Below are 72,089 nucleotides of genomic sequence, written 5' to 3'. Positions count from 1 at the left end.
CATGAAGTTTTCAACACCAGAATAGCCGCCATAATGTCAAAGTGACAATCTCATGTATCAAGCAAAGTCACTACGTGAAAAAATGAATTTGGCACCGGTTCAAACCCGGCCTAAGGCACCGGTTTGAACCGGTGCCAATGTGGGGGGTGCCAAAAAGTGGTTTAAAAAGGCACCGGTTCAAACCGGTGCCAAAACTTGAAATTAGCATCGGTTAACCGGTGCCAAAAATGGGTTAAAAAAATTATGGAATTTTTTTGGCACCGGTTAACCGGTGCCAAAAGTGCCAAAAAATTATAATTTTTTTTTTATTTTTTTTAGAACATCAAACATTAAACATCAAACAATTAAAAATCGAGTAAAATTATTTAGAACATCAAAATATAGATCGAATAACAATCAATATAATAAAAAATTTACAATATATAATCAAAAAAATTTTACAATATAGATCAATACAGTAGTTCAATTACAACATATAAAAAAAATTACAATACAAATAAAAAAATAAACTCAATATTCATGCATCTTGATTCTTCCATTTAAGATCTAACTCAAGATACCTGCACCAATTAAAGCAAAAAAAAAACGATTAATATATTTAAGCTTCGAAAAAAAACCAACTAAGATTCAAACCCCAAAAAAAAATTGAAATCGCAAAAAAATTAAACCGAAAAAAAATTAAATCGAAAAATACCCAGAAATGGAAAAAACCCAGAAATGGAAAAAATTGAAATCGAAAAAAAATTGAAATCGAACATAAGAAAAAACCCAGATAAAAAATAAAAATTAAAAAAACCCAGAAATCGAAAAACAAAAAATCAAAATAAAAAACAAAATATATTAAAATCAAATAAACAAAAACAAAAATCGAAAAAAATTCAAAATCAAACATAAGAAAAATAATAATCCAAAAATCGAAAAATAAAAAATCAAAATCGAAAACAAAATATATTAAAATCGAATAAACAAAAATCGAAAAAAAATCAAAATTGAAATTGGAAAAAAAAATAACCAAGAAATCGAAAAACAAAAAATCAAAATCGAATAAACAAGAAACAAAAATCAGAAAAAAAAAAAAATCAAAATTGAATTTGGAAACAAAATAACCCAGAAATCGAAAACAAAAAATCGAAATTGCTATCGAAATAAAAACCCAGAAATCGAAAATCAAATAAAAATCGAAAAAAATAAATCTATTAAAATTGAGTTAAAAAAAAAACCAGAAATCGAAAAAAAAATCGATTAAAATAAAAGAAAATTCGAAAATCAGTTAACTGGTCGAGCTCAAAAAGAAACATGGATTTGTATTTCTTAGGGATATTTCCTTTATTTTATTGTAAAAAAAGAAGCATTGCATTACTCAAAATATCTTATAATAACTTAAGATATATTCCATACCCATGTATTGGCTGTTCTACCCAGAAAATTAAAAAAAAAATCGAATTAAAATCAAGAAATTATACCCTAACCTTGCTCATGCATGTGTTCGTGGTGGATTAAACCAAAATTTTTTTGATGAAACCCATAAAAAATTAAAGAGAAGAGATGATGGCGGCGGCTTTGCGGTGTTGTTGTTGTTGCGGTGGTGTTGTTGTTGTTGCGGAGATGCTCGAAGAGAAAGAGAAGAGATTGGGAATGAAGGAGAGCTAGAGGAGAGAGAAGGGAGAGCAGAGGAGAGAGAAGGGAGAGGAGAGAGTAAAGAGGCGGAGTGAGAGCAGAGATAAGGTTAAGTGTTTTAGGGTTATAAAATGGCCGGCTTTTTTAAAAAAAAAAATAATTAAAGGCCCGGTTCACAAAGGCACCAGTTCAAACCGGTGGCCTTTATGATTTTGGCACCGGTTTGAAGTGAACCGGTGCCTTTTATTCTGGTTCAGCTTCCCACCAATTTTGTAGGCCATTTTTGGCACTGGTTTGGACTGAACTGGTGCCAATTAGGGGGTGCCTTTTTGATATTTTCTACTAGTGAGTGTTCATATACACATACATTAATACTTAATTATAACAATGTATATAGATAGCTTAAATATATTATAATAATTATATCTTATAATACTTAATTATAACAATGTATATAGATAACATATCAGTGATCGAAAATAAACTTTATCAAAATTATTAGCATTGATACTTTGTCAACAAGATAGTAGTTCCTTGAAAATAGAGCATATTGATTGTCAACGTATTTGAGGAACTTCAAGTCTATATATACAAGTTTTCGTATCTTAATATTATTGACAATATTATAATCCAATGTACTATTTAGTAATTCACTACATACTTTGACTAGCTCATCATAATGAAACGTTATTCTACAAAAAGAGGAATGTAGATGATATATTTACTTGATTCAATCAAATTTAGGCACCTAAAATTCATTTGTAACACATTATATATATATACACTCCACAACAAAAATACAAAACGTTTATTAGTAGTGAACTAGAAAATAACATTTATGCTTTAAATAAGTAGGAGTAACTTATAAAAATAATTAGATAGCCCATATAATTTCGACTTGTAATTACTAATTTGGCAAAAATATAAAGAAGAACAGGATTTTAAGCAAAAATGCTAAATCATGACATTTCTTATACGTACAACTCTCAATTTAAGAAGAATCCCTACAAGCACTAGGCCTGTACAAAACTATCCGAGAATCCGAAAATCCGATAATCCGATCCGCAACCGATCCGAATTTTTGGATATCCGATCCGAGTTTTCATTTCGGATCGGATATCCGATCCGAAAAAGCGGATATCGGATGCGGATTTGGATATTAATTTTCATAATTTCGGATATCCGATATCCGAAAGATATCCGAAATATAAAGCCTAAAATAGTGAAATATATATAAAATTTTTAAATTGTTCATATAAAACTAACCCTGTATTATTAACTTATTGTAATATTCTTAATATATTTGATGATAATATTAATTGCGAAAGGACTACTATTTTTGTTAAAATATTTTTTACAACTTAGCGATAAAAAAACGGTAAAATTAGTGAAATTTAGAAAGTAATCATAACAATTTTACTTAATATTGGATAATGGATATCCGAAGCATCCGATCCGAAAATTTTGGATATCCGAATATCGGATATCCGAATTTTTCAAATCGGATTTGGATATCAATTTTTGATATCCGAGTCATCGGATATCCGATCCGAAATCACATTTCGGATCGGATATCCGATCCGTGAACAGGCCTAACAAGCACATGACTAATGACAAAATAAGCAAGTTTTAATGAACTTATTATTAGGGATGACAATTCAATCCAAGTCCGATCCGATCCGAAGAAAAAAGTCTAATACAAATCCGAAATAGAAAAATCCGAATCCGTATCCGATTTTAAAAGTCCGAATCCGAATGGAGTCGGATCGGACTCGAATCTTGCTTGAGGTCCGATGGACTCAACCGAGTCCGAGTCCGACCCGCTGTATATGTAGCAATAATACGGGGTAGGTTTTATAGTGCAAGTTTTATGTGGGTCATTTAAAGAGGCAAAAGCCCAAAACCCTTTTTCTAGATTCTTTCGCCACTTTCATTTCTCTACTACTCAAACTCTTATTCTCGTATGCTCTTTCTCTCTCCTTAAAGTTCCTCTTCTCTAAAAAAAATTCCCCATTTTAAACACTAACATTTTTTTTAATCTCAGCAATCAATCTCTCTCATCTCCTATCATCTTAAAGACCTCAAAAATTTGGTTCTAATGTGTAGCTAACTAGCTATGCTTGTACTGGTTCAAATCTACAAGATTCCTTCACAAAGTTTTCTTATATATTAATTTGTAGATCTAGTTTGCAACTTATTCATAAGGATGAAATTTGAGGGAAATGTAATTATTATGCTAGTTTGAATTAATAGTGTTAGTAACTTAGTATATATTTTTACATCTTAATTTGTAGTTTTTTCAATTTAAAATTTTAAAAATCAATTCATTTTATATACTTGTATTTAATTATGTTAAAATTTTAATTGCAATTATACATGAAGGTAGAGTTTTCGATGATTTGGATGTATTAAAAAAAAAGTGAAAGCTTTGTTAATAAATTATTCGGATTCGGGTCAGAGCCGGAGTTGACGAAAGTTATCGGACTTGGATTCAGAGCTCAACTATTCAGAGTCGGATCCAGAGTTGGAGCCGGATTTTGGGTCCAATTATGTGGCGGATCGGAGTCGGATCCTATATAGTCCGACCCGAGTCCGATTCGTTGCCATTCCTACTTATTATATAGCATTGTATACACGCATTGCATAAAAATGATCATAACAACCATCGTTGACTATAAAAGACAACTAAATAATTTTCTTGAATTGGACCAACATAGCAACAAATCTTCAATGGCTATAATACGAAGAACAAAAAACAAAAATCACTAATTTAAAGTTAAATGGGTTATTGCAACCTAATTTCATGTATAAAGGCCATGCAAAATAGTTAAACTTTAAGGATTTGAAATAATCCGCATAATCTATATCCAAACGATAGATGAAACTTAATAATAATTAATATTTTATAAGATTCAACATAATACTGTATACAAAGCAATATATAAAATCAAGATTTAGAAAATTGAACATATTCTATAACGCTTAATCACTTATCATATTACATACTTCTTATCTATAATCATATATATGCATATATACGGCTCTGTCAAATGTATTATATATACAATTCTACCAAGCTACATTATAAGATACATGTATGTGACCAAATGCTATATGTACATTTGCAATTCTACTATGAAGAATGGTTAGTATCATAATCAATATGATTGTGACAACAAGATGTAAGCATACAACAATTTCAATTCAACAAAATAAAAGATCAAACATATTAATTCGATATCACACGGAGAAATTTCACAACATTTAAATTACACATTCAACATATACAAGGCTGATGATGAACTTCTAGGTATCTCGTGATTAATGTTGTAAGAAAATACTTACCACAATAGCAGTAATATCCCTTTCCTTTTTTATTGTCCAGTTGGATAGAGTTGGTGCTGATATTGTGTAATAAAATACATGATATTAGAGGAAGGATAAAGAAATATGTACAGAGTTATCTTCATTGTCCATATCAATTCTTCATTAGGTCATGTTATACATATATATACATGTGAGAAATATGTAAAGACATCATTATGTGAACGATTAAGGTAGCAAAGGCATAAGGGGGGTTACAAAGGAAGTAAAGGCATAAGGGGGGTTACAAAGGTATAATGGACATACATAACTTTATTTCATAACAAAATTCATTTTACAAAGTAATAACTTTACACTTTTTTTTTAATAATTAAACATAGTGTTTATTAAAGAATAGTTCTTGAAAATTATCGTGAACGGCACGAGACCTAACCTAATATATTATAATTGCAATCCCGAGCTATAACAAAAAATATATGAATAAAATACCAAACTCTATCCAAAACTGACACTCTTCTACTATTTTGGCTATATCTTTTATTCTATAAAAGGTTTTAATCTGATTGTAATTGAATTGGAAGGTAGACATCAAGAACTTTCCAACGACATATTATTTACCTTATTTTGATTTCTTGATCAAAAGATATGATAAAAACAAAATCTGTAAAAAAAACTGTTTTTATTGCGCCGCGATGGACTTTGCCGCGCCACGATAAATCTATCGTCACATGATAAAAGGAGTTTTATTTCAATTCAAATTCTGACTTTTTTTTTTTATCTTTTTGGTCGTTTTCGCTATAAATAGGGGACGATTTCCTCCGTTTTTACTCACCAACAATCATCATCTTTTCTCCTTCTCAAAGCTAAAGCTTATTCTTTCTTTCTCTCTTTCTTGATTTTCTAAGCCTAGACTTACAAACACACATTCCTTTTATTTTTCATAATTAATTTGGTCACCGTTCCTCATTTACGAGACACTAATACACCTAATCAAGCTCAAAGTTGCCTTAGACCTCGACGTGAAAGATTGATAGTTCTAAGGGTTTGGTCCCAAATCCATATTTCAATTAATTATTTAATTATTTGATTTAATCTTTCTTGAAGTTACTAACGCGTGTATTGTTTTAATAAAAAGAGGTATGAGGCTTCAAAGTAAGTAATTTGATTACTTATTTATCCCTTTGATGTAGGAATCATGCTTAAATTATTATATTAATTCCTAGTATCATGTTATGATGCATTTATTGTTTCTTAGTATCATGTTAGGATGTCTTTATTGATTTCTAGTATCATGTTAGGATAAATCTTTGATTTTTAATATTAAGTGACATGCTAAGATTCGTTATCAATCATGTTAGTATCATGCCTAGGATATTGCTAATATTATGCTTTGATAAGATTAATATGATGATGATGATTGATGATGATTTGTTGTGTCAATGTTATAATTACTATACCTTACTTGATTATTCATGATTATTATTGTTATTGCTTGATCACGTCCTCTCTTGCAAGTTTAAAGAGAATTTGTATTTGAAATCACGCTTAATAAGATAATTAATAATTTGATTTAGGCTTAATATGATATTAATTAAAGTGATTGTCAATAATAGATTTATTTGTACATTAATAATCAACCAATATAGATTAAATATGCTCAGCATTAATTTATTGATTGTATGTTAATCGGAAAGCGACATGAATATGATAAGAATAAAGTGGAGACCTATTTAGGGCGGGTTTAATCTTTTTTAGGTTGGTTTCGTACCATCATCCTTGAATATCCAGCTATGGCTCAGGACCACTCACTACTAGAAAACAGCCTATTTCCGACGGATTCGTTCCAACAGACGTATAATTCCGTTGTAAATTTCGAAATTTTCGACGGATTTTATTTCTATCGGAAATTTACGACGAATTTAAATAATCCGTCAGAAATTTCCGACGTAATTTAAATCCGTCGGAAAATATGTATTTTACGACATAATTTTTCGTCATAATTCAAAATTTCCTATGGAATTTAAATCCGTCGGAAGACAATTTTTTTTTAAATGCCCTTTACTTTATAAACCCTAACCGACACTCCTTACCCTTTTATTCTTTATTCTATATGTTCTTTCTTCTCTACTATGCGCCTCCCTCTGACCCTCTCCTCTTTCTCTCTCCTCTCCTCTCTTCTTCTCTGGTCATCTCCTCTATTTCGTTCTACCCTCTCCTCATTTCTATATCCTCCTTCTCTATAAATATAGGTTAGGGGTGGGCTGTGGGTGTGGGTGGTGGATCGGATTAGGGGCTGGTGGTGGGGGTGGTAGCTAGTGGTTTGGGCTGGTGGTGGGGGTGGTAGCTGGTGGTTTAGGCTGGTGGTGAAGGTGGTGGATGCTTTTTTTTTTTTGTTTTTTTTTAATAATTTTTCGACGGATTTGCCATCGCAACATTCCGAGGGAATCGTGTCCGTCGGAGATTTATGACGGATTTATCCGGTGCCGAAAAACCTCTGTCGACGACTGAATTCCGTTGGAAAAGTGTTTCCGACGGAATTTTTCGTCGAAAGGGTCCATTTTCTACGAACCATTTTCAGACAACCCGTTCCGATGGAATTCCGTCGGAAACAGGCTGTTTTTTTGTAGTGACTATGGAGTTAGCGATCTCTGTGATCGTGAATGGGGACATTGGGTGTAACCTTCACCTGTGAACGATTTACAAGTTCCTAAAACTTGTTGGCGACTCTTTTACTCGATCTAGCTTCCTTTCCTTTGGACGCCACCATGCTTAAATGCATGTTTACAGTGGGGCTCAAAGTTGATGTTTGAAATAATTCCCTACAGTATGGTATAGGATGAAGGGTAGAACTCTAGGTAGTGGGAGGAGAGAGTTTAAGAAAGATTTGGACATTGACAAATTCCTAGACATAGTAGATAAGATGGAAATAGGGCGCATGAAATCAGCTAATTTGATAAATCATATGTCGAAGAAAGCTAATTCAACTAGCGAGTCTTCTATCATCCCACTTGAATGAAAGGCTTCAAAGAGTTGAAGAGAACAATTTTATTGTTGCTTATACATATTATAGGTTATTTAGGATATAAACAAACAGTTTGTTGAAATTCTAGTAAATGGTGGATTCTTAAATTTTTCCTATTTGGAATGGTTGAAATTCACACCCTACAAGCAAGTTTTGGTAAGAACCAACTCAGGAAGTGGCTTAAGGCCATGAATCCAGAATGGACTCCATGTCTGTAAAGATGATTTAGTCCATGATAGTCTTACAAATGGGGTGAAACCTATTATTTGTTGCGTAAGACTATTTGGATTCTTTTAGTGATTGCTAAAAATTTTCGATTATGAAGTTTTGCAGGGTATCAAAATTGCCTTCTTTAAATGTTCATGATGGAGGATGTGATACAACCTAAGGGTTTTGAAATTTAGAGATTCCTAGAAAGTTTTGCAAACTTTAGAAATTCATTTATGGATTAAAGTAAGCATCAGAGAGTTGGAATATTCGTTTCGATTAGGCAATCAAACAGTTTGATTTCCTTAAAGAACAAAAATGTACTTGTGTAGACAAGCAGTTTAGTGGGAGTAATTGGTATTCTTAGTCTTGTATGTAGATGACATACAGTTCATATGAAATGACATATCAATACTTGAGTCATTTAAGTAATGGTTAAGGAGTTGTTTCTATATGGAAGACTTAGGAGATGTTGAATACATATTTGGAATAAGGATTCACGAAAGGAATCTTGAAGAATAATTAGACTTAATCAAGAGACTCATATTGATGAGATTCTTGACAAGTTCAAGATACAATACTCTAAAAGAGGATACCTTCCCATGTCTCATGGTATTACGTTCAATAAAACTCAATGCCTTCAAAAGCTAATAGAGTTGAGTCGTATGGACAATGCACCTTATGCTTTTGCAAAAGGGTCCATTATGTGTCATGATATGTACAAAGCAAGATGTTACATATGACTTGTGCATGTGTACCAGGTTTCAAGAAAATTCAAGATAAGCATATTGAAAGCTACTGAAAACCAATCCTTGAGTACTTGAGAAGGACTAAAGGAATTTTTCTAGTTTATGGTGGACATGTGAACAAGTTGTCAAAAGATTATACGATGCGAGTTTTCCAAACAGGAAAGATGATTTTTAGATGTTTATCTGGATACATTCCATGTCTGAATGGAGATACAGTGAGCTTGAAGTGTTTAAAGCAGAGCATTGTTGCATACTCAATGTCAGAATATGTGTATTTAGCTGCAGTACGTAAAAGCAATTAAGAAGAAAGTTTGTATCAAATTATCATGTGACTAAAAGGATACCTTTACCAAAACAAATGAGACAGAGTGACATCAAAAATCCAAACAAATAGATATGAGATATCACCTTATTTCCGAGATCATTGACTAGTAGGACGTCATGATCTGCAAAGTTTTAATATGAGTGATAATATTGCTTATTTACTTATTTAACCCCTTCCACATACTAAGGCATGATAGTCATACCAAAGTCTTGTATTGTAGCAAGTTATGTAATTTAAGTTGTGTATGTTTGAGAAAAACATATTACATAAGGAATACATATATTTGTAGAATTATGTTTAAACAGAAATTTCATTTCTCTTATTTAATTATGGTTTTGAAAATTAAATAAATGCCCAAAATAATTATTAATTAATAGGCTCATAAAGTTGATGACCTGGTGAATGAAACCCCACATGTGAACAAATTTCATATATTATTTAAGTTCCTAGTTCGAAATCATTAAAGTGGACATAAATGATTTCTGTAAACGGACTAGCATGTAAGATTGATTGGAAAGCGCGGTTTCATGGGCTATAGGGGCATAGAAATGCTCGGTCTATCACTTGGATATGCATGAATGAAGCATGATCGAAATATTGACCTACTTTAAAGTTCAAGTATAGAGTTTCCAAATATATTAGTGGATTCCTTTGACATGAGTAGAACATTGATTCTATTCAATGATTGATTTAACTGTGGTACATTCAAACGTCTTCCAGTACTTGGAGATTATAAAGTTGAGTGGGGGCCTTGGTTGCTACAAGATTGGATTGAATCTACCTATTAAATTAGGAAATGTGTCATGGCCGCTGAAGAGGGAGAATTCAAAAAATATGTGGCCGCGTTCAAATGTATTACTCAGTAATCATTTGGTTTTGTAATTCTAACTCATATTTCAAGAAACGATTTGTAGATTAATATGATCTCAACATGGGATGCAATCATACTATCAAATTAACACATATTGACTTAAAGAATTTGAATATCGCACACTTGTCTCAGACAAGTGGGATATTAAAGGATTTATGCCTTCGTCATGTGCAATTACTAGATATATAAATGGACCAAATTATGGAGATAACTAAGTTCGTTCATTTGGGTCGTCGTTATATCATAGCTAGAGGTACTAACGATCTTTGGGCTAGTAAAATAGGCAAAGTCAAATTGGACAGATCTTATAAGGCCACACAAAGGGCCTAGACCGAGCATTAAAGGACGAGGCTCATAATGGGGCTCATCACTCTAGGTGCCTGACCATAGGAGTAGGTTTGGAGGATTTTGGGCTTCGTAACCTAGTCTATATATAATGGTTATAATGGGATTATATATAAACTAGGTGCCTAGGGTTTGAACATAACAATTCATGATCAGTTGGATCAAACCCTAATTAGAAAACACGAAACCAACCCTCTCTCACACACACAGCTCTCTCCTCTTCCTCCTCGGCCCCAATGATGTCTCATGGTGGTGGTGGTTCGTGCGGTAGTCGGTTGTCCGATAAAGGTGGTGATCGTGGTTTTCCCCTCCACTCGACCAATCCAGTATTGCTGGACGGCTCATTCGAATCCCGTGGATTAAGTAGAGGAGCAACACTTGGGGCTCTATTCTTACCCTGATTTACCGATCGAATAGCTTCATGGAATTCACGCTTCAAAGGTATGATTATGTGTCTTGTGCGTTATGTATGCGATCTTGTTTTAGTTGCTTATGAATATGATTCACGAAATTCCGCTTTTAGTACATATAAACTCCTATGGAAGCTTGGTAGGTAATTTTGATAATTTCCCTCAAAATTTAAGGTGAAACTTTGAGGGATTACTTGTTGAGAATTTTGTGGGTGATTAGGGGGAGTTTGAACCCAATTTTTTCTTGATGCATAGGATAATTGGGTGAATTTTGTTGTGGATTCTTTTTGGATTTGCGCTTTGTTTAAGGTTTTGGATTATTAAAAGCATAATTAGGAATGTTTAGATTCATAATTTGTATTTTTTTTGGCTAGTTTTGTGGAAGAAATTAAATTAAAATACAAACTATTGTTTTTTTTTTTTTTTTAAGAATAAGATTTTTAAAAAGGTAAGTTTTGAGGTTGTCGAAACTATATCAATATGGGTGTTTATATTTATAGAGAATGAAAAAATTTGACCGTGGGTAATTTTGTTTTTTAAAATAATATGTCAAAATTATTAACGTTACAAAAATTATAAAGTTAATAACTGTTGCAGATCCAACGACATGTATGGCGACACGTGGCGCGCTCTGAATGCTATCAGTGTCACCAATTCTCTATTTTTTTTAATGCTTTGTCAAACAAACAATTTCCCACAGATGGTTTGCTTTTCCATACGGTTCATTGTTGTTCACCGCATTGTTCACCAACATTTGATTTTTTTTTAATATTATTTATGTAAATAGTAACTCAAACAATTCACTTCATTCATGGTTAAGGTGCTCTTAGAAACATAAGTAGTTGATTATAATATTTATCATTAATAAGTTACATGATGTCTTTTGGGTGAAAAAGTATAACTTTGGACGTACACTCATTTATGTATATCCTTCATTCTCTACAAATAGAGATGATTTCTAATGTGAATGGAAAAATAGGATTAAACCCACAAAAATCACATCCCACTTAAGGTCAGGGTCATCTCAACCAATTTAGGGGCCCTGTGCTATTTTTAAATTAGGCCCCGATGATTTCGAAACATATAATTTTAAATTTTAAATTATGCTCTTTAGTTTTAAACTCATTGCTATTAGCTTTCTTTTTTTAAATGATAAAACACATAAAACTAATAATTGTATTGTTAAGTTTATGGATTTGATAATAGCATTCCATTTTCAAGTTTAAACCAAATATATCCTCTTTTTTGAGAGAAATTCTGTATATTTATTAATTTTTTGAATAAATATGTTTATAAATTATTTAACCTAAAATGTTAAGTTTTTAGTCTGTTTATTACGTTAAAAAAATAGCAAACAAAAGATATATAGAGACATAAATAATAGAGACAAATGACTGAACAAACAAATTCCCTAGACTAATGACTGAACAAACAAAAAATAATAGAGACATAAATTATAAAAAGAAAAATAAAGAAAAATAAAGGCAGTAAAAAGAAAGTAAAGAAAATGGCAGAAATTTTAAAAAAATATATAAAAAGCAGCAATTGAGGCTTGAACTAGGGATTAACAACCCAAGGTTAAATGACTTCAGTATCTAGCTACTACGAACTTATCAGATTTCATTTACATAACATATGGGACATTAATTATTTCTTATATAAGTACCAATATTTTTCAATTGGAGGCCCTCTCCAATTTGGGGCCCCATGCTGTGGGTCTCTTTGCATAAGCCCATAGCCGACACTGGTTAAGGTGTCTTTTGAATGTATTTTTAATTCAAATCAAATCCAAGTAACCGACTTTAAATTTGGATTGGATTGGATTGGATTGAGAAAGAAATTAGGATCAGATCAAATTGGAAAATTAAAAAATTGAATTACATTTCGGATCAGATTAAACTAGATGAAGCCCGTGCGATGCACGATTTGTTAGTATTTTTTTTAAAAAAATATTTTTCATATTTATGTGATTTTTGTTACTACGTATTATATTAGCTTTAAAATATTAGATAAAATTTCTAATCTTAAAAGATAATATTTTGTATTTAATTAATTTAAACTTTAAAATTTCATTCGTCAATTTTGCTAACGTGGCATTTGAATTATTTAATTGTAAAATAAATTAATAATCTCTTATTTAATTGGCTACAACTTAAATTCATAATCCTACATGGCACGCTAAGAAAAATAAATCCTACGTGGCTCTCTAAAAACTCGGGGAAAAACTCCCCTTTATATATATATATATATATATATTAGATTAGATTTGGCCTAAAGCTTAATGAATACCCCTAATAGGCTAATAATAGTAAAAATAATTTCAGCCAAATCAACTAATAGTTGGATTATTGGACATGAAAGAAAGAAAAATGCCCACTAAGGCCCTATTCTCTTCAACTTACATTTGTTGAAGTGATACTAATTTTACTTATTTTAGCTAAACTAAAATTAGTTTTACTAAACTGAAATTATTGTCACCGATTAAACTCACTGCGTATTTATTTATTTATTTATTTATTTATTTATTTATTTATTATTATTATTATTATTATTATTATTATTAATATTATTATTATTATTATTATTATTATTATTATTATTATTATTATTATTATTATTATTATTATTATTATTATTATTTATACAGATTCTCTACTATAATTACTAATTTGTAATAATTAAAAAATTACTTTTACTTACCAAAATTATTTTTGCCGAACTATTATTATTTTAACTAAAGTGAAATTATTTTCACCTTAAGGTGAAGAGAATAAGGCCTAAAACATCATGAAATGCATGCGTTGTTCTATTAGGCAAACTTATAACCCTTTTGCTAATTCCTTGTTAAAACAATTATCTAAATGTAAATCAAGCAAAACAGTTAAACAGGAACTTTACGAGTCAAACTCTCGGACGAATGTCTAATCCTAACACCAATGTGAACAAGCATCTTAAATTTTCTGGTATCAACATAAACACCCGCAGAAATCACATCCCACTTAAGGTGTTCAGCAGCCAGTCATGGTAGCCAATGAATCAAAGAGTACGCCACTGTATAACCCAATATCATGTTTTATATGAAGCTCGATATTACCGGATCAGTGAGATCAGAACTGAAACTGCATGCCAGAAGAATAGCCCAGTTCCTCCAGGTGAGCAGCCATAGCTTTGTTCATAGGCGGAGGGCCGCATCTCAAGATCTGTAAAATTTGTAATTTGGGTTCATTGGAAGAATAAAATGGATATAAAAGTTTGTACAAAAGTTGCAGTCATTCAGCAATATATAGGATTATAGGTTCAGAAGGGAGTAAGCTATCAAACATACCCGTATATCTGATGAAGGTGCAGGGCAGTGTTCTTGAATCATTTCCTTGCTTACAAATCCAACACTGCCTTTCCATCCTTCAGAAGGCTGTATAGAGGAAACAGTAATCCCAAAACAAAAGTCGAAATGATTTAGTTTAGGTGAGAGGAGTTGCAAAACATAGCTTATAACACACAACAGAAAATGTTGCTGGAGAGGAGGATACAACAGATAGTACAGAGTATATATATATCATTTGGAGACATAATTAGTGCTCCATTTGTAAAAAAAAATAAAGTTTAAGGGCCAAATATAAACAAGATAAAAGAAGACATTATTTGCACTATAATTGTATTCATCAACAAGAAAATTGGCAATATTAACAGCACGTTGCACCAACAATTTCCAATCTACTACCTCTTTTGTATGTAGGGATTTCCCGGTTAAAGGGAAATGGGAATTTGATAAGCAGCTCAACCCTCCCATTTCGGCCAAATGAAGTTGAGCCATTACAATTACCAGAGCAACCTCAAGCTATTTTCACATCTCATAAACCCCCCTTAAGTATTCATCATACCTAATCCATTCTTGGATTTTAAAATCAGTATATGAAAAAAATACTGAAAATAGTTTGTCATCCTTGCACTTATTAATTAAGAGGTTTTACCCACTATACTTCATAGACAACGTTAGCAAATACATGAATATAAATTATGTTTGGATGGGTTCATGGGAATCTGCTATACTCTATGACTTGTATAAAAGATGTTTGGCTAATGCAGCATAACATATCCAAGCCCAATTTTGTGACCTCTAGATAGAATGATTATTCAATTAAGGTTTTTTTGGTGACTGAAGCAAGTGAATAAGATGGCGCAATTTATTGGTAGGGCAGGTCAGCAGTTTTTGAGAAGGTAAAACAAGAGAAAATAACCTACACTTAAAGTTAGAGCACGATGATATGCATATAACAATTAATATCCCCTCCAATCCCTCAATCTCCAAAATATAGAAATATAATAGAAGAACGCCAATTCAAACAATATGAGAATTAGAGATGCTACGAACCTGATTAAGGACATAGTATATACTAAAACGGTCAGGATAATTCTCCGCTAGCCCATCCAATTCCTCCTGAACAATTCAAAAATTCAAAGAAGAGCTGTCAACATCAATTCATGTCAATGGTACTTATATATCAACCAAAGTATGGCAAGTATCACAGAGAGAAACTTCCATAATTAAGTCTTACAGTAGTTAATGCATTGATATTATCAGTACAAAAGATTATAGTTGAAATTAGAAAGTACATGTAACAACAGTAGACTGGAATAGAATTATAATTTCTTAAATTGGCTTCTATGTCACTCAGACGAGGTGTGCATATTTAATACAGCTACAGATCAGAGGAGCAGTGAAGTACTTGGATTGAGACAATGAAGGATAAGAGGACTCTGTCCAGACTTACTGGGACTAGGTGGTCAAACAAAATACAAATTCAACACTAAATTGGAATTCAACTTCTAAATATAGGATTAAAAAAAAAAAAAAATTAATAAAATTAAAATAAAAATAAAAATTAAAAAAAAAAAAAAAGAAGATTAAAATTCAAAATCAGATATTTTATGTCAAATACTATGTTAACTGTTAAGAAAAGGAGGAAATTAGATTTTTTTTTTTTTTTCCTCCTTTGTAATTTAGTATCAGTTGCCATACTACTACAATATTTGGACAACAAGTTCATACAAGAATTTAAGGGGATTAAGAAATTCAAATTTGTGCTCTTCAATTATTTTTAAGCCTTCACCATGCAAAAACAGCAAAGGTTCAAATTTGAGTCCTTGGTCAACTCTCTGATATGGCATGTTTCTCTTCCACAAGAAACTATTTACAAGTATATAGTTATCTAAAGAAAGGAAAGAGAATTGAAAAGCTATTATTGCTTCCAATAGATGTTGGCAAGGATAAACTGATCTCTTATCCACCTTAAATATTCCCAGAGCTGCTCACAGAAAAATATAGAATACAGGGAACGATATGAGATAAAATCGGAGTTAAAAAAGTTCATTATTAAGAGACAATGTCCATAGGACCATATCCAAGCATGGTTGATCAAATCAAGAAGTTTGATAACTAAATTCTTAAGCCATAGACGGATTTCAAAAGGTCAAAACTGCTTCTGATTTTCAAAAATTTCATTATATCCCCCTGAGATTTGATCATACTGCACAAATAGCCAATGAAAACTCTGTCTCTTGACTCCTATATTCTCTTTTCTGGTCATCATAGATGAAGCAGCCAAAAAGGATGTTAAAGATTTTGAAATTTTTCTTCACATTTCATATCAGAAGGCTATAAAAGAGCTCCACGCAACCTGTCCTATCCAAGCATTCCTCTATCCCTAGTAGCTGCTGGAAATCCTTGCTCTCCCTCTCTCTTTCTCTATTATTCACTCTTAAGCATATCCCTTCAATTTAGTTACCTCTCCTTGAAGCTGTGGAGCTAGGCAGCCAATTAAAATCTAGATTTTTATGGTACAGAGAGAAATTGCAAGCAGATTCTACCTTTTAAGAGCATTTCTAATTCAAAATTTACCTAAGTTACTAATGTTTAGCCTATATCTAGAAGTGGTACAGTTCTTAATATATCCTAACACACACCATTTTTTTAGGGAATATGTATTTCAACACTTTGGATCACTAGATCCAGATTACTCTTCCCTGAAACCTCATAGTGAATTGATCGGATAAAGTTGTAAAGCCTCAGGCAACTAAGTTGATAGCTAACGTTCTCATATATTCTTTTAGCACATTGTGTACCATTCATGGATCTATATAATCCATCTATTTCTAAAAATCCATAAAGACATTATTCTTAGTTAAAACTAACAATAATGACCCACAAATAAGATAATAGGCAGATGAAACCCCACATATCATAAGTACATACAAGAAAAGAGAATACTTTGACAAATACAAAACATCAAGTTAATTTGTGAGAAAAAAGGCTTGAGCACATTGACATTGCATTAAAAAATCAATAAAATAAAAGATAAGCCAAATTGACAGAAAACAGGGCAGTTGCTCTGTTAAGGGATAGCATACAAATTACTAGGAAGAATAGGTAATGCAAAATATTTAGCTTCACAACAATGCTTACATAATTCAAATTTATATACTAGTATATATGGAAGTAACATCAGTACCTTCAAAAGAATATCCTCATAAGTCACGTTGGCATATATTAGCTGCACTTTAGTTTTGTCTTTAGGGTTCTCCAATATGGCTCTAGCTACCTGGTTCATACATAACGAAGGGAATCAATGTGATTGTTGTCAAAACATATAAATATTCCATATAAACAACGAAGACTGAAGAACAAGTAATTTAAAAAAGGTGAGTATAAATAATTACTTGAAACATTGGAGTGATGCCAGAACCTCCAGCAAGCATCCCAAAAGCTGCCACTTCACCAGGCTGGTATCTGAAGCGCCCCTATAAACTCGATGAAAAAGAATTATGAAGTTAAGAGTCCTGATGATGTTGCATTCAATGGTAAACTCATAACATATCCCAACAGGCACTCTACGTAAAATGACAGACAGAATAAGAGTCAAACAAATCCCGTCATGGAAAATAAAGAACATACCTTAGGTCCCTTTACAGCAAGATAATCACCAACACGCATCTCCCGAAAATGGTGTGACATTCTTCCTTGAGGATACATCTAATTAGAATAAAACCAAATGCGACATCAACTCCATGATTGCAAGAACAAAGCGGTAATATCATATAACAAAGTACTGAAATTGGGGAGTGAAACCAACTCAAAAAAAATTCAGACTTGCCTTGATGACTAACTCAAAGCGCCCAACATCAGAGTCTAATGTAGTTGGAGTGTATGGTTTAATGACCTCCTCTCCTTGACTATCCTTTCCCCTAATATCAATACATTGGAAAACAAATTATTATTTTAATTACTAGCACTAAATTCATAATCATAATAAATAATGTTAGCACAAGCAGATCATAATCATACATTAATAACGTTCCTATAATAAATTCCTTAATTTTCCAAACACTGATAATCTAACTAACCATAAATAAATCAACCTAGTATAAAAATATAATCTTACCATCAAAATATCAGCAATATCTTCTGAGTTTCATCAAAAGAATACAAATAATTACAACCCCACCAAACCAAAGATTGAAAGTCAAACCCATCACAAATGAATCAACCCAATAAAATTCTAAATATTTGTTTAAATTATCAAAAAAAATCTTCTGAAATTCACCAAAAATACAATTCATAAAAATCCCACTAAAAAGCACAATGTATAAAGTTTAATACCTGCAACTGATGTGTTGACCAATGGGAAGACCCAAAACAGAAGTTGGAGAAGGAAGCGCAAATGTAAATTTAGCCACATTATGACTGATTTGGGTGCGTTTCACAAGCTTAAATTCCTTGAAATTCTCAGGATCCAAGCAAACTACAATGAACAAAATCAATCAAATTTGATCATTTTTTATTAAATAAAAAAATAAAAAAAAAATAAAAAAAAAATAAAAAAAACACTCAAATTACAAAGAATCTAATCAAAATGAAATACCCACCTCTAGATTTCTTCTTAGTAGAGAATAAGCAAGAAGCTGAAGCGGCAACAACAACAACTGTCACACCAATGGCTACGATTTTCATCTCAGGAGATTCCAAGAAATCCATTGTTTTTTAATTTTCTATTTTTTTGGAAGGGGATGTTTTGTTACACAAAAAAAATGGAAAAGAGGTTTTAATTTTTGAAGGGAAAGAATGGTGTTAGGTATGATTAATGATACTATGGGCGAAATTAGGTGAGCTGATAATGGGGATGTCAACTATGTATGATTGAAACAATGTGTTTGGGAGAGTTATGGGGGGTTAGATACTTAGATCTCATTCTCTCCCACCAGCCACCACTACTACTCCAGTCCAGTCTTACCTACCACGAGCCTCGCGCAGTGGCGGATCTAACCCCCTGAACCCCGTTAGATCTGGAAAAAAAATTAAAAGTTATTTTAAAAAAAAACCTATAAATAAAATATCTTAAACAATTGCTTAATATGTCAGGCGCTAGCTCAGTTGGTTTAGTGACTCTCAAATTGTGCCACAGATCGCGTGTTCGAAACCCAGGACGCGCAACTTTTTTTTTTTTTTCTCTTTTCTTTTCTCCCTTTTTTTCCCTGTAACTTTCGCTCTATTCAATTGTTCCCTTTCTTTTCTCAATTCTCATACACTGCTCACTGCTGCTTGCTAAACCCTAACTTTCTTCTCCATTTTTTTTCACTTCTCAAGCCGCCGCACCGAGACACGTCCACACCTGTCGCCACTGCTCACCGACGAGGCCACGAGGGTCGAGGGCGACGCCGACGATCTACTCGAGGTAACATTCTCTCACTTACTCCCTGTTTTTTCTTTTCAATTTCTGTTTTTTCTTTTCTGTTTTTGAGTTTTAATTTTGAGTTTTGAGTTTCTTAAATCTTAATTGTTAATATCATAATATGTTGATTCACTTGGATACTTGATTGTTAAATGAATTATGAATTAATTTGGAGTTGATGTAGTACTAATTAATTTTATTTGAATTATTGTAGTGTACTAGGGTGTGACCATGAAAAGTTTGCATCTTTTGTAATTGAAGAATGCTTTTGTAATTTGCATCTTTTTTATGTATTGTATTTTGACATTTAATTGAAGTTATGTATTGTTGTATCGGATCATTTTATTTTGCAATTTTATTGAAATTTGGACTTATTTTGTTGTTTACTTGTGTATTGATATTTATTTGAACATTCTATTTTATACTTGTATACCCGATTTATATCCGTGCATTTGGATATCGGGTGTTTGATAAAGTTCGAACCCCCTAGGTCCAATTCCTGGATCCGCCACTGGCCTCGCGAGCGAGAATGCTAAGTTCTTTCTCAACTACTTGTCATTTGGATCGAGTTTGCTTCGGATCAATAAAAGGGTGATTAATTGAATGTTTTATTCTTGTTATGGTTTTTTCATGGAAATTTTGCAAAAAACCACCTTTTATAATCAATTTTTTTATAAGAAACCACCTTATAATTTTTTTTTTTTTTTTGCAAAAACACACCTTATTCAAAATTTTTTTTGCAATGCCACACCTTTGGCCGGAAAACAAGATTTGACCTTATATTCCGGCGTTGACTCCACCATGTGCGAGTCACGTGCTCACTCAATACCACCCTTTTTCATTTTCCCCCCTTTTCCCCTCCAATTGCACCCTCTCTCTCCTCTGTTTTTCTTTCTCCTTCAATAAATCTCCATTGAAGGCAGCAAGCTCCATTCTTTTCAGCGAAATTAAGCAAGGTAAGTGACGAATTTGTTATTTAATTCCCCCCAACGAAGAATCAAGCTACACCCCACAAATTACCCCTTATTTCGTACTCTTTCTTCCTTAATCTTTCAATTGAAGCAAAACCCTCAATGGGTAAACCAAAAAACTGATTCTTTCCCCAAAAATTTAATCGAGTGAAGTTGAGGTTGTGCAATTGAATAGGAATCTACAAATAAGGGGAGAATTCTTGTCCATATTTTAAGGTTATTGGAATTTTTTTTAATTATTATGTGTGGATGTCGATTGTTGTTGTTGAGGTTGTTGATGGTTGTCGGTTATATTTGTTGATGGAGGTAGTTTGACAGGTGGTTGTTTATGAGATAGCTAGAGTTGAAGACGGTGGTTTAAGAGGTTGGGGTGGAGGAAAGTGGGTGGTGGTAGATCTCGGGGTTCGGGTGGTGAGAGTGAAGGAAGTGGTGGTGGTTAGGTGGAAGAGGAGGAGAGAGAATTCATGGGTGGGGGGAAAGGGAAGGGAGCAGGATCGTTGGCATCGAGGTATGGAGGTGGTCGCCGGTGTCGGCAGCTAGCAAGGGCTGGCAGTGGGCGGGGGAAATTAGTTGGCCGTCGGAAAATTGGTTAGTGGTTTTAGGGCGTCACGTGTGAGGCACGTGGTCGAGTCAACCCTGGAATACAAGGTCAAAGACTATTTTCCGACCAAAGGTGTGGCCTTGCAAAAAAAATTTAGATTAAGGTGTGTTTTTGCGAAAAAAAAATTTTATAAGGTGGTTTCCTGTAAAAATATGGTTATAAAAGGTGGTTTAATGCAAAATTTCATTTTTCCATTATATAGACCCTGAGTTTTTTTTTTTTTTTTTTTTTTTTTTTTTTTTTTTTTTTTTTTTATGTTTATTCACTATATATTCCGAATTTTTTGTAAATTTATCATATACTTTTGAGTTTTCACAAAAATACACCATATATGTTTTGATGACTAGTGATTGTTAACTCCGTCAATCATTAGGGTTAATTATGATTTGAAATCACCTTAATTCCTTAAATACTTTCCCCTACCCCCGAAATCACCCACATTTTTTTAACTAAAAAACCACCCTAAATTTCATTATCTCATACTCAAAATCAATCATACGGATATGATTATGGAGATTTTGAGTGGTTTCAGGGGTTAAAAGAAAGTAGAAAAGTGGTTTCGGAGATGAGGGGAAAATCTAAGGTAGTTTCGATGCATAATTAACTAAATTTCAATCATATTGTTGTCATTAGGCGTATATGGTGAATTTTTATAACAACTCATGGATTTATAGTGAATTTTTATAAGCTCTTATATGGTGAATAAACAAAAAACTTAGGGGTATATGATGAAAAAATCGTTCTTGTTAATAATATAATAATGTGGAGTATGTTATTGTTATACTTAGGCCCTGTTCACTTCACTTAAATAAAAAATAATATTCCGTAATATTTCACTTCAGCAAAAATAAGTCTAGAAGCATAAATAATTTCAGTTCAGTAAAAAAAAGTTCAGTTCAGTAAAAATCTGTAAACTTAAAGAAGAAATATACTAGAAAATCAGTAAAAATAATTTCAGTTCAGTAAAATTAATTTTAGTTCCGTAAAAATAATTTAAGATCAGCAAAAATAATTTCATTTTAGCAAAAATAAGGTAAAGTGAACGGGTCCTTAAATACCAAAGGTCCAAACTAACTGGGGTTTGGCGTAAGTGGTTAAGGGCCTCTTGCTCCTTAACCAAGGTCTCAGGTTCGAGCCTTGGGTATGGAAAAATTCTAGCAGGGAGGGATGTTGCTAGGGTTGCAAACGATCCGAGTCGAGCCGAGTTTTAGTCTGTTCGAACAAAGTTTGATAAGAAAAATTAGTGTTCGAGCTATTTCGAGCTTGAACAATATTTCAAAAATCTTGTTCGAGCTTGGCTCGTTAAGGATTTGACATGTTCGAGGATTGTTCGTGACATACTCGTTTGTAATTTGAGTTTAAGGTCAAGTTTGAACGAGCTTTATTCAATAAACGAGCCGAGTATTATATCGTTAAACTTATAAATTTTAATACATCTACTTAATTTTATATTAGAAGTTTCCATTCTTTCTATGGTAAAAAGGTAATCCAAAGTTTTCATGCCTATATAAGATGTAATAATTTGTAATTTTACAAATAAATATAAGTAAAAGATTTATAAATATACTAAAGTAGTTTTACTATAATAGAGATTTTTTGAGCTTGAGCAAGTTTTGACCGAGTTATAATCGAGCGTGAACAAACTTATGAATATGCATAAACGAGTTGTTCACGAGCATTTTCGAGTCGAACATGATGTTGTTCGAGCTTTGTTCATTTATCTGATGAGCTTAAGATTTTTGTTCAAGCTTGTTTGTTATTTAACAAACGAGTCTTGATCGAGCTTTAATTTGACCGAGTTTGTTCACGGGTATTTCATGAACGTATCGGCTCATTTACACCCCTAGATGTTGCCCATTGAGGTGCCCATGCAAATTCCCGTGGGAGCTTAGTCCACTCGCCAAAGGCGGTGGGAACTCCTCGTAGTAATACCCAAAAAAAAAAAAAAAAAAAACCAAAAGTCCAAAGTTACTTTTATTGATAAACCATAACTAGTTTGTGCCCGCACTAGTAGGGGTATTTAGGGCCTGTTCTCATACTTTTATTTTCAGTTCAGTTCAGTTTCTAATTTCCTTCTCTTATAAAATATTCAGTTCAGTTCAGTTCAACTGATTTCTGTCTATTAGAACAGGCCCTTAGTACAAGTATGTCAGTAAGTTAGAGATAGAATTTACCGCACATTGAATCGTTGAATGAATTGCACAGACAAAGTTTTTCGATTTAAGATGATGGTTGCGCCTGAATTACTAGGGGCAAAAACAATTTTACAAACAAGCCTTAGATTTTCTTAACAAGGGTTATCGTGAAGGGTTAAAGAGAATGAAGGAAGATACGTTAGATCAATATATACCGTCATTTGTGAGATTTTTGTGTTAAGGGAAGGGTGAAAAGAACCCCCATCAGGTAGTGGAATAGAAACGGAGCCAAAAAAAATTAATTACACGGAAATGGTGGGAAATTTCATAAGAAAAATATGTAAAAAAAAATAGCACTAAACTCAAAGATCTCGCAAGTTGTGCTTTTAGCAAACCTATCGAATTAGACATGGGATCTCTTGACTACTCTGCAAAGCTAGTAGCTTTTGATCCCGAACTCTAAGTAGGTATATAATTATTTTGACACAAAGTAGGGGTATAAAATGTATTGCTGAAAAGTTGTAGAAGTATAATTACAACCACAACAATGTAATTTAAGAGTTAGGAGAAATGGACAAAATATATGGTGTAAGGGTGTCTATTTTGAGTTCGATTTAGTATTTTTACTAGTATCTCTTTCATTTTAAATGAGAATAAGGCTAATGATATTTCAAGAACTATCTTACTTAGGGAGTCCTAGTACAAAGTTACATAAGTTGATAACAATTGAGAGGAAGAATGTAAGAGTTCCTAGTACACGAAGAAAAAAAGTGTATATTGTTGTTACCTACAAACTATTCAATAATACATCACATCTTGTACACCTAAATGGTGTTTCCCCAATTTAGCATCCAATGAATTTTACGATATCAATTTAGTGATTGAAAATAGAATAGTACTAGGACTCCACTACAATAAACTTATATTTTAATTAAGAAAGTTAAATTTTGATGGGTTGTTTGTACAAAGTTCCACTTTTTATAGAAGGTACCACTTACTTAGGGAGTCCTAGTTAATCAAGCTCCTTACATAGAAAGTTTTTTTATTCCTACGTTGTAACCAATCAAAAAATGTTGTGTACATATCTACTTTATAAGAAATTTTCTAATATTGTCTCGATTAGATAAAAACTTTGTATTTTTACCAAAAATAGTGAATAGCTAGCTCAAATGATCAACGACATGAAATCCAAATACTCTCTAGATCTCGTGTGAACTCCTTTGTATGCCGGAGTACAATAGTAGAATGATTAGTCTTAGGTATAATTCTAACATCTGCCTCAGGAACTTTCATTTTAATGTTAGAACTACATTCAATTGGTACCACTTGATCTTCATCGCCTTGAATGATTGTAAATTTCACCTTAGCATCGCGCAATATACTTAAGTATTCTTCGATGTATTTCGAGCCACCACAAATCACATTATGCATGGTATGCCAAGCTGAGTGATGAGTATGCCTTGTTAAGTCCATAATTGTGAAAGGAAGGTCCCTAAAAAAAGGCGAAAACTTAAACATAGATCATTTTCAGATTTTCTTAGCATTTTATGCAATACTATACTTTATGTTCCTGTTATCAAAAATGAAAAGACATTACCAAAAACCAGTACCTTCTCCAAGTGATTAGCCTTAGAAGAAATTCCCAAATCTTGTGATTTCGACATAGTATGAAACACACAGTTCGACCCAAGTGCTCATACCATGACATAAATGATGAACCAAACAGTAATGGTGGCCACAACCTTTTCTCAGCAACTTTTCCGAGAGTATATAAGCTTGCATCTTGCTTATTGTCCGAAGGGAAGTAAGGCTAGAAATCACAATATAATAAACTCACATTATGAATTTAATTTAAAAAAATAAACAAAAAAACAGAGCAATTGGTAAGTTTAATACAAAACATATTTGGATTGGCTTTATACATCTCATACAAAGATATTAAAGATTAATTAGGAATTCGAAGTGCATTGTGATGGTAAATAACGATTTTGTGATAAACTGCTCTTATAATAAATTTCATGATCATAATTCACACCTAAACATAAGATAGACCTGTTGCATATTCATATACATACGAGGCTAAAGAAAATCGTTTCAAAATAATAGGCCTCATTCAACGAGTCAAATGTAATAACGGATTCAATTCTATGCATAATCTTCTGCAATAAATAATACTTACTGGTGCTATCAAAGTAATAGACTTGACATGTTGAGGATACTTGGCAGCCAAAGCCAATGCAATAATGGATCCCATGGAGTGAGCAACCAAATGGAAGGAATTCAATCTATATGGAAAGATCACCGATTTCTCAATCAATTCTAGATGATCTCGTATTGTATATAAGCAATCTCTTGGTTTCGGACTTCTTCCAAATCCCAACAAATCGATAGCAAACAACCTGTAATTCTGTTTTGTATGTTCTGACAAATTACAGAAAACTGTTTCCGTCCAAAATGAGGATGAAGAGATGAAACCGTGCAAAAATATTACATTTTCACTCACTGTGTTGTCTGAATCTTCCATATGCATTGTAAGAAGATAACATTAGTTAGAATGAAAACATTTGGTCTTAAGTTTTCTATGCTTTAGACTCCAATTGTCTATTTATTTGCAAGGAAAATATATAATTACATTGGTTTTACTGTTATAAAGTTTGATGAATGGTCTAATGAGCCTAATTATCCATCTCGACTCACGAGCCGACTCAGTAGAGTTCTTTGCAAAATTGCAACCACAGCCTCTGTCTGTTGGAGGACTAAGGGAAGTCACACCTCTACAAAATTGTACGCGACAAAATATTTTAAACATAAATTTCTTGACTTCCAACTCTAATTAAGCAAACTTGGTATTAATAAGTTGGATTATTGGCGAGATTGGGACATAGAACAATTTCGTCTAGTGGGAAAACAATCTACACATTACATTATCTACAAAACCATTAACCATATAAACCATACATGTTACATACCATAAACATTTCATTTCGAGTTCACTACAATGTGAGTTCACTAAAACTAGAATAGATAAAACTTATACATTGTATGTGAGTTCACTAAAACTAGAATAGATAATAACACATAATGTATAGTTTTCTGAAATATAATTACAACATACTCCACCGTCCAAATTTCATTTTCACATTACTAGTTTAAAAAACATGGTAAATAGAGTATGTATCATTGTATATATCCACCAGAGTATAAATTCCAAAGTAATCCAAACAAAGAATGTATTACCTGGCTCATGGACTACAACATGAAGCCGAAGATCGTCGCCACTGTTAATCCAAGCAACACAAGACTCACACCCACAATCAGACCATCTATTAGCTATGAGTTTCGACGAGCTTCTCTGCAACCTCATCCTTCTTGAGTTTAACAAACCCATATCTCTAAATAAGTTTGGCCTCTTATATAATGTCTGTGAAACTTCATCTTGCTCAATATTATCATTATTTTTCTCTTGTTCTCTCCTTGAACAGTAGCAAGAAGTTGATGACGCAGTCTTCTCAAACAACTCATCAAGGTATGAGTAAACTATGCATAAAACATGATCAAGTAAATCAAAGAATGTAAACACTATCAAGCTTAGAATATTGTGTATTCTTTGGATTAGCTTCTCACCCCCCATTACTAATTATTCTAATTTTGGGTGTTTAAAATTATTTGTCGCATAATTTATATGTGACAACTAATTTCGGACGGAAATGAAGATTAGGAGGTTGAAAAGAGGTTTATATACGGTGCATGAATAGTTTGAGGTCTAAAAAGAATAGAAGATGATTCTGTTGACATGGGGAAGATGAAAGAGCGATCAACTTGCTGCCACGTTGCAGAAAGGTGGGCCTTTTAGTGCTCACTCTTATCCCTACCTTATAAAAAGTAGAAAATAACTCTTAGGAATAGTGTGTTACCAACTATACCCTCAAAAATATGTACAAAATTGTGTATAAAAATGTATATTTACTTTTTTACCCTCATTAATATGTTTACTCTTATTAATATATTTAATTGGTTTTTTTTTTCATTAAACATACCATCAATTAATACAATTTTTTTTTAACAAAAACTTGTAATGCCTTTTTTTTTAAATAAAAAAATTACTTGTATAATTTTTTGTACTTCATATGTTATTATTGTTATTTAAAAAGGGAAAAAAAAAATTGTATGTACGAAGACTTTGTTTATTACCACGAGATGATTTATTTTTACTCCTTCGCGCTTGCTCTTCTTATTTACAATTTTGCTGTCCTTTAATTATTACAAATATTGTTAAGGTTTATTAGTTTTTTAATTGTACATTATTTGATGGCACGCACATAAACAACGTGGAATTTAAATGACATTCATGGCTTGTTTGGGAACACAAATTTCATTTGAAATCTGGAATTGGCCCAAATAACATGTTTGGCAAACCAAGAATTTTAATTTTGGATTTGGGCCAAATTCCAACCCATCTAAAAATAAGACAAAAATCAGAATTTCCAAATGACACCTCAAACCAAGTCATTTTAAATTATAATCTAACCTTCCACACTTCTTTCTCTTCAATAACCTCATCATCCATGGTTTCTCTCTCCTAACTTTTGGTTGTTGTATTTTTCTCTCTCCTCTTCTATTTCTGACTACCCATCAGCCACCGCCTCCACCGTCGTCACCTCGTCGACCCCCCCAAAACACATCATTATTTGAACAATTGTGATACAAATCTTGTCGTTTACAAGATTATTTTGCTCGATTAAAGCAAGATTCAGGTTTCATAAAGTTGTAGTTTCATCTAAATTAAGCTACGTTTTCATTAATTTGGAAGGTAAATTCATGATTTTCATTCTAATAATCAAATTTGGGGAAAAAATTAGGGTTTACAATCCTAAGTAAAAGCTTTGATTATGGATTCGCACAAAACAATCAAACTGGAATTTCATACGGAGTAATAATAAAAGTAGAACGCTGTTATTAAAATTAAATAGCATAATTTTTTTTATTTTTTTTGAAGAAATTGACGATATTTTGAAATCCAAACAAATATTTTGGAATTGAATTATAAGAATTTAAATTCTAAAATTGAAATCTTTCATTTGAAATGAATTGTGTATATCCAAACACAACCTCATATTAAATAATGATATTTGAGCAGATGTTATCAAGAGGTATAAATAACTTTAAAATCCTAAAATCGAAGGAAATCGATGATAGAAAAAAAAATGTATTTAAATATGGAGAGAACTTAAGAAGAAAAATATAACTAAGTGGTTAACTGATATAGATATTAGATGGTCGTAGAACATTGAACTTACATTATTAAGTTTTTAGCTACAACAAACATTTCACATATTATTACTCCGTATGACCAAGCTCACAAAAAATTCGTTTGAAGAAAAATATGTTAAGTATTATTGAATCATGCAAATCAATTAAGAGTTCTAAACTAGCTTAAGATAGGAAGGGATGTAAATCAATTAAATATTATTTAATACGGAGTAATAATTTTGAAATAACACTGTCAAACTTATGAAGGTTTTAAAAAATAATTATCATTAAAGATTTTGGTGCCTTTTTTATATTTCTACAAAACCACTATATATGCACATAAACCAAATAGTACGTATTAAAACTACAAGATCTACCACCCAAACCAAAGGTGTAATTACGTGCTAATACAACTTCTATGCAACAGCTAACTCTTTCGCGCGCGTAGGATAACCTAGTATATGGAAAATTGGGTAATAAAAACGTCAAGTACGACGAACATTAGCTGGACGTCGACTACAAGAGTACTAGCAATGCACCAATGCACAAGTTGAATAACTTTGGTTCCAAAGATTGTATAACTTTGGTTCCAAAGACATGAATATATTCCTTACTATTATAGTTTTATCCTAAAGTAATTTTGTATAAGAGAACTAGAGAATTAATAAGGGAGTATATTGGATTATGAGACTTTAACCTTATTTGTTGATGATATTAGGAGGAAAAAATTTCAAAATCGTTTATCTAGTGACATTTTTATAAATAATAGTGGTTAATTCTTTTTTTTTTTTTTTGAAAGAATAATAGTGGTTAATTCTCTAAAAGAAGTAACAAAGAAACCAAAAACCAGATATTAAAATGGAAAAATCAGCCGATGATGAAGGAAGGAGCTCTGGGAAGTCCTAAAGTACCCTCGCCGGCTACCACAACCGTGAGGTGGCCACCAGCCAGCTAGTATTAACGACGAATTAAAATTTTGATGGGAAGTAGTTGTTGGAAGATGGTAGGTTGGCAGATTACGCTCAGTTAGAGAATCCCTAAAATGGGTCTTTCGTGAATGCACTATTATTATTTTCCAACACCTCAGCAGATTCATTTGTTCATTGACAGTCCAGAAGCAATCAAGCAATGGCTAAAACCCTCAAACTGATCAACGCTCTGATTTTTTTAGAAACCTTTCAGGTAGCTCATATAGTTACTAGCTTATTTTAAAAGAGGGAGCTCAAATCCATCGTGTTCCAACATGTCGAAATCTTAAATTTAATCCATACATTTCAATGTCTATTTCAATGCATGTCTGGTATCCCACAAACAAGCCTATAAGGCTATATCATACAGAGTAACCCAGTTTTTAAAAGCTACACAAACAAAATATCCCAGATAAAACTTCTGATGCACACAAGCCTCGATAAAACAAACGACGAATAAATGCAAATCAAGATAACTCCCAGAATTGATATAATAATTGTGCATCTGGACGGACATACCCAAAGCTTGCTTTGATGAACCCAACAGTCACATTCCTGTGTGGCATTACATTAACAGCTATTAGGAAAGAATGCAAAATAATAAGTAAAATAAAAAATAACTTTAATAAGGAAAAAGAAAATGAAAAAAAAGCTACCAAGTTGAAAGCATCAACACTTGATCAAGCAAAATCAACCCAGAAAAGCACCTGCGTAAACTGACCATCACATTGTACGATTTATGTGGCTATACGGAGCTTCTACTTGGAACAGCAAATCAGTTACAGGTGCAGTCATCAACAAGAGAGTGTAAGATAGTTTTTTCTTGATTAATTGCAGTTATCAGTAACAGAACACTTAGACAGGAAATCTAACAATTAGAAATCACTGAAAGAATGGCAAACAGATTTTCTGAGATAATTGCAATATTTTCCCTATTAATTAAATAATATTCAGAGGCCCCCTCTAATAACAGACTGGACCAAAATTTACAGACCAAAATTTAATTACTTAAGCCTATACTGTTATTGGTATTCAAATGTGATTTACTTGAATTCCATAGATCACAAGCACCAGCTAGTTCAAAACTTCATTTGCTAGCCTCGTGAATAATCTACTATCCCCACAGTTTGTGTAAAAAAAAAAAACAAAGAGTTCCGCCTAATGCATCAGCCTATCAGAGCTTACAGATAGAAATACATACAGAAGTATCATCAAACTCTTGAAACACAGAACTCAGCAAGTCCTTGTTTTCATTCTCAATTAGTCTGTTTCCTTCTTTCCAGAGTCAGAGTTCACAACTGGTAGGTTCCTTCGATACTGTGAAGATGTCAACCGTCTCTCCAAAGGTGTTTTCCTCTTGCTCACCACAAATCGATTCACTCCTTTCCTCATTGGCATTATAGAGGGGAAATCCTCATCAGGAATCTGGCTCAGCTCTGAGATGTCCTTTATCTGAGCAACACGCCGAAACCACCTCTCTGCCTTAGCTTCCTCAGACATATCCAGTGGATTTGGTTCCTTTACTGCTGATCCCTCCAAACTCCTTTCTCTCCAAGAATCCCTGACATTTGCATTCTCACTTGTGCTCTGAGATTCAGAATAATTACTGGGAGTACTGATTGGCAAATCATTAGTTTTGGAGTTTTGGTCTACATAATTGGATACATCGGAAGCTGGTTTGCTAAATTTATCTTCCATTTCCTCTCCTATCTTTACGGCATCTGATCTCATTGCACCAGTCTGTTCATTTATATTGGTTGACTCTGATCCTTTTGGTTTTTCCTTGGCAAAGTAATCAGGTGGAAAAGGGACAAATGGGACATAATTATTATTGCCCGCTTGCTCCATCGCTACACGTCTCTTGTACATCGGAGAAGTTAAAGAACGGTCTTTTTTCTTACTAACAACAAATCGATTCTCTCCTTTGCGCATTGGCATTATTTCTGGGAAATCATCATCAGATACAGCACTAGGCAGGTCTGTTACGTCATGTAGTTCAGCCACCTTCTTTAACCATCTTTCAGATTCATCAGTTTGTTCATTCTCATAATCTTTAATTCCCATCTGATTTGGAGACTTGTCGCCAGAAAGTTCATTAAGACTTTGGCTGATTTTCATATCAATGCTATCCTGGTCACTAGCTGTCTGGAAATAACTATGACTAGGATTGTCAACAGTGCCCGAGTGTTTTGTGCTTGCAGCAGACCATGTAAACTTATTATCATCTGCCTTCATGGTCTCTGGAAAATCTTCATCTTCTAGAACACTGCCCATGTCAGATGATTTTTCCAACTGAGCTATCTTAGTGAACCATGATTGCATCTCTTCAGTCCCAGTTATAATTTCCTCAATATTGCCTATAGCAGAGGCAGTGTCAGCTCTCAAACGTGAAGTGGGGCTGAGGAATCGATTGACTCCTGGTTTTTTGCAATCACACCTTAAGCATACCACATTCCTACCAAAGTTAAAGAAGTCACATCTGGAGAAAGAAGAAAGGACAAAAAAGGTGATTCTAATATGAACAGATGCCGAAATCAAATCAAAATAGGGCAAAGAAAGAAAAGAAAATTAGATTGAAAAGGTTGAGATGCTCACTGAGGGCATTCCCATTCCCCACCAGTTAAGAGTTTCTTTGGCCGGTGCTCCTCACACTGAAGGCACAGCGAGTTCTTAGCAAAGTTCATAAAACTGCACCTGCTCATTAGCAGAATAGAAGTTATTCATCATTTCCAAAGCTAAAAGTTCACAAAAGTACTGATCTCCTCCAAATCCCCCACCCCTCCAAGAAAAGGCACTCATTTGGAAACAAGATTACAAATCATTGTTAGGACTCCAGAGAAAAATAAATAAAGCAAGTGGCGGAAAATGATTAAGAAAAGACATTATCTGCTGTTTCCAACTAATTTGTCAGACCAAGAAATTTTTTCAATTTTTAGAAAATATCTACTCCGAAACAGTACAAGAGTTTAGTTTATCACTTATACATGACTTCCATATGGGAAAATTGCTCAGTGGAACTAGAAGTACTTCACCTACACACCCAGTGGCGGATCAATGTAGTAACAAGGGGTAGCATGTGCTACCCCCAGAATTTTGGTATAAAATTTTTGAAACTGAAATTTATACTGGATGACAATCATTGTTTCAGTCTTAAGAAGAGAACATGCTAAGGTTTTGGTGTTTGCGGCAAGGTCATGGGTTTGAACCCCACTTCCCTGTATTTTTTTATTCTTTTTTCCTTTCTAAGCACTTTAACCTATCCTCCTTACTCCTTGTTCTAAATCGATTCCCGCCTTAACTTTATTTCTATAATATGTATAGGTATAAGCAAAGCATTGATCCCCATTACTCTTATTAATAAAGATTTTATTTCATTTTCACAAATTATTTATGATGTATGGAGTAATTTATGAGCTATAATGATAAGTTAGATACGAATTGTCTGTGAACAAAAAAAAGTATGAGTACAAATTACTAGTATTAATTTTTTATAATACAGTAATTAATTTGATACTTTATACCGTTATGCAATTATTTTTTTTGTAGTTATTTCTCATAGGAAAATTGGTCATTACTACCGCGAATTAAAAAAACTTGCAAATTACTACTGCAAAATTTTTTTAAAATTTGCTATTACTACCATACTCACTTTAGGCCAAGTATGACGTCACCTTCTCCCTTTAACACAAGTTTAACCCTAGTTAAGCAATTAAACGACAAAGAAAAAAAAAAAAAAAAATAAATCCATCCTAACCTAAGGTTACCCAATTTACCCAACCCACATTTCTCTCTCATAGCTTCACTTTGACCATTTAACATTCAACCTCCACTAAAGATCAACACTATGCACTTTGACCCTTCTAAGAGTTCTAACCTTCTTCCTCAATTCTCTTTGGACCAACACTTCATAGTTAAAGTCTTTACACTTGCATTTCTATCCTATTGAACTTGTCAAATCACAAATTATGCATAATTGATAGCTTAATTCAAGGAAAAATACAAAAGCCCTATGTTAATCAACAAAAATCATAATCCATAAACCTTGAATTGCAAAACCCTAAAATTCAAAACCCTAGAATTCGAAAACGAATTTGTTTGAGGCAAATTAGACACTTGTGTGGAGCAATTGGAGGATAGATGGGAGAAATAATTAGTGTAAATTTTGGAGCAGGAAGCTTGAAGGGACTTCAGCAATGGTGAAGGAGGAAGATCAATGAGAGAGAAAGAAAGGAAAGAGGGGGGGTTATTTAGGTTAGTTTGCTAGGGTAACCATGGGTTGGGGGATTTTTTTTTTTTTTTTTTTAGGGTCGTTTAAATGCTTATTTATGAGTTAAACGTGGGTTAAGGGAATAAATGACGTCATAAATGCTCAAAAGTGGAGTCTGGTAGTAAAATAAATTTTTTTAAATTTTTTACAGTAGTAATTCACAAGATTTTTAATTCGCGGTAGTAATTGGCAAATTTTCCTTTTTTATAAGTATAATATATCTTTTGCTTTTTTTATTATTATTTTTTTTTAATAAATTCTTAGTCAAATGTATACATGTCCAAAATCACATTGTCAATTGATAAGAAGCACAACAATGTACTAAAAACATCATATTGCATTAACATAATCACTCATTTTATTGATTTGCTAATCGTTTTAGTGGGGATTTTTCAATAAATCCCTAAAATAAATTCCGATTATAATTTCAATTTTAATTTTCTTAAACAACTACGTGCTAGTGCGCTACCCCTGATTGGAAATCCAAGATCCGCCACTGTACACACTCTAGAGCATAAAATTGCAAACCAAACAGAACTTGTAGTCTAAATCATCATGACCTACCTTGGACATATCCAGTCTCCTTTCTTCATTTCGATATTATATCCAGAAGAACTTGATACTTGATTACATCTTTCAGAAGACTCTTTCTGTACTGTCACAACAGGCTCCACAGAACTTTCTTTAAAGTTAACCAATTCACTGAACAATTTTCTGGCAGATGATTCAACTCTACTGCTTATCTCAATGTTTTCTGAAAAGCCAATAGCACTGTAGGCATAACTTAATAAAAACTTCATGAGATCGACTGTGCTTGGTTTATCAGATTCTAATACCTATAAAACAAGAATTGAGCTAAAGTCAAAAAACTAAAAAAAAATGAAACATCAAAGGTGAAAGAGATCTAAACCATAGGCACAAGTGCATAATCCATAGAAGTAGAAGAAGAGTATGAAACATATACAACAGAGTTCTGTGTAACTGCAGGCGGAAAAGAAAAACCACTAAGATATGGTTACCAAAATATGATTAAGAAAAAGTAAGAAAGTCAAATTATATAGGATGTCTTGCTTTTCCTCCCACAATATATGAACTCTTGTTAAGACATTGCAACATGTTATCTATATATAGTTCTATAAAAATGTAATCTTTTGAAGACTAACATTGTTGTCACCCTACAAACCTCAATTGAGAAGGACAAAGGTGGATGTAAACAAAAGAAAGATTTAGCTATGAAAGATGTCAAGCTCCGTAAGAAGTCAAGCTCTCTATTGGAAGAAGATTTAGCTATGAAAATTATAGTTCTCCTTACTGGCACTGGAATAACCAATATAGAAAAATCAAGGGAGTCCAAGGGTACAGATTTTTCCTAAATAATACCTCGTTACAGGTTATGTGCAACGATTAGACATTTTTCCTCTCTACTTTATATCAAATCGTTGCACATAACCTGTAACGGAGGTAGTATATCTTATAATCATGGGTATATACTGAACGAATGCAGAATATTGATAGACCCATTTTACTTTATGAAAGACAATGGAGCAAGGAAGATGTTGTGAGTTTACCTCGTCCTAGAATTTCAGTCTTAATGAGGCATTTTATTCTTTGGAAAATCCAGACTACATTCATAACTTTGTCCAATCTAGGTGTGCACTTCCTGAAAGTAATCAAAGTCTGAGCAACTAGTGGAAAGTATGCAGGCTGTTACCCCTGATATTGTTAAAACTTTAAATTAGACACACGCGCACACACACACACACACACACACACACAAAAAGGAAAAAAAAAACACGCCAGTTATTCTCACCACTTGATTACATCTTACATAAGACAGTGTTCGCCTTGTTTCCACTTATTTAAAGAAACATAGGTTAAGACAAGTTACAATCAGTTTAATTCGGGAGAAATAAAAGTTCAATTCACAACTAGCAAGAGTTTATTGATTTATGATAAGAGAAAATCAGTGAATAAAACACATCCTTTGCGAATTTTTGAATACTTTTTTTAAGTCATTATCATACACACACTTTGAATCAGGCTCCTTAACTCAGAGATGGAATTGGCACAAATATAGTATGAAATAGTCATTATGCATGTATATTATATCATTAGAGTATAAGTTGTCTTAATAGTATTATTATATCTCAAAATGGTACAATACTAATTGATGTACAATTTAGATACTTATTTGTACCATTAGAAAAATATTTATACCACTATAGCAATTAATAGTAGTATATTACCATTTACCTATGTAACGGTACTTTATACTCATGTTAATATTTACAATTTAGCCATTCAATTTGTTTCAAAACAAAGAGGTCCTATGCGCCAATACTTTTCCATAAGCTCAAATACTCAACATTAAGGTAAAAAATAAATAAATAAATAAATAAAAAAAAAAAATCAATATGTAAGACTTAGTTATGTCAGATGAAATTAAGAAGTGATTATCTAACAATTAATCTATGATAGTAGTAATCAATTAGCAACAAAAACTCATTATGGTACATCCTACAGCTTGAAAAGCCTTGTATGCTTAATTCTGCTGTACCACTTAGGGAGGAAGAGGCCAAACAATCAAGTTGATTGGTCTCATATCCAAGAGATATGTTAGCTTAGATACGTTAGCTTTTCTTCTAGATAGCTTGAGAGTGAGAGTTTTGGTTGGCATGTTTGTCAAACATTAATATGCTCCAAACATGGCTCATCAAGACACAATTATAAGGCTCTAAATTAATAATACAGACATAGAGACTAGAAAATAAATTCAGTTTATTGTGGGTACATATAGATAAGATGAAAGCACAGGTTTCCCCTTTATTGGTCAATATTTTAGTATCCATACACATTTGTAAAATATTTAACATGCATGCTTGAACAAAAAAGAAGAAACAGAGCATCATGACTTCCATTTACTATATATTGTGATAAAGTTGATGTATATTTATCATTGAAATTTTTTACTTCATTCCAAAATCACTGCGTAAGAATGTCCCCCTCCAGACACTTACACATAAGGAATTAGGCCTCTAAGCCTAACATACTACATAAATATAATGTCATAGCCATAGAAGCATGCAACCAGGTGAACCAAATTCCACTCTACTATGTAGCAACGCTACCATTCTAAATATGCACAAGACATACTTGGAAAAATCACTAGTAATTTTTCTGGTTTCCTTGACTAAGGGGCACAACTGCATTAGCAAAAAATAAATAAATAATGTTGTATAACATGTTTCTTATCATAGCCATCCTTTCTTATCCTCCAATGACATGCAACAGCCTCACCTCTAAGAATCAATCGAGTAACACAAGAATCATCACCAAATAACACTACATTGTAGGTATTTGAGCATTTGACTAACTTAAACACTTTGCTGAATTAGTTAAAAAAAGCAGTGCACTAATCAAATGTTCGAAGTCCAATTAGACCCTAATCAAATGTTCTTAACCTCATAATGTCATTATAATTCACAACAAAGCCAACAAAAAAAACGCTCAATTTGCATAATAAATTTCACACCAGCTCTAAGCCTCTAATACAATTAATAATCAAATTACATCTCAATAAATATTGTGCTAAAATAAACCAAATAAACTTACATTTAAATTATCAATGTCATTGCCACAGAAAGATTTCATCCTTGCCGCCGCCACCGAAGCATTAGCAAACAAAAACGGCGAACCATTCTGTACAACCACCTCTACATCCTCCGTCGAAAGCGACCTTCACCAACAAACAAACAAAATGAGCAAGAGATAAGCCTAAAAAAACACACACACAGAAACAACCAAAAAAAACCCAAAAAACTACCAACCACAAAATAGTAGGATTATCTCTAGCAAAAGCCAAACAAGAATTAGCAACCCTCAAGAAACCCTCATCAAATGGTTGAAACCCCACAAACTGATGAACATCAAAGGATGCATTACAGTATTCCGATTGTGAAACCAAATCAACAAAACCCGAAAACTCAGCCCAAGGATGACGGCAACTACTAGTAGAATTCGAAAACCCAGTTGAATTTATTGATGGGGTTTCATCCCAAAGAGTGTGAGCTTGGTGGGTGTGAAGTTTTTGGGAAGATTTTGGAGGAGAGAAAAAGGAGGGAGGAGAAGGAGGAGGAGAGAGAAAGAGGAAAGAGCGGTGAGAAGCGAGGCGGCGGAGGTGGCGAAGGGAAGAAGGGTGGCGATGGTGGAGGAGTGGTAATGGTGATGAATATGATGATAAGAATGTGAAGAGACGTAAAGTGGCGCCACCCATTTGGGTTGCAATCAAGGTTACTGACTTACTGTCAATGGTTTTTCTGGTCTCTGGTTCCTACTTACTGCAGTACTGCAGCAGCTGATGATGTTGGGGCCTATTCTAAAATAAATACAGTACAAATATACAACCTTGATTGAGGGAGGTAGTAAGACCTGTACCGATTTACTGAAAACAAGTAATTGGATATAAAACTGAACTAAATAGAGCTGAAATGAATTGTTAATGAGAGAAGAAAATTAACAACTGAATTGAATTGATTGAAATTGAACTAGAGTGAATTAAAATTAAGCTAACAAAACAGGCCTTAAGAATCTACTTCATTAGGGTGAGTTTATCCCATTCTCAACACTCACATCAACTTTTCACTAACTTTTAAATGTTTTTTTTTATTATTGAGGTTCATATAAGAGTATATTCAAATTCATACATTACACCAAGACTCACTTATTATCTCACAAAATATATATTTATTTATTTATTAAAGTATCTTGCTAACGAACGCCCACATAACATTGGATAATCATTTAAAATATTACCTACAATGATATTAATTTGGAAATGCATCCTCGGGGCATTTGTTAGCTTTTGTCTGTTTTAAATATCGTTAATTCATTTAAGTTAATATCGTAAAACTTTTTATGAACGAGAAAATACAAAACGATAATTACGAAATTTATTTTATAATTCATAATGATAATTTTATAATACCATGAAATTTTTTAATATTGCGATTTTTTTTTAAATAAAAACAACAATCGTACGAGTTATATACACTACAAGGTACTAAACTTTGCAAAAAAATATCAATTAAGGTACCGAACTTTCATTTGTATCAAATAGAGTACTATAACCTACAGTATAGGTAAACTTTCCGTTTGCAACTTATTTTAGCCGGTTAATTCGGTTTTTTTAAATAAATAAAAAAAAAATCCTCTGTCAGCAAATCAAGGCCGTCTTTAAGGTTCCCGTTCGGTCTGAATTTGTGGTCTAATTTCCTCCATTAAAGTAGCTTCCTGAGGTAACACATTTATCCTTTTTATAATCAGCTGATATCAATTTGCAATCTAGGATATAGCTTTGTTGGTAAAATAACTGTTGAAATCAATAACAAACAAAAGATTAGAACTTTCCTGGATTGAATATCCCAAACTCACAGTCGCGCCGTGGAACAAAATACACTGCCTTAGAAGCGAAATACGCCACCACCGGTACAAGTTTCCTAGTGACGCACGCCCCCAAGTTTAACGCAACTCTCTCCGTAATCCGTGCACCCGAACTCGAAGAGTGGAATTGCTCAAGAACTGTTCAGATCTCAAATGGTAGGTTTTTGTTTTCGGCTTGAAAAGTGAATAAATCTTATGAAGAGGCAAGACTCGTATTTATATGAGTCCCGGAAAGAGAAAACATGTAAAGCAAACCGACCTAGGAAAAACAAGGCGGGCCCGACCGGGCAAGAAGCCGCACGATAGGGCGCGAGATTAAGTTTTCTAGACCTGGTGTCGCGCCCGGTCGGGCGATCTAGAAAACCCACCCCGGGCGAGCTATCGGGAGAAGTCGCCCGATCGGGCTCGTCAAAAACTCGAGTCCGTCACCCGGTCGGGCGAGGGCCGCCCGATCGGGAGCGAGAGTTCTCCTATTTTCCTTGGCCACCTCCGCCCGATCGGGCGAGGGCCGCCCGATCGGGCGCGAGCATCCGTTTGCATTACCTATTTCCAACAATCCCCCACTAATGCGAGCGGATCTTCAACATGAAATCTGAACAATAAATGAAAGTCTTAGTACTTAAATGCTAGTATCCAAAGGTTTGAACTAACACATTACTGCACAAGGTTTTCAACACTTCCCTAGTGAGTATCCTAAGATTTGAACTCCTAGGAGCGAGGAAGGGACCTTGAATACACATACCTTGACTTTAGAGCTTAAGCAACTCCGCCAATCTTGGCCAACACTTGGGCTCTCATGAGTACTTCAGGAAAACAATACTCCAACCTTCCCTTGAGAGAGGCCACCTCTCGTACTCACGTAGGTGTTCATCCTATGTGTTATTCACACACGTTCCCAGCAAATTCAAATGTCTTTCCTTGCAGGCTTAAACATGTTTAAGCACCTTGCAAACCAGAGAATTACATGCAATGGAACTAGAACATTAAGAACATAAGTTCAACCCTTCAACTTTCGGTGTCATTATCTATCCTGTTTCAAGAGCTACTGGGACAAAGGTCTTAACTCTCTTAAGAACCTCCATCTATCCCTGCTCAGAAAACAACTGGACTAATGACATTAAGAGACAAACTCATCCTAGCAGAATCTAACTGGTAAAACTTACCACTCTTATAGAGTAATAGATTCAAACACATGATACATAAATAACAAATCCAAATGACTTATGCCAATGAAACAAATAAACCAAAACAGGTTCCAGATTTATTAAAACCAAGGTATCATGTCACATAGCTTGTATAGCTACCACTTCAAGTCATTACAACATAGGTCCTAAACCCATACCAGTTGATGACTCCACCACTAGTCTACGACTTAATCCCTTAGTAAAAGGATCTGCCAGGTTTTTCTCTGTTCGAACATAATCCAACGAAATAACCCCATTCACAATAAACTGCCTCACAGACTCGTGTCTGACTCTTATGTGCCTTTTCTTACCATTGTAAACGCTGTTTTTAGCAACACATATAGCAGCTTGTGAATCACAATGCATAGACGTAGACGATGACGGCTTCCCCCACAAAGGAATATCAATAAGCAAATTTCTTAACCAATCTGCCTCTTGTGTAGCAAGATCCAATGCGATGAACTCAACTTCCATTGTCGATCGAGCTATACACGTCTGCTTTCCAGACTTCCATGAAACTCCACCCCCACTAAGGGTAAACACATAGCCACTTGTAGAACTTGTTTCATCGCTGTCTGTTACCCAATTTGCATCACAATACCCTTCAAGAACCAAAGGATGACCAACAAAATTCAATCCCCAAGACACGGTTCCACATAGATATCTGAGCACACGCCTCAAAGCAACCCAATGTTGCTCACTAGGACAATGAGTATAGCAACAAAGTCTACTAACTGCAAAAGCAATATCAGGGCGAGTGCAGTTCATAAAAAACGTCAGACTACCAAACACCTTATCATATTCAGTTTGAGACACACCGTCCCCCACATTTTTCACCAAAGTTCCAGAAGGGTCAAAGGGCGTTCTCAATGGAGGCAAATCAAAACAATTAAAGTTCTTCTGAATTTTCTCCACATAATGAGACTGAGACAGAAAATACTCTTTCTTGGTTTTAGTAACTTTAACACCAAGGATCACATCTACCTCTCCCAAATCCTTCATCTGGAACTTTGAATTCAAATATTTCTTAGTTTCATTTATGACATACATGTTTGTGCCAAACAGGAGCATGTCGTCAACGTACAGGCATAATATCACACATTGCGCACCAAACATCTTAAAGGACACACATGCATCACTACCATTGACGACAAAACCAAAAATAAGAGCAGTTTTATGAAATTTTTCATACCATTGCTTCGGAGCTTGTTTCAAGCCATACAAGGATTTCTTTAGTCTGCACACCTTATTCTCCATGCCAGGAACTACAAAACCCGGAGGTTGCTCCATGTAGATCTCCTCCTCCAAATCGCCATTCAGAAAGGCTGTCTTAACATCCATCTGATGCATAATCAAGTTGTAAGATGAAGCTAAGGCAAACAAAACACGAATAGTGGCAATTTTAGTCACATGAGAATAAGTATAAAAATAATCAAGGCCAAATTTTTGAGTGAATCCTCTTATCACCAATCTAGCTTTGAACCTTTCCACGGTGCCATCGGTTCTCATTTTTCTCTTGAAAATCCACTTGCACCCAATAGCTCTGCTCCCTTTTGGCAGGTCCACGAGCTCCCAGGTCCCATTAGACATGATTGAGTCAAGCTCACTGTTCACAACTTTCTTCCAGAAGGTTGCATCTACTGAACTCATAGCTTCTTCAAACGATTTCGGATCTTCATCCACAACCTGTAGACACAACATGATCTCATCTAGATCATCTTCGAATTCACCTAGATTTCCGCACTCTGCTATAAAGGCTGTTAGGAAATCAGGTCCAAAGATTGTCTCCACTCTTTGCCTTTTGCTTCTCCTAGGTTGAATCTCACTTTCAATCCTAATGGAAGCATCTTCTGGCTCTGCAGATGAAGAAACTGAAGAAACGTCGTTAGTAACTAAGTTTTTCTTCAATGGAAATACCTATTCAAAGAACTCTGCATCACGAGATTCAGATATAGAGCGATCTTCCAGACTCATAAACATGTATGCGGCACTATTCTCAGCATAGCCAATGTGTAGGGAATAAATTTCAAGCGTTAACCCCTAGATTGAACCCCACTGTGATCATACACTAAAGTACGGTGGCGTCCAAAGGGAAGAAAATAGAGCAAAAGAGTCGCCAACAAGTTTTAGGAACTTGTAAACCGTTCACGAGGTGAAGGTTACACCCCTTAACGATCCAAGAGATCGTCAACTCCATAAGGTCTAGAACCAAATAAGGGTTCGGGGATGAAGGTACAAATCCAACCTAAAAGAGATTGAACCTACCCTAATAATAGGCCTCTACTTTATTCTGATCGTATTCATGTGCGCTTTCTGACTAACATGCAATCAATAGGATTAACCCTAAACCTGTTTATCTATGTTGGTTGAATTTTAATGCACAAATAAAACTATTATTGGGGATCATTTGAAATTATAATCATATTAACCCTAAACAAGATTATTAATTATCTTATTAAGCGTGATTACAAATACAAATTCCCGTTAAACATGCATAAAAGGCGTGATCAAGCAATAAATATCAAGCAACATAATCATAATAATCAAAATAATTATAATTATCATAACAATAATCATAATAATAATAATAATATCATCATAAATAAAATAATCATCATCAAAATAATAATAATAATAATATTCATAATCATCATAAATTATAACAATTATAATCATAATCGTGTTCATGTTAATATTAAAGCATAATAATAGCAAGATCCTAGACATGATACTAACAAGATTAATAACAAACCCTAGCATGTCACTAAGCAATAAAAATCAAATCTTTAACCCTAACATGATACTAACAATCATAGATATTAGGAAGAACATAGGAAGCATCGCAGGAATCATAATAAGCATATTTGATATTATAACTTTTTCCCTAAACATGATATTAGGAATATCATAATAACAATATAAACATGATTTCTACATCATAATATCAATTAAAACCATTAAAGCACTTACTTTAATGCCTCGTACCTCTTTCTAATAACAAAATACACACGTTAGTAACTTCAAGGAAAATAATAAACAAAACAATTAAATTAAATAATTGAAATAGAGATTTGGGACCAAACCCTCAGAAATTAAACCTTTCACGTCTAGGGCGAAGGCAACTTCGAATATGGCTAGGTGTTTCTAGATCTTGCGAATGCGGAATTTTGTATGTAAAAGCTTAGTTTTAGAAAAAGAGAGAGAAAAGAGAGATTGTAGATGATTAAGAGAGAATTAAGAGAATTAGCGAATGATTAAAGAGAATGAGAGAGAATTGAAAACTGGTTGTAAGTGAATGAAAAAGGAGTTTTTAATACGTTATTTATAGAGAAAATCAGCCAAAAAGATAGAATTAACAAAACAGAGTATTGGCGCACATGAAACAGAGTTGGCGCCAGCACCAGCACCAGCTAATTGGCGCCAGGCGTTAGGCTTGGTTCCAGGCGCCAATGGCTGGCGTTGGACGCCAAACCTGTTTTTGACGCGTTTTCTAAAATCAGATATATTTTGCCGTACAGGAGGATAAAATCGTATATTTTCCTCAAAAATGCTCTTTGATTTTAATTAAAACTCTGAAAAGTCAACAAAAGTCAATTTATCAATGCTAATTGAATTAGGAATGAAAAGAACCTTCTAGAAGAATCTAGAAGACTAAAACCATTCCTAATTGCATTAGGAATGATAAATCATATTATGCCCTCCCCTAGATCATTGGGCCGCATATAAGGCTCAAACCGGGCCCAGTTTAATAAATTGGCCATAACTTCCTCAATATTCATCAGAATTGGGCTTATAATATATCGTTGGAAAGCTCTTTTCAACCCCATCCAACTACACTACTATTGGACCCATATCATGGACCAACCAAACTGGGTTGGCTGTTTTTCTTAAAATAAGTTTTCAAAAAACAGAGAGAAGAAAAGAAATTAAAACTATCCGCAACACTAGACTTTCCACACTTTCACTTCATTCGATTATGATTCAACGTGAAAGGTACTCATCACTGGGTTTGGTTTTGGGGAGATACAAATGGGTGTCTACAGAAGCCCCCACTTTGACTGAGTTTGGAGAAACGCAAGTTTCGAAAACAAAAGTCAAAGTATCGATAAGGACGGAGAATGATTCAGAACGTTCTGCGATCCTAAATCACTCTTGTAACGCCGATACCTGCAAAACTAGCGTTAGTTAAATAGATAAAAGAGTTAAGAAACGCGTATCTTGCACTGTCGAGCACACGTCTCTGAAAGTAACCGATTTGTCGCTGCTTCACTGTTGTTTTGATGACCTCCTACAAGCTAGAGAATGCCATCCCGCTTGAAAACTGCTACGCCCGTAACTGCTTCCAAATTAGAAGATTGCTTCGCCTGAAACGATCCTCCTCCGCTATGATAATATTCCACATCCAAGGGAATACCATCGAAGATTGCTTCTCTTGAAATAATCCCCATCCGCATTGATAATATTTCGCGTCCAAGGGAATACTATCGAAGATTGCTTCTCTTGAAACAATCCCCATCCGCATTGATAATATTCCGCGTCCAAGGGAATACTATCGAAGATTATTTCTCTTGAAACAATCTCCAGTTGTTTGTGACAACTCTCCACAAGCTAGGGAATGTTACCGAAGATTTCCTCGCCTGAAGATATCCTTATTCGATGCTAATTTTCCAAAGGAAATTAGCGAAGATCTCCGCCTGTCGATCTTTAAAAGCTCGCCTGAACTTTGCTCCTGCTATGCTTGTACGTCGGCGCTTCCGTTGCTTTGAACCCGTACGTCGGTGCCTTTGCTGTTTATGAACTAGTATGTCGGTGCTTTTTCTGCTTTTGAACCACTATGTCGGTGCCTTTTGCTAATGAACTACTATGTCGGTGCCTTTTGCGAATGAGCCAATGCTTAGGCGCTTTAAGCTAAGTGAGATGATCTTTCATCAAGTCGATCACTTTACGTAATCAAGCCGATTACTAAAAATCATGTCAAATTGCTTAGAGGGGCTAACTGGCGTACCAAGGAACCCTAAATATATTGCAAAAAGGTAGAACAACCCCACCGAGTGGCTGAGTATCCAGGTGCCACGAAGTTGTTTGAGCATGTCAGAGGGAACTAGTCCCCCTTGGTGATCTTGCATGATCCCTGGGCGATGCTATGCAGAGGAGCTACTGCCGTTGTTAGCTCCAGTTCTTGTACCGGCTGAGAATGTGGCGGTACAATTTTAGCTCTTATCTTTCGTTAAGTAGCCCCCAAGTAATGCTCCAATGACTTGGTTTTGCTTTTTCCGGATGATGCTGATGAGTTCGTGCCATCCCGTATGTCTATCCATTATATGGGTTCTTCGACAGCTCTCGCGCGAGGTAGTTTGTACCTGTGCTTATTATTTATTTATTTGACTTTGTATAGAACTTTGCCTTTTAATTAGACTCATTTTTAGACATATTTTGTATATACATACTATTATGAGTTTATCATGTTTTCTATTATTATGTGCGTGTTTGTGTGTGCAAGAAAAATGTGAAAAACAATTTTGCGCAAGCGCAAAAATTCTGTCATTTTTATTATTGATGGAGGGTATCCGACTCTCTCCCCCAAAAAGAAAAAATGAAAAAAGGAAAAATCAAATAAAATGTCGGGTGTAAAAAACTTGGAAATTAATCTAAATTAAATCCAAAAAAGAATAATATAATTAATATAATAGCCATATTAATTAATTAAAATAAAAGGATAAAAAGATGTTTAGAAAAGATAATCGGAGCCGTAAAGTCATTAGCCGACTCGAGTTTAAGGTAAAAACGCGATTTAAGCAAGCGTGCCTGACGTGGCAACTTGGCGCCAGCTGGCGCCACGCAATGGTGTGTAGCGCCAAGCGCTACACTTGGCGTGTGGCTCCAAGCGCTAGCGTCTGGCGCCAATTGCGGAGTCTGACGCCAATTGGCGCTGATTCCGTATTTCATCCTGGTTAAAACTGCTTGCGATTTGTGTATATATAGCCCCCTGCCCAGTCGATTCTTCTCATAATTTCAGCAAATAAAATAATTCTTTGCCTTAGGAAAATAATACCATGTCTCTAGTCACCAAAACTTTCACCCAATACACTCATGAATGGTGTCGGTCTCTTAATGCTAGAGAAAGAAAAGAATTATATTTTTTTTCACTTGGGGGGAATTTATGGCATCAAAGGGGTAGATCTTGGCTTAGATTTCATTCATACCGCTCTAGAATTTTGGAATGTTGATACTCATTGCTTTAGAATAGGGTACGATGAGATTAGCCCTTTGCCAGAAGAATTTGGTGCTATTTTAGGCTTCCCTGCAATAGACCTCATAGTAATCCCTAGAGTAGATGCATATTATTATAAGGATTTTGAGCGCTTCTTTAATTTTAAAGAAAGAGATTTATAAAAAATAGTAGATGGCAACATAGTTAATTTGAAAGAATTTGCACTCCATTATTTTGATAAACCTCTTTCTGAGTCTTTTCATATTTATAGAAGAAGGGCTTTCTTATTTTGCATGCTTAATCAATGTTTTCTTAGTAGTGGTAAAAATAATGAAGGTCAATCAATTATAACCACCGTACTAGAACAAATTGAATCAGGGAGAAATCCAATGCCATTGATAGTTGGAGAGACCATGATTAGTCTCGATGAATTGAAAAGGAACCCAAAAGCACCTTTTCACGGCTCTCCAATTTTATTACAAGTAGAAAAATAATATTTTTAATTACAGAAATAAAAAAATATATTTTTGTATTGTAATAATAATTTATTTGCATTGCAATTTTTTTACAGATGTGGTTAATGGAAAGGCTAGAATTAATTAGCCCTCCGGACAATATTGAGAAGTATACTCCCAATTGCTTCGTGAGGAGAAAGAAACGCTTCCCTAAAATTGGGCGCCATGGGTGGAGAAAGGTCTTCGAATCTCGCAATTTTGCTCTCAAGTGGGTCGTTCCATGGTGGAAAATAGAAAGGATGGTTGGTGTCAACAAGCAACCTTTCTGCCGTCTTCCAATTTTGTCTCGTATGACTTATTATTATCCCTGCAGGGTAAAAAGACAATACGGCTTGCTTCAGAATATTCCTTCCGGGGACCTTCGTCCTCCCTATGAGTACCCTGTTTCTCAAGAAGTAGACAGATTTGATGCTTATTGGAGTGCTAGACCTTTATGGGAAGTGATTACCCAAAAGGTTCCTCCTTCTTTGCCCGATGATGTGAAGAAGTGGTTGCTGAAGAAACCTTCGAAGGATTCGAAGAAAGATCACGGTAAAACTGATGTGAAGAGTCGTCTAGGTGACAAGGTGATTCCTGCTAGGGAACGCTTAGGTGAAAGAGTTGAATTCAAAATACCTGCAATGCCTAGGAAGAAAAGTACTATCAAAGATAAAGGAAAAAGGAAAGCTGACACCACAAAGAAAAAAGCTTGGGTAGAAAAGAAGCATGGAGTCCTAGCTGAAGGGGAGACTATTTACTCTAAGATTGAATGTAGGTCCTCTAAAGGATGCCTACTAGCTAAAGTTATGGATGAGGAGGAGGAAGCAAACAAAAATTGGAAAAGGGCTAGGAAAGAAAAGAAAGATTAGGAGCATTGCTTAATTTCAAATTATTAGACTTAGTTTATATTTTTCATTTAAAGTTAATTTATTTCAACTTTATTAAAATTCCATCAATAATGTAATTTTATTTTATTAATGAAATTTCAGCTTTTAATTAAATTATGTACTTTAAATTTATTTTATTAAAGCAATGAAAATCGAAAAAAAAATTAATTTTCCAGAAATTCTTCGAGTACGGAAGTCGAATTTTTTTCGAAAAACAGCGAAATTTGCCCAGAATTTATCTGCAAATTGGCGCCGCTTATTTGCAACTGGCGCCTGCCAGAGCAGTTTGGCGTCAGGCGCCAATTCCATCGGCTAGCGCTGATGGTTTTTGGCTGGCGCCAGAGCTTATTCTGCGACGCCAATATTTCGCCGATCTTCTATCGAATTTTTAACTAATTCTGGGACACGGGGATGTCAAAAAATAAGGTGGCCGCACCCGTAAAGGGTTGCCTACATATCCTTTCTTAAGGAATCAGGCTAAACGTAGCTCTCTTGAGTATCCTACTCAAGTAATTATGGGTAGTATTTCTTAAGTTGGTCAAGATTTGTCATGTTCGAGAACTCATTGCCATCCATATCAGTTAGTTTTGCTGCACCTCCTAACAGGATTGTTTTGACAATGTAGGGTCCAGACCAATTAGGTCTAAATTTTCCTCTTGGATCTAAAACATTTTTCCTTAGTGCTTTTGACACCAAGTCTCCTACTTTGATTTTTCTTGTCTTGACCTTCTTATTAAAATGCCTAGCCATGCGAGTCTGATAACACTGAGTGTGATGTAGAGCTTCTAGTCGTTTCTCATCGAGTAGAATTAATTCTTCATATCTTGCCCTAGTCCATTCAACTTCATCGAGTTTACTCTCTAACGCAATGCGTAGAGATGGTATTTCTAGTTCGACAGGTTGTACGACATCCATTCCATATACCAAGGAAAATGGCGTATTTCCTTTCGATGTGCGAATTGACGTGCGGTAACCCCACAATGCGAAGTGAAGTTTGTCAGGCCAATCCTTGTAATTTTCCGTCATTTTCTCGATGATAGTCTTTAGATTTTTATTAGCCTCCTCGACTGCTCCATTTGCTTGAGGTCTGTAAGGGGAAGAATGGTGATGTTGAATGCCGTATTTTTGTAGCAATTCTTTACATTCGGCTTGAAAGTGAGTTCCATTGTCACTTATCATTTCATGTGGGACTCCATATTGACAAATAATATTTCTCTCGATAAAGAGTGCTACATGTTTTGCAGTGAGTTTAGCGTATGATTGCGCTTCGACCCACTTTGTGAAGTAATCAATAGCTACTAAGATATATTCGTGGCATCCTGTTCCTGGGGGAGTGATTTTGCCGATGATGTCGATTCCCCATGTAGAGAATGGCTATGGCGATGTGTAGGTGTAGAGCAAGGATGGAGGAACATGTTGTAAATTGGCATAAATTTGGTACTTAGGGCATCTTTTTACGTATTGATGGCAATCCCTATTTATTGTAGTCCAATAATATCCTTCTCGCATTATTTTCTGGACTAACATTTTGCCATTTATATGAGTGCCACATATTCCTTCGTGGACTATCCTCATTGCTCTTTGTGCATCCTTCTTTCCTACACATAAGAGAGCTCGACCCTTAGGTACCCTTTTATGTTGCTCGTTGTCTATGAGTACATATTGGGAAGCCGAAAGCCTTAATGATCGTTTTGCTCTTTTGTCAGCATGAGGAGGGTATTCTCCTTTGGTGACATAATTGAGTATGTTCGTGTACCATGGTTCTTCTTCTTCTTCTTCTTCTTCTTCTTTGCCTTGGACTACTTCGTCGTCTTCTATAGCCTTGATGTATGCTGGTTTGTGACTTTTTTCTATAGTTAGAGGCATTTGCTCGATTTCCGTGGGAATCCTAACCATTGAGGCTAATCTTGCCAAGGCGTCAGCAAATTGATTTTTCTCTCTAGGTAGATATGTGTATTCTACCTTCTCTAACTGATCGGTAAGAGTTTCCAGATAGGTTTGGTAAGGGGCTAGACTTTCGCTCCTTACTTTCCACCTTTTAGATATCTGATTGATAATCAAAGAAGAGTCTCCGAATATCCTTAACTTTTTTACTCCAAATGCCAAAGCTGTTTCAAGGCCCACCACGCATGCTTCATATTCAGCAGCATTGTTGGTAACGTCGAAATCAAGCTTTATGGAGATTGGAACATGCTCTTCTTTAGGTGATACTAGTAATACTCCAACGCCACATCCCTTTTCGTTCGAGGCTCCGTCGAAGTATAAGGTCCAAGTATCGTCTTCAGTAACCATTAAGTCTTCATCTGGAAATTCATTGTCTTGTATTGGCGTCGAGTCTTCTATTGGAAAATCTGCTAGGAAATCCGACACCACAGATCCTTTGATAGCTTTTTGTGGCATGAACCTTACATCAAACTGGGCTATATTGACTATCCATCTCGATATGCGTCCATTGAGTGTAGATTTCTCAAATAGATACTTGAGTGGATCTAATCGGGAGACTACGAAGACGGTATGTACTAACATGTAATGTCTTAACTTGGTTGTGGCCCACACCAAGGCGAGGCACAACTTCTCGAGCGGTGTATAGCGTGCTTTGTATTCAAGCATCTTCTTGCTTAGATAGTAGATTGCATTCTCTTTGCCTTCTATGTGCTAGCATAGCTCCTATTGTCTCTTTGGTAACCGTCAAATATAACCTAAGAGGTATTCCGGGAAGTGCTGGTGCTAATACGGGAGGATTCGCGAGATAGGCTTTGATCGTTTCAAAGGCTTTTTGACACTCGTCATCCCATATTACTGGTACAATCTTCTTGAGCTTCTTGAAGATTGGTTCACATATTGTCGTCAATTTCGATATGAACCTACTTATATATTGCAACCGGCCAATAAATCCTCGAATCTGTTTCTCAGTCTTAGGCGGTGGCATTGACATGATTGCTTTGATCTTGGTTGGGTCTATCTCTATTCCTCTAGAGCTTATGACATAACCCAAAAGCTTGCCTGAGGTGACTCCAAAAGCACACTTAGCTGGATTCAATCTCATATTATATTTTCTTAGCCTTTCGAAAAATTTCCTTAAGGCTACTTGATGGCCTGGACGGTCTTTTGATTTTACAATCATGTCATCGACATATACTTCGACTTCTATATGCATCATGTCATGGAGTAAGGCAGTTGCTGCACGTTGGTAAGTAGCACCCGCGTTTTTCAACCCGAATGACATTACCGTGTAGCAGTAAGTGCCCCATGGTGTTATAAAGGTTGTTTTCTCCATGTCTTCTTCTGCCATGAGAATCTGGTTGTAACCTGCGTACCCATCCATGAACGAGAGGAGCGTGTGATTTGCCGTGTTATCTACCAGAATATCGATATGTGGCAAAGGGAAGTCGTCCTTTGGACTTGCCTTATTTAGATCTCGATAGTCGACACACATTCTTACCCTTCCGTCTTTCTTCGGAACTGGGACGACGTTGGCGACCCATTCGGGGTATTTGGATACCTTGATGAAACCTGCGGTTATTTGTTTTTGAACTTCTTCTTTTATTTTAAGAGCTACGTACGTCGGGTTTCATTCGACGTAACTTTTGTTTTACGGGTTTCATTCCTGGAATTAGTGGTATAGTGTGTTGAGCTATTTCTCTATTAATGCCTGGCATATCTTCGTATGACCAAGCAAATACATCGATAAATTCTTTAAGTAAGTTAATTAAATCGGTTCTTTCTTGTTTATTCAGTGTTAATCCGATTTTAACTTCTCTTTTATGGGTTGAATCATTTGAGATATCAACCGTTTCAGTTTCTTCAATTACCGGTGTTTTCTTTTCGAGTGTTTCCATTGCTTTAATAATTTCTTTGTCTTTTTCATTGTTAATTAAGCAATGCTCGTCATTTTGGTTTAGAGAAGAACACGAGAAGTAAGGAGAAGGAGAAATATTATTATACTATGAGATCATTACATCAAAGAGTGATATGTCCTCAGGGACTTGATCACTAAATATTCTAGGAGAAGAAATAGGAGGGGGAGGTGCTACTACTAAAGATCTAGAAGACACTAGGGGGAGAGACTCCGACTCTGACTCTGACTCAGACGACTCTTCAAACATCGGTCCTTGCCCTGTCGTGATGGGTATCTTCCTTCCGCTTGCAGTAGTCACCTTGATAGTCTTGCGCCACCCTTGTAGTGATCCTTCAGCTGGAGTGATTAACTTCGAGGGATCGAAGCTTTCGCTTTGTAGGACTGTTTGAATGAGCGAGGAGTTATCCTCTTTATAAGTTGGCTCATTCTTTTCTCGCCCAAACAGTAATCCCATGACGTTAAAGTCAAAGCATGGGGGTGCTTTCTATTTGTAGACAGGAGTTGAGATTTCATCAGTGAAGTAGAAATCCAAGAAAATCTCGAATCCCGGTTGTCTTATGCCGTTTACAACAAATGGCTTGGGAAATTCATGGCATGGATAGTCCTCTCCTTCTTTTATAAATTGACCATTAAGCGTAAGAGGATACTGATCCATTGGGATTGCTTTCTTTTGAATGCGAGCGTCCTTACGTTCTTTTGACTTTTCCTGGGCTCGCTTGAGATCTTTCCGAGTCGGTTCAGAACCAAGTCCAAAAGTGTCTAACTTAGGGAGGCCAGGTGACTCTAGCGATTTTTCTATTCCTTTCTTCTTTCCTAGGGTCATCCCAGGAAAATGTCCTTGTTTCTTCAGCATGGCATTTACAATCATGTTGGAATGGGGGTCATGGCAAAGAGGGGTCCTTTCATCCTCCTGGATTAAGGAGACTTCTTCGCTAAAGCCCCATAGATCTTCATCATCCTCGTCGTGCTCCACATTAATGATCGGATTCTCTATAGACTTGATCCTCATAGGCGAAGCATCGATGGTGATTGGAATTCCCCCAACTATAGCTTTTACTTGTTGGTGGAGAGATGAAGGGACGACCTTTAGATCATGAAGCCAAGGGCGTCCCAACAGCAAATTGAACGAAGCTTTAATGTCTACTACTTGGAAAGTAGTAGCATGTTCTATTGCTCATGCTGTTACATTTAGGGTAATTTTTCCAAGAGCTTGACGACGAGTGTTGTCATAGGCCCTTATTCCTTGTGTAGACGGAGTTAAATCTTCGTCCCTTATGCCTAGCATCCTCGCAGTTCTAAGTGGACAGACGTTGATGGCCGATCCATTGTCTACAAGAGTCATAGGAACATTCATCCTCTTGCAAACTACTGTGAGGTTTAATGCCTTGTAATGTTTGTCACCTTCTGGGGGTAAATCCTTGTCAGAAAAAGTGATCAAATTAATTGGACTAGGAAGATCACTTGTGAGGAAGTTGACTAATCCCTCAGGAGTAGTGTCAGAATCTAACCCAATTTTGTCCAAGGCATTCATTACAGCCAACCTATGTTCTCGAGATGTTGCCAAAAGTTTCCATACGTTCATCTCAACTTTTGTCTTCTTAAACTGCTTAACAATATCATTGTCTTCAATGATAGGTATGGGAACTTGTTGTGTGGTTGGCATAGGTTGTGTTGAAACGGGAGGTTGCATTCTCCCGGATCTTGTGAGGACGTCTATCGATGAGTCTTCTTCAACCCAAAAATCATCCATGCCGTATGACACAGAAGGTGGAGATCCTACTATGTCCTTTAGATAGACATCTTCTTCATCACTGTCCCAAACTCCATTAATAGTTGCATCGTCTTCTTGTGGAACTTGGACTAGTTTCTTTTCATCAATCATTTTCTGAACCAAATCCTTGAATTTGAAAAAGTTTTCTATAGTGTGACCTCCTGATTGATGATACTAACAGTAATATCTATCCGTCCTTTTCAATGATTCGAATGGTTTCGGTTCGAGAGGTTTGATCTCGCCACTCTCGGAGAGCATTTCGAACATTTGTGCATATGGGATCCCAATTAGAGTGTAGATTCTATTGCTCTTCTTAGGTTTTTCAGTGACTTGTAAGGAAAAGCGCTTTGCCTCATAAGTCGTTCCCTTGCTAGCTAGAGGTAATGAGATCTTATTAGCTTCCACAAGATCTTGGATAAGGTTTTGAAACCTGTAGCATTCATTTGTAGTATGACCGTTTCCTTGATGGTACTTGCAGTATGATTTGGGATCCTACCTCGGAGATCGCTTTTCTGGTGTTGGATCCTCTGTTGGACCAATAGGTTTGATTAGTCCTTGATCATAGAGATGATCAAAAGTAGCATCATAGGTCATTCCTATGGGTGTGAATTCTCTTTTAGGTTTATCTTTCAGAATTGGAACCTCGTCATATTTCTTTTGGGGTTCCTTTATGGCCTTGAGATCTTCACGTAGTAGATGTGATACCTCCATCATAGATAGTGTGAGCAATTGTATATCTTCCTTACTTGCCGGTTCTGGAAGGTTATCCTTGACATCGAAAAAGGTTTCCTCTTCCTTTTCTGTGGCATAGATTTCTTTGACAGGTCTAATGAGAGATGAGGGGTCAACCTCGTTTTCCTCATCAGAGATAGCCAGGGTATGAGCGAGAGGTGCATTGTCAATGCTTGGCTTCTTACTGGCCGGGGGCAACGACAGCTTGTTGTTGTCGATTAAGTCTTGGATAGCATCCTTAAGCTTCCAACAGTTTTCGGTGAGATGGCCCTTACCTTGGTGATACTTGCAGTGTGCATTGGGGTTCCAATTAGCCAACCTCTTCTCGACCGGTGGGTCCCCAAATAGTCCAATAGGAGTTATAAGACCTTTTACATTTAATCGATCAAATGCGGTGTCATAACTCATGCCAATAGGAGTAAAGTTCCTCCTAAATGGTTTCTTCTATCCTTGATTGTTCATAGCAAGGAATCCTTCTAAATTAAAAGTGCTAACGTTGTTTGAGTGGGTGGTTTTGGAAGAAGAGGGATTATCGTTCTTCTTTCCTTTCCAGCCACAGTTGGAGTTATTGTTGGCAGCTTTTAACTTAGCCAAGTCGTCTTCAATATTGATCCCAATGTCATAGACGGACTTGAAGGTATGGAGATTATTATGATACTTGAGATGCTTGGAATATTTTTCTTGAAGATTTTTGATGAATAGCCTTACAGACTCTTTTTCACTTGGCACCTCAATTATCTTAGCTGAGGTTTCCCTCCATTTGTTAAATAAAGAGGTGAAGCCTTCGTTCTCTTTTTGTTTGAGGATTTCAAGTTCCCTATGGTCAGTCTCAACCTGAATGTTGCACTTGTACCTATCAACGAAAGCGTTTGCTATGGACTCCCAGGTAGAGGTCTTTTCTTTCTCGAGAAAAAACAACCATTGTTGGCAAACGATCTCGAGAGATAGTGAGAACAGAGAGGGGAAAACCTTCTTATCGATACCCTTAATACTCATTATTGTTTCGAATGCTCTTAAATGAAAATAAGGGTTATCAATTGCTCTGAATTTTGGGATGTCGTTGGCATTGAATTTCTGCGGAAGAAGATCTTTGTCCACCGAGACCCCTTGTGATGTAAGCCCTTGAAACTTGTAGTCGCTAGACATCTTGCTTAGACTCTCTTGCATGAGGTCCATCTGTTGTTGCTTCACGGGATCATCGATCTTGAGTGCGAGAAGCTTCAGTGTCTCAGTCACGGTAACCAGTTGGCTCCTAAGATCATTGACTTCTTCTTGGGTTGCCATTATAGTCTTAGTTTTCCTCTTACGAGCTATGGGTTTGTCGAAAAGTTGGACTTGTACGAAAAGGTTGTCTTTGATTAACCGTCCTTCCTTTCTTGACCATGCGCTGTAAATTAAACCATTTTGCGTTTTAATTACTTGACTCGAATCAACTTGACTTTACGGTTTATTTTGAGGAAAAAAGAATAAATAAAAAAAAAAATGGGTGCATATTTTTGGCAAAAATAATGTACATAAAATAATGTACATATTTTTAGGGAACTAAGTATAATAGTTTTTTTTTTAAAAAAAAAATTGGAGGATTAATATCCGACTTACCCCCCTAAAAAAAATGACGGAAAAAGCACGCATGTAAGACCCTCTTAGACATGGTCAAAGTATGTGTATTGGTGTGTGCGTTGAGTGTAAGTGACATGCTTGGACTCTTGTGTAAGACCATGGGACTTAGTACCTAAACTCGATTAACGACGCAAACAAGTACTATTGACAGCAGAACTTAACCGAATTAATTAGCAAACTGATTAATTAGACACTAGGTGACGACTCGACCAATAATCCGAACTGTCGGCCAAACGACAGGACTGGCGTTACACTGTGTAGCTTGGCGCCAGACGACAGAGCTGTCACCAGGCGCCACACTCCACAGTGTGGCGCTACAACTCCGACCTTGGCGCCAATATTGGAGCTTCAATCTAGGACTGTTTTCGGTGTTATTAATCAATTGGGGTATGCCTAAAGTCGTACTAGGTCAATTCCTATTAAAATATTAGACTTTATTGACTCAAATTAATTAATTAATTAGGCAAAGTTCTTTAAGTCATTAATTTATTTAATCTCAACACAAGTTAAACAAACGGTTAAGAGAAATCATAATATATATGCACAACAATCAATGCACAATTAGTCAAGTAGGCACAATATGATGCAATGAGTTCGCAACCTAATCATGGTTCTAGTTCTCTAAAGTTCGGGATATGGTTTAGTTAATAGAGGGTCCATGGTTAATTGTCCGGATGCACTGCGCGGAAGCCTAACCGTGAAGGGTTGGCGCGAGTGGATGGGACACCGCGAGTTTTAGAATAACTCGCTTCCATGGTTTGGTGAATTCAACAATCTCGGATGTACCCTTTGTTGCACGGAGCGTTCAATCGGGTAGATGGAGCATGAATTCCCAGAGGGTTATGTCCATATGTAGAACACATATGGGTTTCAGAAAAGTGAGAAAAAAAAAATTCAATCAGGAAGTAGGATCGAGCAAACAATACGAAAAACCGGTCGAAATTAGAACGCATATTTCTGGCTCGGTATTGGGGGAGGTTGGCGCCAGCAATCAGAGACTGGCGCCAGATTTTAGCTGTAGCGCCTGGCGCCAATACTGGCGTCTAGCGCTACGGCTAAAAGTTTGGCGGCAAGCTCTGGCCCCTGGCTCTACTTCCCAAATGCCTCAGCAGCTTTCTGTGCTCGATAAAATTTTCCAGTTTCGCGCGGTGTTATTTCGGTCGTAGTTGTGAAAGATATTTCTCAAATTTCCTACGTGTAAAATCCTATGTTTTTAACTCATTATGGATGGTCTTTCCAATGAGATCTTTTTTTATGCATATGACAATAATGTTAATCAAAATTACGCACATGAAATACTTAGAACGTTTCGAGTCTCATCCACTCATTCTAAATCATTGCCGAAACAAATTCAGGATTTAAAATAGAAATCCTCCCCAGTGGAGTCACCAAAAACTGTAGGGAATAAATTTCAAGCGTTAACCCCTATCTTGAACCCCACTGTGATCATACACTAAAGTACGGTGGCGTCCAAAGGGAAGAAACTAGAGCAAAAGAGTCGCCAACAAGTTTTAGGAACTTGTAAACCGTTCACGAGGTAAAGGTTACACCCCTTAACGATCCAAGAGATCGTCAACTCCATAAGGTCTAGAACCAAATAAGGGTTCGGGGATGAAGGTACAAATCCAACCTAAAAGAGATTGAACCTGCCCTAATAATAGGCCTCTACTTTATTCTGATCGTATTCATGTGCGCTTTCTGACTAACATGCAATCAATAGGATTAACCCTAAACCTGTTTATCTATGTTGGTTGAATTTTAATGCACAAATAAAACTATTATTGGCGATCATTTGAAATTATAATCATATTAACCCTAAACAAGATTATTAATTATCTTATTAAGCGTGATTACAAATACAAATTCCCTTTAAACATGCATAAAAGGCGTGATCAAGCAATAAATATCAAGCAACATAATCATAATAATCAAAAATTATAATTATCATAACAATAATCATAATAATAATAATATCATCATAAATAAAATAATCATCATCAAAATAATAATAATAATAATATTCATAATCATCATAAATTATAACAATTATAATCATAATCGTGTTCATGTTAATATTAAAGCATAATAATAGCAAGATCCTAGGCATGATACTAACAAGATTAATAACAAACCCTAGCATGTCACTAAGCAATAAAAATCAAATCTTTAACCCTAACATGATACTAACAATCATAGATATTAGGAAGAACATAGGAAGCATCGCAGGAATCATAATAAGCATATTTGATATTATAACTTTTTCCCTAAACATGATACTAGGAATATCATAATAACAATATAAACATGATTTCTACATCATAATATCAATTAAAACCATTAAAGCACTTACTTTGATGCCTCGTACCTCTTTCTAATAACAAAATACACACGTTAGTAACTTCAAGGAAAATAATAAACAAAATAATTAAATTAAATAATTGAAATAGAGATTTGGGACTAAACCCTCAGAAATTAAACCTTTCACGTCTAGGGCGAAGGCAACTTCGAATATGGCTAGGTGTTTCTAGATCTTGCGAATGCGGAATTTTGTATGTAAAAGATTAGTTTTAGAAAAAGAGAGAGAAAAGAGAGATTGTAGATGATTAAGAGAGAATTAAGAGAATTAGCGAATGATTAAAGAGAATGAGAGAGAATTGAAAACTGGTTGTAGGTGAATGAAAAAGGAGTTTTTAATACATTATTTATAGAGAAAATCACCCAAAAAGATAGAATTAACAAAACAGAGTATTGGCGCACATGAAACAGAGCTGGCGCCAACACCAGCTAATTGGCGCCAGGTGCCAGCCTTAGCGCCAGGCTTGGTTCCAGGCACCAATGGCTGGCGTTGGACGCCAAACCTGTTTTTGACGCGTTTTCTAAAATCAGATATATTTTGTCGTACAAGAGGATAAAATCGTATATTTTCCTCAAAAATGCTCTTTGATTTTAATTAAAACTCTAAAAAGTCAACAAAAGTCAATTTATCAATGCTAATTGAATTAGGAATGAAAAGAACCTTCTAGAAGAATCTAGAAGACTAAAACCATTCCTAATTGCATTAGGAATGATAAATCATATTAGGCCCTCCCCTAGATCATTGGGCCGCATATAAGGCTCAAACCGGACCCAGTTTAGTAAATTGGCCATAACTTCCTCAATATTCATCGGAATTGGGCTTATAATATATCGTTGGAAATATCTTTTCAAGCCCCATCCAACTACACTACTATTGGAACCATATCATGGACCAACCAAACTGGATTGGCTGTTTTTCTTAAAATAAGTTTTCAAAAAACAGAGAGAAGAAAAGAAATTAAAACTATCAGCAACACTAGACTTTCCACACTTTCACTTCATTCGATTATGATTCAACGTGAAAGGTACTCATCACTGGGTTTGGTTTTGGGGAGACACAAATGGGTGTCTACACAATGAATACTGTATCATAGGTCCTAGAACCTATAGTTGAGCGCTTGAACGATGGATAACCCACCTTAGCTAGACACCCCCACACTTTCATGTGATTCAAGTTTAGGGCATAACCCTTCCATATTTCATATGGAGTCTTGTCTAATTTCTTGTGAGTTACTCTGTTCTGTACATAATTAGCTGATAGAACCGCTTCACCCCATAAATTGTCTGGCAACCCGGAACTCGGGAGCATTGCATTCATAATTTCCTTCAAGGTCCTATTTTTCCTCTCTGCCACACAATTTTGCTGCGGAGTATACGGGGAAGATACTTCATGAATGATTCCCTAACTTTCACATAAATCCTTGAGGAAATCGGAGCCGTACTCTCCACCCCTATCTGAGCGAACTCTCTTTAATTTCCACTCCAACTGATTTTCTACTTCTGCCTTATACACAAGAAACTTGGACTAAGATTCATCCTTCGTCCTTAAAAGATACACCTTGCTATATCTCGAACAATCATCAACTAAGGTGATATAGTAGCGTTTCTCGCCTCTACTTTCCAAGTTCTTAAAGTCTGCTAAATCTGAATGAATTAGCTCAAGTGGTGTGGTATCTCTCTTCGTGACAGATTTGTAGGGTTTCTTCACGAATTTAGACTCCGCACACACTTCACATTTTTCAAATCCATCTAATGACATGTTTGGGAGCAAATTTAAACTTTTCATTTGTTTCAATTTTGTTGCACCAACATGACCCAATCTACTATGCCATAATTCAAAGGACTCAACAATATAAGAAGAAGTAGAAATTTTATTCATTGAAGAAACAGTTACAATCTCAAGAACAAATAGGCCCCCACTGAGGTAACCCTTTCCAACATACTCCCCATTATAAAAAACTAACTTAACTCCTACTTTGTTCAACAAAGCACCAGAAATTAAATTTCTACGAAGAGAAGGAACATACAGCACATTGTGAAGAGCCAAGGTCTTCCCTGAAATCAGCTTCAGAACTACTTTGCCCTTTCCAAGTACCTCAGAGCTGCTTGAATTTCCCATGTAGACTTGTTCACCTTCCTTTGCCTCTTCCATACTGACAAACAGGTCCTTGTTAGCACAGAAGTGTTTAGATGCACTAGTGTCCACGATCCATTCACTGTTTTTCTCAACCAGGTTGACTTTAGAGACAATTGCAGCGATAATATCTTCATCCTCATTCTCAACCAGATGAGCCTGACCCTTGTTCCCTCCACTCGATTTCAGATTTTTCTTCTTCTTGTTTTTGCATTGTGAAGCAAAGTGCCCCAGTTCACCACATGACTAACACTTCACAGTGATTTTCTTCCCAATCTTGCCCTTAGCTTGAAGATTTCCCTTCTTCTCAGAGTTCCCCTTCTTGGCACGATTGTCACCTGCTTTCTTGTCAGAGTCAGCACCGGATTCAACAAGGTTAGCTTTGATTGCTAACACATTCTTTGGATTAGAGGAAACATCCTTAAGCTTGTTGGCTTCCTCAATCTTCATGTGGCTCACAAGTTCTTCTAGGGTTAAATCCCTCTTTTTATGCTTGAGGTGATTTCGATAATCAGACCAGGAATCAGGTAATTTTTCAATCAAAACATTAGCCTGAAGGATTTCACACATCTTCATACCTTGAGCAAGAATTTCAGCAACATAATTTTCATACACATGGACTTGGTCCATAATAGGCTTTGTATCAACCAATTTAAAATTCAACCAATTTCCAGTCACATACTTCTTTTTCCCAGCATCATCAGCACCATATTTCTTCTCTAAAGATTCCCACATATCCTTAGCAGATTTCATATTAACATACAAATCAAATATGTTGTTTTTCATGCTGTTCAAAAGATGACCTCTAACAAACTTATTATCACGATCAAATTTCTTGATTTCAGATTCATTAACAATGACAGTAGTGGTCCTTTGAATAGTGCTAGATTCTTTATTCCCAGGAACAGGAGTACTAGGAATTTCAATCATGGCATTGATTTGCTCAATAGGTTTTGGGGCATCCCTAAACAAAACATAATCAATTTCTACTTGTTCAAAAGCAATCAACATCCTTTGTGACCATCTCTTATAATTAATTCCATCAAGAGACTCAACCTTAGACAAATCTAGGTATAAACGAGTTTAAGAATTGCTAGTCATGATATCAACAGAATAAATAAAAAATATTTCACTTCTAAATTGTTGGTAAAATAACTGTTGAAATCAATAACAAACAAAAGATTAGAACTTTCCTGGATTGAAGATCCCAAACTCACAGTCGCGCCGTGGAACAAAATCCACTGCCTTAGAAGCGAAATACGCCACCACCGGTACAAGTTTCCTAGTGACGCACGCCCCCCAAGTTTAACGCAACTCTCTCCGTAATCCGTGCACCCGAACTCGAAGAGTGAAATTGCTCAAGAACTGTTCAGATCTCAAATGGTAGGTTTTTGTTTTCAGCTTGAAAAGTGAATAAATCTTATGAAGAGGCAAGGCTCGTATTTATATGAGTCCCGGAAAGAGAAAACACGTAAAGCAAACCAACCTAGGAAAAAAAAGGCGGGCCCGATCGGGCAAGCAGCCGCCCGATCGGGCGCGAGATTAAGTTTTCCAGACCTGGTGTCGCGCCCGGTCGGGCGAACACCGATCGGGCTCGTCAAAAACTCGAGTCCGTCACCCGGTTGGGCGAGGGCCGCCCGATCGGGCGCGAGAGTTCTCCTATTTTCCTTGGCCACCTCCTCCCGATCGGGCGAGGGCCGCCCGATCGGGCGCGAGCATCCGTTTGCATTACCTATTTCCAACAAGCTTTAGTTTTCATACAAGTCCACTAATCTTTTTTGTGCTATGTTTTTTTTTTTGTTAATAGTTTTAATTTAATTACTTTTCTCATATTCGATTGATTAATCGAACTATTTCTTGATAAAGGAGTGGTGATGAAACTCTTCAAGGATTTTTGCCCTTTTGATTTTGAACTAAGAAAGGGAAAAAGAGGAGAGAAGATGCGATGAATGGCGGAGGAGGTAATGGTGGTGGTGGATCGGAGTTTCTGGAATCAATTTGATGAAGCTCATAAACTTGTAAGCTACTTTCTCTCCTTCAATTTCTTTGAATCTACATCAATTTCACTTATTGGTGTTCAATATATGCAAATTATATTGGTTGGTTCGTTGATTATTGTTGCTTTCATCCTTATTTAGGATTTCTCAATATATTATTTGCAAAATTTGTGAGCGGGAGGTTGTTGTTTCTATTGCCGAAGAATTGTGGCGGATCATCGATGTCTTAGAATTACATCGGTTTGATTTGCTTCAATTTTTAATGTTGAGTTAATTTTGTAATCTCACTTGAGTATTCAGTTTTGATTCATTTTTGGAGGATAATTTTTTGTTTGATTTTTTTATGAAGTAGGCTTTGTTGCGGATTGCAATTTGAATAAAAGATTGCAACTAACTGGGAAAAATTAAAAGTTTAGTAACTTCCTTAAATTTTGTCAGAATTTTATTTTTCCTTTTTTTTTTGGTTGTTAACTGGTAGTTGTAGGTGGGAAAGTTTATACCATCCCTTGAGTACCTTGCCTGATACAAATGAAAGTTCATTACCTTGCCTGATACATTTTGCAAAGTTCAGTTTCTAGTAGTGTATATCTCACAATCGTACTTCTAAAACACTTGAAATCAAAAGGCAAGTTTTTTTTTTAAAAAAAATTAATAAACATGAAATTTAAAACAACAATAACTAGTTATTAGTAGGGGTGAGTGATATGTCTATTTTATATAGTATTTTACCCCCGTCCCTTGGTCATAATTAGTGGTGTTTTTGGCTCTTTAGAGCCACTTCTATTGCTAATTTGTGTTTTCTAGTGTTTTCGTAGTTTTGGTTGAGTTTTGTAGGAAATTGCACATTTGTAGCATTTTCCCAGGATTTTATGGAGCAACTACGAGCATTGGAGGAGCACGTCCACTTTTCGTAGCACAAGGTCAATTAGAGTCATCGAACTGGTGATTAAGGGCTCGACATATGAGTTACCGAGGCGTTGGACCGAGTATTAAAGCCCCAAAAGAGGAAATCCGGATTGGGCCGAAGAATCGGAGTCCAATCAAGAGTCCAAGAAGTGCCCAAGTGGCCTTTCCCGGCTCAAGAGTCTCCGCCCGAAGGCGCGCCCGGCCGGGCGGGGCGAAAGAAGGTAGGGCGTTGCTTCACCTGAGCTCGCGCCCGGCGCGAGAGGTGTTTCAAAGGTCAAAAAGGCACGCCCAATCGGGCGGTGCCTCGCCCAACCGGGCGCTCGTTTCTGGAGGCAAATTTAAGCGTCGTTCATTTTCGTTTAAGTTTAGGATTTGTTAGCTTAGTATAAATATGCTTTTGTTAAGCGAGTTTAGTACTTTTTTCACCTCTTCACTTAGCTTTTCTCTCTCTACTTAGTTTTTAGATTAAACATCTCTCTTGTTTTCTCTCTCTACAACTCTACAATTCATTCCATTATTTCCGTTAACTTTGGTAACAATTTCTTCTCTATTATGTCTTGTTTATTTGCTTTTATTAGTTTAGATTTAATTATGTGTGAGTAATTTTCCTTCTAGGGTTTGTGGGGATCCATAAATAATATGAAGGGGTAATTTTTTTATTGTTGATTGTCAATGCTTGATTAATTTCCTATTGATTGTTTAATTGTATGAGTTATGCAATATTGATTCGAGATTCGAAAGATGAGAATTGATGTTTAAGTTTAGTTTCAATAGGCAGACTAATTTATAAATGGTTAAGTCGAGATTCGAGAGATGAGATTTAATACCGGTAAATTAACTTTGTGATTGTAATACGTAGCGAAAGCCCTTTATGGTCTGATTAATTGATGCATTGATGATTGATTATTATGTTTTACCCTGGAATATTATTTATTGGTGAACCTATATCCTAGGCTTTTATTAATTAATTCCTCCCTACTTTTATCTCCCTTAGTTTAGTTTCATCATATCTATAATTTAGTTACTTTATAATTTAGATTATTTAAATTAATTAGGAATAGGAAGACTTGTTTCCCTGTGGTTCGACTCTTCTTCCCTATCTTCATAGTTAAAGAAATTTAAGAATTATTTTTTTTATTAGGTGATACGACTTTATCCTTTCAAAATTTGGCACTATTGTCGGGGAAACAATTTTATTTTTTTATTTCTAATTATTTTTGTAGTCTAAATTATATTCTCTCGTCTCATAGAACGCAAGTTCTTTGAGACAATTTTCTCATATTTGTTTATTCATTTCTGTGTTTATGCCCAAGTGTTCTAGATCAAGTTACATTCCATTCGATCATGAAATCGAACGATCTTTTCATCGACTGAAAAACTTTTACAGGTAAATATGAGACACTTCTGAAGGTAATCCACCTTTGGAACTCCCATTTGATTCTAGCGATTCGGAAGTTTCTTCAGAACCTAAATCAAAGATGATGACGAATCCACCTCCACAGCCACATCGCAAGCTTAGCGATTATTCGCAGCCGTCGCTGACAAATTTTCCACACCTTACTCCTACTCCGGCCCTTGATGGAGTGCAATTTGAGATTAAGCCCCAATTTATCACGATGATAGAGAGGAAGCAATTCAGTGGAGCTAAGGGTGAAGATCCTAATCTTCACATTGCAGGTTTCTGTCAATATTGCAATACCATTAGGCAAGCTGGGGTCACGCAAGACCAAATTAGGGAGTTTTTTTTTCCATTTTATTTATGTGGAAAATTTAAATTATGGTTTAATGGTTTGAATAGAACTGCACTTGGTATTACTGAATGGGAAACTCTTGCTTTGAATTTTTATAATAAATATTACCCTGTAGAGAGAACAGCTTTACTAAGGAGTGCTATTCAAAACTTTGACCAAAAGCCAGATGAAACTCTATATGAGGCTTGGGAAAGGTTTAAGGATCTATAGAGAGAATTCCCCCACCATAATCTAGCATAATGGCAGTTGATCCAAGCTTTTTACAATGGACTTGTGTAGACACCTAAAAATGTCTCCCCAAAATCAAACCCGATGATGAACAACCTTTCACCGTCACTATTGGTCGGGTTCAGTATTTAATCCCGAGAGTGCTTAAAAAATCGTATTTAATTAATTTTTGAATAATCCATGAATCAGTCTTGATGTTTGGTCAAAGCATAGTTTTTTTTTTTTAAAAAAAATTTAGCCCAAACCTTTTTTATTTTATTGTTTTGTTATTTATTTTGGCCCAAACCTTTTATTTATTTTATTTACTTATTTTCTTATTTTAGCCCAAATAATAATAATAAATCAGAAATGGCCCGAAATTATCAATCAGCACTTAAAATGCTGAACGAAATTAGGGTTAAAAATGAATTTAGACGGAAAAACGGACTAAAAACTCCCGCGTCACGGCAATAGTCCACCGTGTCACGGGAAATTTTCCCGTCTAACGGTGGGGTTCCCCGTGACACGGGGCACCTGATGTGACACGGGGGTTTCCGTGTCCTTTTCGCGTAAACCCTTAACGAGTTTTCTCCCCAGTTCACTAAATATTTCCCGCGTCACACAGCAGTATATTGTGTCATTGGAATGTTCCCCGTCTGACGGTGGGATTTCCCGTGTCACGGTACACTTTGTCGTGTCGCGGTATACTTTTTTAGGGTTTTTATCTTTTTAGGGTTCTGTGTGTTCCCTCAGCACATTTTTTCTATAAATACCCCCTCATTTCTGATGTACGGGGCATGAATTAATTCTCTATTTTTCTCTCTTCTATGCTCTAGCCTAAACACTAGCCTACCCTTCTTCTTTCAAAATTCCTTCTTCAAGTACTCCAAGGAGTGCATACTTTACTCGTGGTTCTGTCCTTAAGCCAAGGCGTGAAAGGTAGAACTGTTTGAGGGTTTGGCCCCAAATCAACTCTACTTTAATTTAATTTAATTATTGTTTTATTATTATTATTTCCTTGAAGTTACTAACTCGTTTAATATTTTATAGTTGCAAGCAAACAGAATCAAAGTAAGAATTATGTTCCTTTTATTTCTATTATTTTTCTAACGATTTTATATTGTTGGAATTATTGTTATATTGCTTTCAATATTAATGTTTATTCTATTATTGTTATGATCATCATATTGCATGTTTAAAGGGAATATGTAATTGAAAATCACGCCTAATAAGATAATTTGGACAACCGGTTTAGGATCCTTTTTAATCTTGTTGTTTAATCAAGTGATCACGATATTTTAGAATTATGTGTTGGATTAGTATTCAACCAATTTAGCTTAATAATAGATTGGAGCAAATTGAATATTTGTTTGCATGCCTTTGAGATCGCAGGAATCAATTTTCACTATAAGAATCGAGTAGAGGCCAATACGGGCGAATGTGACTCCGTGACTCACTTCGTACCATCATCCCCGATCCTCCTTTCGTGGTTCCGAACCATATGGAGTTAGTAATCTCATGGATTATGAATGGGGTGTAACCTTCACGGGTCAATCGTTAGTGCCTTTCGTTGTCCCTTTATCGTGGTTGCCTTTTTATGATCCGTGAACGGTTTACAAGTTCCTTAAAAACTTGTTGGCGGCTCCCTACTTTATTTGTCCCTAATCGCATTATGTCAATTCCCACTTCCTATGAGTGCCAAGCATATTCACACATGCTTTAACATAGGCGCACTTTGAGCGACGCCTACAATTTGGCGACTCCACTAGGGAGGATTCTTTGTTATTTATCGATTTGAGTGATCGGTATTTAATTAAGATGAGTGGATGAGACTTGAAAGATTCTTGAAAAATATTCATGTGATTAATTTGGCATTTTTGAATAAGCATAGAAGTTTTAACGTCGCATTTAGGTCTGTCCCGTAGGAAAAACTGAATAACTTTATTGCGTACGAAGGAAAAACAGAGCACCAGTCAGATTTTCTGACTGCCATGCCACGGCAGAATCTGCCGTGTCACGGTGCAGTACACCATCTGACGGTGTGCAGCACCGTGGCACGGGAATCTCTGCCGTGTCACGGCAGTCCTAAATCAGTCTGGTGGTTTGTTTTCTCTTCTCACAGTCAACTTCCTTCGATTTTTCTGAAAAAACGTGTGTGTTCTACATGCGTCTTAGCCCCGGGGGATTTAAGCTCTATCAACCTAAAAACGCTCATGGCAATAAGGGTTCATCCGAGTTATTAAATCCACCCAAACCATGGAGTCGAGTTTGATTTCATCACGAACTCGCGGAGCCGCCCGTTGGCATACACCCTCAAGGGAGGCTGCCTTGTTAACGCGTCCAAACTCTTAACCATGGTACCCTTTTGACACCCAAAGCTTGACCAATAGTTGAACATAGATCTTGACCTTAGGTTGCGAACTCTTTTTTTTACATCATCGTGACTAAATGCTACATGGTTTGTTTGGTGCTAACCCTCATGTGTTTGCTCTTTTTGTTTAACCCATGACCGAGGGTTTTTATTTCCACATAGTAATTAGTACGGACCTAAAATCAATTAAAATCTGGAAAAACTCACAAAAAAGACCTGGAACTGAGCACCGTGTCACGGCAAGACCTATTGCGCCACGGTGAACAGTGTCGTGACACGACGCTTTCTACCGGCTGACGGTAGACTGCACCGTGTTACGATAGTCAGCACCGTGACACTGTGCCCAAGAGAAGTGTCCCGTCAGTCTATTTTTGGTTTTTGTGCGTACGTATGTGGTTTATGTGTCCAGTTTGGTGTCATGTCTAGCTGTACGGTCATAACACGCGTCCATAACCTCACTTAATCACTCACATGTCGTGTTCACACACTTTTTTCGTTAGTCGTGCACCATTTCATAACCGTATTTTAGGGTAGTCTTTTGTCGTTTTTTTTCGGAGTAAGTCGGATTGTATCCTCCCATATATATATATATATATATATATATATATATATATATATATATATATATATATATATATATATATATATATATATATATATATATATATATATATATATATATATATATATATATATATATATATATATATATATATATATATATATATATATATATATATATATATTTAAAAAAATAAATAAAATAAATAAATAGAATTTCAAAATTCAAAATTTTTTTTAATTTTTCCGGATGGGTTAAGGTTAAGTTTGGTCATTAAAGGTGTGTTTGTTTCGGTGTCACAGCACTTGGTCAAGAAGCAGGGGTAGATTGTTACAGTTCGATTCAATACCTTAACAACCTCTTATACCAAAGAGGCGTACAAGGAAACCACCACAATCATCTCCACAAGATCCATCTCCAGTCTACTTTCAACCAATGGCTACTAAGGAAGATATCGAGAACATCAACAGAACAATTGAAATGTTGTCTAACATGATGCAAACACTCACCACTATAGTCAACACGGTAGAGTAAGACAATCAGAACAATGTCAATGCCGCTGCAATGGACAAGATTAAGGAACATATGAGTAAGATTTCTGAAGAATTCACTTATGTGGAGCAACCTTTCACCTCTTTGTCCATAAGGGATAAACTTCCTGAGAAGTTTTCCACTGCTGACATTCCCAAGTTCAAGCCTACTGATAATCCGCTTTTCCATTTGAAGGCCTTTTCTGCGACCATGGCTCTTAAGGGAGTAGATTTGACACTCTTCCGTACTGTGTTCCCTCTTTCCTTAGAGCATGCCTGTCAACAATGGTTCTACTCCCTGGAATCTAAACATGTTGCGACCTGGGAGGATGTTGCTGAAAGTTTCATGAATCATTACAAGTGTAACATTCAGACCAAGACTTCTAAACGTGAACTCTCCATTCTCAAATAGAAAGAGAATGAAGGCTTCACCACTTACTTAAGCAGGTGGAGAGAAACAGCTGCGCTCTTGGTGGATCCCCCCCAAGGAAAAAGAGATGGTTCGCTTGTTTATTGCCAATTTGACTCATAAGTACAAGCAACACTTGAAGTTTTTGCCTTTGAGTACCTTTGAAGCTGTATACGATATTGGAATCAATATCGAAGATGAACTAATGAAGACTGCTGGTAGCAACAATAATAACAACAACACTTGGAAAAACAAGAAGAACGACACTCCTTCTTCTTCGTCTTCCAAGCCAAATAATGCTACCAACAATATCAATATCAATGATGTGCTGGCCCTTAATGCTCCTCCTCAAAGATTCCAAAGGCAAAGGAGGGTTTACACGCCTTTAGGAATGACTTATGATGCTGCTTTTGATCGCTTGCATAGTCAAGGACTGATTATGCCAATTGGACCATTTTCAGAGCCTCGACCAGAGAACAGAACCGCTAGCTATGACCCCAATGCTCATTGCAAGTTTCATCAAGGCAAGGGTCATAATACTGAGAAGTGTTGGAGGTTGAAGGATGCAATCCAAGACCTGATTGATGCTAATCAACTTCCTGTCCCTCCAGGGGGCAAGAAGCTTAACGTTCAAACAGGTCCTCTTTCTGATGCTTTGGCTTTCATGGGAGATGAAGTCTCTTTTGATCCGTCAATACTCATTCAACCTGTGAATGAACCTCTGCCAGAAGTTGTATTCGTCTCAAGCTATGAAGAAGTAAATGGAATTTGGGATAGTGACGATGAAGACGTCTATCTCAAAGATATAGCCTGTTCGTCTCTTGGCACAAGCGAAGATGTTTGGGGAGACCTTGAGGTCAAGGTTCTCACCAGAAGTGGACGGTTGCAACAGCCTAGTCCACCTCCACCTCCACCGCAATCACAACCAATAGTTGATCCCATCGACCCTGTGAACAACGATGTGGTCAAACAATTACAAAAGACCAAGGTGGAAATGAATGAACAGAAGTTTTTGGCCACCTCCCACGAGCATCGAAAGGCTGTGATGAATGCTCTAGTGAAGATAGGAGTTGATGATGATATGACTCCTCGAGGACTGGTCAACTTTCTCACTACTGAATTGCCAAGTACTAGCAATTTGATCTCCTTTTCTGATAAGGATCTACCCCCGGAAGAGAACCAACATAACAAGGCCTTACACCTCACTATGGTGTGTAGGCAGATGAATGTTCCTATGAGCCTGGTTGATAATGGCTCTGCAATAAATGTATGCCCACTCCACACTGCAAAGAAGTTGGGCATAAAAAATGAAGAACTGACTCACTCTACACAGGGGATTTGCGCTTATGATAATACTCGTCGTCAAGCCGTGGGTACTATCATGCTAAACATAACTACTAGAGCCATTGAACGTCGCACCAAGTTTCAGGTGGTGGACATTAAGGCTTCTTTCAATCTGTTGTTAGGACGTCCTTGGCTTCATGAGCTAAAGGCGATCCTATCGTCATTGCACCAGAAAGTGAAAGACATAATTGGAGGGGCTCCAATTACCAATGATGCCTCCCCCATGCGCATTCAAGTTATCGATACTCCCATCGTCCATGTTGAACATGACAAAGAAGATGAAGATCTCTGGGGGTTTTCGCTCGATGATGTTCTCATGATCGAAGAAGAGGAGAAGTGTCATCTCGACTTCGATCCATATTCAAACACCAATGTTAATGCCATTATGAAGAAGTAAGGGCATTTCCCTAGAATGACCCTCGGACTCAAAAAGAAAATGGCTGAATTTTTGGGGCATCCTGGTGCACTCAAGAAAGATACCTTTGGCTTGGGATTCAAGCCAACAGAAGAAGATGTGAAACAAGCCCTCTTGAAAATGAAGGCACGCAATAATGCTTGAATCATGAAGACGGAAATGGCCATGGATCCATATCCATTCACCCTCAATGGCCAGTATATCAAAGAAGAGGAAGACTTCCCATGATATGAATTCCCTGAGCCTTTCGTCCACGATGGGAAGCGTGAACCAAGATTCGAGATGTTCCTCGATTGTGACTTCGTCGATGAAGGTGAAGAACTCTTCACAACTGAGAAACCAGCTAGTCCAAGCTCTGATGATCTAAACATTAACCTTCTTTTTGGACTAGAAAAGAATGAATCCAAGCTTGTGTGCAATGATGATTCCGAGCTTATTCAAGCTATTATATCAATCAAGGATTTTGACCCCTCCGAGTTAATCGTCCAGGCTGATGATATTTCAAAGGGATGGTGCAAGACAGTGAAGATCACTACGTCAAGCGGAGAGAAGTTGGAAATAACCGCTGGCGAAGGACCTATGTTTGATGAGTCTGAGTCGTCTGGGTCCGAGTCCGAGACTAAGTCTGTATACGAGTCCTTAGGGTCTGAGGCCGACCCTCTTTATGCTATAGAGTCCAATCCTAAGTCTCTTGTTGAGTCTTCTCTTTCTATCCCAAATAATTCCGGTGAGGTCGCAGCTGACCTTTCCCCCCTTGATGTAATGACCAATGAATTCAATAAAATGAATACCTTTGCTTATGATGCGTGTCATTCCCCTAACCCTGATCAATATTGATTTGCTAATGATAAAAATGACAAAGAAATAATAAAAGCAATGGAAGAACACGAAAATAAAACAGCAGTTATTGAATGTACAGAAACAATTAATATTTCCAATGATACGACTATCAAAGAAGTAAAAATTGGATTAACACTAAGTCAAGATGAACGCAAAGAACTAATTAACTTGTTTAGTGAATTTGTTGATGTATTTTCTTGGTCATACCAAGATATGCCTGGAATTGACAGGGACATAGCTCAGCATACGATACCACTCATTCCAGGAATAAAGCCTGTCAAAC

The 72,089-nt window shown here is 35.7% G+C and overlaps 3 protein-coding genes, 1 long non-coding RNA gene and 1 other non-coding gene across 6 annotated transcripts; 1 reads left to right on the top strand and 4 right to left on the bottom strand.

Annotated features, from left to right (window-relative positions):
• Positions 1–13,655: 13,655 nt before the first annotated feature.
• LOC145597594 (NADH--cytochrome b5 reductase 1-like) lies at positions 13,656–19,110 on the bottom strand. The gene is made up of 9 exons (XM_081653798.1): positions 18,794–19,110; positions 18,528–18,669; positions 18,022–18,112; positions 17,823–17,900; positions 17,588–17,668; positions 17,380–17,469; positions 15,243–15,308; positions 14,196–14,282; positions 13,656–14,070 (listed from the first exon to the last, which is right to left on the bottom strand). The coding sequence occupies exons 1-9, from the start codon at positions 18,900–18,902 to the stop codon at positions 13,978–13,980; spliced, it is 837 nt and encodes a 278-aa protein (XP_081509924.1). The 5' UTR covers positions 18,903–19,110; the 3' UTR covers positions 13,656–13,977.
• Positions 19,111–19,168: 58 nt separating this feature from the next.
• LOC145597603 (uncharacterized) lies at positions 19,169–19,970 on the top strand. The gene is made up of 2 exons (XR_014103377.1): positions 19,169–19,599; positions 19,811–19,970. It is a non-coding gene; the product is annotated as an uncharacterized LOC145597603 (long non-coding RNA).
• Positions 19,971–24,392: 4,422 nt separating this feature from the next.
• On the bottom strand, positions 24,393–27,039 carry LOC145597578 (putative lysophospholipase BODYGUARD 4). Of its 2 annotated transcripts, none has more exons than XM_081653780.1 (4): positions 26,541–27,039; positions 25,483–25,820; positions 24,914–25,113; positions 24,393–24,795 (listed from the first exon to the last, which is right to left on the bottom strand). In XM_081653780.1, exons 1-4 carry the CDS (start codon positions 26,932–26,934, stop codon positions 24,477–24,479), a joined length of 1,251 nt encoding a protein of 416 aa, XP_081509906.1. In that variant the 5' UTR covers positions 26,935–27,039; the 3' UTR covers positions 24,393–24,476. The 2 variants fall into 2 exon arrangements, with proteins under 2 accessions (XP_081509906.1, XP_081509913.1); XM_081653787.1 differs by having other exon boundaries at positions 25,483–25,814.
• Positions 27,040–30,426: 3,387 nt separating this feature from the next.
• Positions 30,427–38,198, bottom strand: LOC145597570 (zinc finger protein VAR3, chloroplastic-like). Its single transcript, XM_081653770.1, has 5 exons — positions 37,616–38,198; positions 37,401–37,524; positions 34,353–34,624; positions 32,117–32,215; positions 30,427–32,000 (listed from the first exon to the last, which is right to left on the bottom strand). Exons 1-5 carry the CDS (start codon positions 38,059–38,061, stop codon positions 30,782–30,784), a joined length of 2,160 nt encoding a protein of 719 aa, XP_081509896.1. The 5' UTR covers positions 38,062–38,198; the 3' UTR covers positions 30,427–30,781.
• A 27,056-nt stretch (positions 38,199–65,254) lies between these two features.
• Positions 65,255–65,361, bottom strand: LOC145608573 (small nucleolar RNA R71). The gene has a single exon (XR_014105842.1). It is a non-coding gene; the product is annotated as a small nucleolar RNA R71 (small nucleolar RNA).
• Positions 65,362–72,089: the final 6,728 nt, after the last annotated feature.

The sequence above is a fragment of the Chenopodium album genome, chromosome 2 (genome assembly GCF_948465745.1).
Source record: "Chenopodium album chromosome 2, dcCheAlbu1.1, whole genome shotgun sequence".
Taxonomy (NCBI): domain Eukaryota; kingdom Viridiplantae; phylum Streptophyta; class Magnoliopsida; order Caryophyllales; family Amaranthaceae; genus Chenopodium; species Chenopodium album.
The sequence above is the reverse complement of the archived record's forward strand: the minus strand, read 5'-3'. Positions and strand labels throughout refer to the sequence as shown.

Bases quoted from the DNA above. Each gene is read 5' to 3' on its own strand.
- LOC145597594 (XM_081653798.1), bottom strand. From the start codon at position 18,902: ATGGATTTCTTGGAATCTCCTGAGATGAAAATCGTAGCCATTGGTGTG. The intron at 18,670-18,793 runs GTGGGTATTTCA...TGTTCATTGTAG, and splicing joins TACTAAGAAGAAATCTAGAG to TTTGCTTGGATCCTGAGAAT. The intron at 15,309-17,379 runs GTACTGATGTTA...TGAATTGTTCAG, and splicing joins ATGAGGATATTCTTTTGAAG to GAGGAATTGGATGGGCTAGC.
- LOC145597578 (XM_081653780.1), bottom strand. From the start codon at position 26,934: ATGGGGGGTGAGAAGCTAATCCAAAGAATACACAATATTCTAAGCTTG. The intron at 25,821-26,540 runs GTAATACATTCT...TGCATATGGAAG, and splicing joins TGTTGTAGTCCATGAGCCAG to ATTCAGACAACACAGTGAGT. The intron at 25,114-25,482 runs GTAAGTATTATT...TGTGATTTCTAG, and splicing joins CTATTACTTTGATAGCACCA to CCTTACTTCCCTTCGGACAA.
- LOC145597570 (XM_081653770.1), bottom strand. From the start codon at position 38,061: ATGGGTGGCGCCACTTTACGTCTCTTCACATTCTTATCATCATATTCA. The intron at 37,525-37,615 runs GTTGGTAGTTTT...TTGTTGGTGAAG, and splicing joins GATAATCCTACTATTTTGTG to GTCGCTTTCGACGGAGGATG. The intron at 32,216-34,352 runs GTAGGTCATGAT...GCTAATGAGCAG, and splicing joins GGAGACTGGATATGTCCAAG to GTGCAGTTTTATGAACTTTG.